Consider the following 60,948-nt stretch of genomic DNA (forward strand, 5'->3'; position numbering starts at 1 on the left):
CATGGATCCGGTATCCATCTTTGCGCCTGTTCTGGGTAGTGATTAATGCTACCCGGTTCTCACAATGTCCTTTTTCTCTATCCCTCTTCTCCTCAGGCCGGTGATTTAGGCCTGGTAACAGTCACAGGGCTGTTAGAGATTCAACTGTATGACCTCTCACTATCAGCTCCTTGGCCCAACTGCCATTTCTTCTCTCAGACCAGAATGGATCAAGGGGAGTCTCTGGAGCTCCCCCTTCTGGCCGGAGGTGGTAGTGCAGTCTTGCTATTTTAGTATTTGTACTTACTGTCAGTAACTATTTTTGTGGCAAATACCCCTAGGGGTGCCACATTCCCCCTTAGTTAAGAACAGTACTCCGGGACTGTGGGACAATAACATTTTGAAATAACAATTAATATGTACAGAGTCTTAAAAATGAAAAGTTACAAAAACCACTCAAGGAAACAAAAATAGAGTTCTGTAAAAAGTCACTTCAAATAGCGTCCATTAATACAGTTCTATCCTTGAAGGTATTAGGAACGGCACTGTACTTAGTGTCCAGGAATTTAGTTCCATTTTTCCAACGGAGTTATCAATATAAAGTCTAAAGAAAGTTCAAAAAGAGCAAAAAGCAAAGTTCAAAAAGCAGTCTTTCCGGAGCTTTGATTTAGTGCCTCCGGGCTGATAAAAAGTTCAAGAATATGCAATAAGTTCATACAGACAAGTCTCTGTAGGCACTGGGCTTAAACGTTGCAGACTGATAGCAATGACTATACTACATTTTCTGTTTAACTATATACGGCATAACATATATACAATTCACATTATGAGCTTTATAGTTGGTAATCTGCATACCTGGCCGGTAATTGACCCTGGGTACTACGCTGTGATCTACGTAATAGCGGTGTCTCTTCATGTGGTGTACTACTGTCTACTGCGGATGTAGTATCTGCCCGCTCTGCTAAAGATAATTCCACGACTATGGAGTTGGCAAGTCCACCGTGAATGGGATTACTCTGACCAGGAATCTGTTCTTCCTGGCCTGGAACCTCCTGTAGTACGGGGTCAGCCTCTTCCTGTCTTGGGACTTCTGGTATTGGGTTCGGTGTTGGGTAAAAGGCCACCATGGGAACCACTACTGCACCATGGTATGTTAGTAGGGTTTTGGGAAAGTCTCCTATACAGGTGTGATACACTTCCTCTTCTTTTTCCTTTACTGGTTGAACCTGTATGGGTTGAATAACTTCTGGTTCTGGCTGGACAACGTCTGGCTCTTTCAATGCTTCCGGACATAATTTAAGATTGTCTCTTGACACTAGTACAGATGTTAAGCCTCCGTTTTTGCTAATGAGACACATTTTAGGATTATCCACTCTTGTTGGTAAAACTGTGTAGGGTACGGCTTCCCACTGATTGTCCAGTTTATTGGTTCGACGATTTCTCTTGAGCACTTGGTCACCCGGTCTTAATGGGGTCGCTAGAGCATTCTGGTTGAAAGTTCGCTCTTGTCTTTCTCTAGTTTGCTGAAGGCTTCTTTCCACACTCTCTTGCACTTGGCGATACTGCTTTTGCCGTATGATATCCCAATTGGAGTCTTGAACTTCTGCGTCTGGTTTCAGAATTCCCATTTCTAGATCGATTGGTAATTGGCCGGGTCTTGCACGCATAAGGTAAGCTGGGGTGCAGTTGGTGGAGCTCACCGGGACATGATTATACAGATCCACCAAGTCAGGCAATTTCTCTGGCCATTGATTCCTTTCTGTCTCAGGTAAAGTCTTTAGTAGGTCTATTACAATATGGTTCATCTTCTCGCATAAGCCGTTTGTTTGTGGATGATAGGCCGTCGTCCGGATCTTTTTGCAACCATACATATTACAGAATTCTCTGAAGATCTCTGATTCAAAGGCTGTACCTTGGTCGGTGAGAACCTGTTCCGGATATCCATGGGGTCTACAAAAGTACGTTTGGAACGCTTTTGCTGCTGTTTTTGCTGTCAGATCTTTTACGGGTACTACTACCAAGAAACGTGAATAATGGTCCACGATGGTCAAGGCATAGACATAGCCGGACCGGCTTGGTGTCAACTTCACGTGGTCCATGGCTACAAGTTCAAGTGGTTGTTTGGTGATTATGGGCTGCAGTGGTGCTCTTTGGTTCTTTTGATCGTTTCTTCTGAGGTTGCACGGGCCACAATTTCTGCACCACTGTTCGATTGATTTTCTCATCCCGACCCAATAAAATCTTTCTCTTAGAAGTACTTCTAACTTTTTCCAACCGAAGTGACCAGCACCATTATGGTAAGCTTCGAGGACCATCTTCACATCTTGTTTAGGCACAATAATCTGCCAAACCAATTCATGTGTTTTCGGATTGGTGTATCTTCTACAGAGCTTCCCTTGATACAGGAACATTTTGCCTCTCTCTTTCCAGAGTTGATGCGTCTCTTCTGGGGCATCCTCATAGGGATATGCACTTTGCTCAGTCAACAGTTCCTTCACCAACTTCACAGCCGGATTGCTGTCTTGGGTGTCAGCCCATCTATGGTGTGCTAACGGATTAAAATTCACCTCTTGTTGTTTCTGATAGGTACTTGACTGATGATGTTTTGCCTTGGGACGATGGAAGGCTGGTAGTTCAATTTCTTCAAGCTCCCCCGTTTCCTCTTCTACATCTCTCAAGTGTGGCATCCGGTATAGGGCATCGGCATTTCCATTCTTGCGACCTGCTCGATACTTGATTATGAAGTTGTAATTAGATAACCGGGCTATCCATCGCTGTTCTAACGCACCTAATTTGGCTGTATCCAGGTGGGTCAACGGATTGTTGTCAGTATAGACAATAAATTCTGCAGCGGCCAGATAGTGTTTGAAACGCTCCGTCACAGCCCAAACTACTGCCAGTAGTTCCAATTTGAAGGAGCTGTAATTTTCTGAATTTCTTTCAGTAGGCCGGAGCTTTCTACTTGCAAAGGCGATGACTTTCTCCCGACCTTCTTGCTTTTGTGACAGCACCGCTCCTAGTCCCACATTACTGGCATCGGTGTAGAGGATGAAAGGTTTATGGTAATCTGGGTATGCCAGAACCTCTTCTCCGGTTAGTGCCTTCTTTAGTTGTTCAAAGGAGTCTTCCCTTTCGTCGTTCCACTGAAAAGGAGGGTTTCGGTTTGAAGGTTTCTTCGTCTGCCCTACCAAAGTGTCTTGCAAGGGTGCTGCCAACTTGGTAAATCCTTTTATAAATCTGCGATAGTAACCCACCAATCCCAGGAATTGTCTCACTTCTTTTGCGCTGGTAGGTCTTGGCCAATCCCTTATGGCGCTTATTTTCTCGGGATCTGGTGCTACTCCCTCCGAACTCACGATGTGTCCCAGGTACTGTACCTTTGGCTTGAGAAGGTGACATTTGGATGGCTTGACTTTCATGCCATACCTGGATAAGGCTTCGAACACTTCTGCCAGGTCTATTAAGTGTTGTTCGTAAGTCTTTGAGTAGACGATCACATCATCTAGGTACAGGAGGACGGTCTCGAAGTTCTTGTGTCCGAGGCAGCATTCCATCAGCCGCTGGAAGGTACCGGATGCGTTGCAGAGTCCGAACGGCATGCGATTAAATTCACATAGACCCATTGGTGTGGTGAATGCCGTCTTTTCCTTATCTCTCTCAGCCACAGGGACTTGCCAATACCCGCTTGTTAAGTCTAAGGTGGAAAAATAATTAGCAGATTTCAAAGCAGTTAAGGACTCTTCTATCCTAGGCAAGGGGTAGGCGTCGTTATGGGTGATGTTATTAATCTTCCGGTAGTCTACGCACATTCTCATGGTTCCGTCCTTTTTTTTGACAATCACTAGAGGGGCCGCCCAGGGGCTACAGCTGTCTCTTATTACCCCGGCCTGTTTCATTTCCCTCAGCATATCTTTTGCACATTGATAGTGAGCGGGCGGTATGGGTCTATATCTTTCTTTTATTGGGGGATGGTCACCTGTGGGGATTGTGTGTTCTACCCCTTCTATCCGTCCGAAGTCCAATGGGTGTTTACTGAAGACTTGTTCATATTCCGTCACTAGCCTATACACCCCTTGTTTTTGATGGGTAGGTGTTGAATTTATGCCCACGTGTAGCTGTTGGCACCAATCCTCCATTTCTCCATCTGAGCCATTGCCTTCCACCTGACAGGTTGGTTCTAAGGGCTCAATGGTTGTGATGGCATTGTTGTCAACAGTATATAGCTTTGCCATTGTAGCATACCTTGGCAAAGTGACCTCTTCCTCTCCACAGTTCAAAAGTCGTACCGGCACTCGTCCCCGGTGTACCTCGACTATCCCTCGTGCTGTGAGTATAGTGGGCCTGCTGTCGGTGTACACTGGTTCTATTAAGGCTTGATAATCTCGTCCCTTAGTACCAATGGCTGCTCTACACCATACCAGCATTTCTGTTTTTGGTGGGATTACAATAGACGTTGGATCACTTACCCTCACACTGCCGATTTCTCCACCTGCAACTTCTACCTGTTGCCTTAACATCAATACTTTTATTTCCCTCCGGAGAACTCTCTGCTGGCAGGATTGGGCAGTTTCAGCAATTTGCTGTAAGACAGAAATGACTTCGGAAAAGCAGTTCTCTAACACATTCATTCCTATCAATACAGTTGGTTCACAGTTCCGCCGGTCAACATCAACAACAATTAAACCCTGTTTTTTCAGTTCTACTTTACCAATCTTTATGGTCATCTCCCTGAATCCTAGTTTCGGTACCAACTTACCATTACTGGCCCATATATCTAGTTCAACATCAGAGGGCCCTTTATCAATATCTGCATCAGCCCAGTACCTCTTATAAAGGATATACGGTATAGATGAAATCTGGGAACCTGTGTCCAGCAAAGCGTTGAGGGGAATTCCGTCCAGCACGATAGGGATAATGGGTCGTCCTCCGATGTACCTGTTGTGCCAGGGTGTTGGGCCTTGAAAGTTCATTCCTGCGAAGCGGCCCGCATTCCCAGGGGATTCCCGTTTAAATCACAATCTCGTGCAAAGTGGCCCGGCTGCTGGCAACGGCGGCAAATGGGCTGTCCATCCGGTTGGTAGCGGTCGCGGGGTCGTCCTCTCCATGTCGGGTATCTCCGGGGTCTCATCCATGGAACATCCTCTCTACAGTTTGCCAACTCCATCTTGTGTCCTCTCATCTCCTGCATGGTTTTAGCCATTGAAGCAACAACATCAGCTAAAGAGTCAAGCTTTTGTTGAAGAGCCTCATTAGTACTGGGCCCCAGGGGCTTAGCAATGGCCCCAGACATAGCTGATGTCACTGGCACTCCCTGTTGTTGAGGTGCCTCTGCCATGGGTTGCGCAGGATCCTGATCCCGAGGTGCCTCTGCCAGCTGGAGACGTATAGCGCTCTCCTTTAATTGGGCAAATGTCAATTCAGGGTTCTTAAAAACAAGCATGCTCACATGCCCCCGGTGAGAAGGGGTGTAGAGTCCCTCAATAAATTGATCTCTTAGCAGTTTATCCGCTCCGGTGTTAAAAATGGGTTCAGCCAGTGTAAGTGATTTAAGGGCTTCCTGCAGGTTTAAGGCAAAGTCTCTCACGCCCTCATTAGCTTTTTGTTTGCAACTAGAGAATCGTATTTTAGCTTTGCTGCTGGCCGTGGTTTCAAATGTAGCTTTTAATCCAGCAAATATGCGTTCAACAGTGCCTTTTAGATCAGCTGCCCATGCTGTGACTTCTCGCTTAGCATGGCCACTTAACTGCATCATCAGGAGACTAACACGCTGAACTTCACCCACAGGGAACATGTCAAAATGGGCCAGCATCTTTTCTCTGAAATCGTCAAGGGTATTAGGCTCACCTTCATACATTGGAAGCCATGGGCCACCCGGGGTATATGGCATCAGCACCGGCATGATGGGCGCCACTCCTTGAACCGCTGCGCTGCCGGACTCTCTATTGACACTCTGTCTTTCAGCTGCATTAGCGTTGCCGAGTGCTGCGGCGTCTCCGTGCTGCGACATACTGTGCCCCCTTAGTTAATCCGGACCCTTCCGGTCCTCCGCTTCCGTCGGGATAGTGTAGATTCGTTCCGCTGTGCAGCAGGATCGATTTTCCCCTTGCTCTGATGTCAGAGCGCTCAGCTTGGTGCCGCCCACAATGACACGCCCCCTGCTGCTCCCACCCACCGCGCTCTGTAATGGCGGATTCTGAAGTTTTTCAGTTAGACTGGGGCTCAGGTGATGGCGTAGCTCAATTAACAGTCTCGTGCCTAACGGTTATGAAGTGATTACCTCAGGGGATGGCGGCCATCTTTACTCCATTATAACCAATGGGGAAAAGTCACTTTCAATAGTTTTCAATGGGGAATGGATTTTTCTTTAATAAAGTCAATTTTCAAGATTTTTCATCCCAGTTTTCACAGTTTTGGGCTCCAATCATGGCACACAATACCCGGTATACGGGCTGGCTAGATCCTGTTCGTGACGCCAATTGTGACGCCCAGGAGACCGGGATACCCAGCACCGGACCAATGGAGTCTGTCTCTTGAGAGGGATGTCACGGGTGGCTTGACCCGGTGCTGTGGCCTCAGGCAATGCACAGTGTAAGGGGTATCATGAGGGGACAGGCACTTACTTGATCAGCAGCAGGTTCTCCCAGCGGTGACGATCTCGATCCTGGATAGATGGCTATTGTCCAAATGAAAGACTGAGGCACTGAAACGTTTAACCAGTTTACTTTAACATAAAAGGATTTACAACCAGTCCTGTCACCGGAGTCTGTATGGGAACTCTGAGTTACTTTGACCCTGCCGGGGTCTTCGCCTCTTATTGTGCGCAATTTCTGTGTGGCCCTGCTGCTGTATGTGAACTGGCTGCCGGCCCAATCTGTCCCCTCCGGGTCCTGGTTCGACGGGCAACCCGAGTCCTTTTATCGGTTTACCCCCTCTGGGAGTACCGCTGAACTCTGTGTCTGTTGCTGCATCCGACCCTAGTGAAGCTGATATCACCTCACGTTTTTCCGGTTGCTGTATTATATATAATGAATACAGCCACGGATCCGGTATCCGTCTTTGCGCCTGTTCTGGGTAGTGATTAATGCTACCCGGTTCTCACAATGTCCTTTTTCTCTATCCCTCTTCTCCTCAGGCCGGTGATTTAGGCCTGGTAACAGTCACAGGGCTGTTAGAGATTCAACTGTATGACCTCTCACTATCAGCTCCTTGGCCCAACTGCCATTTCTTCTCTCAGACCAGAATGGATCAAGGGGAGTCTCTGGAGCTCCCCCTTCTGGCCGGAGGTGGTAGTGCAGTCTTGCTATTTTAGTATTTGTACTTACTGTCAGTAACTATTTTTGTGGCAAATACCCCTAGGGGTGCCACAAGCACAATGCCAGATTTCACTTCTTACATGAGTGATAGCTGTTGTAAATTCTAAAATACCATACAGCAGAGGGGCTTTATATAAGTCAACCCCTTATATGCCAGTTATGCGAGAGCGATGCACGAGCCTTGCATTGCATCACCCGAAAGGTCCGTATTTCTATGCAGCTGCACACTCCTGTCCAAAGACCGGGCGGCTGTGCAGGGTGAAGTGATGCGAGGCTTTCACAAGTGGAACTCCGAGTCTGACCTAATACAGGTCCTTCTCAAAAAATTAGCATATAGTGTTAAAGTTCATTATTTACCATAATGTAATGATTACAATTAAACTTTCATATATTATAGATTCATTATCCACCAACTGAAATTTGTCAGGTCTTTTATTCTTTTAATACTGATGATTTTGGCATACAACTCCTGATAACCCCAAAAACCTGTCTCAATAAATTAGCATATTTCACCCATCCAATCAAATAAAAGTGTTTTTTAATAACAAACAAAAAAACCATCAAATAATAATGTTCAGTTATGCACTCAATACTTTGTCGGGAATCCTTTGGCAGAAATGACTGCTTCAATGCGGCGTGGCATGGAGGCAATCAGCCTGTGACACTGCTGAGATGTTATGGAGGCCCAGGATGCTTCAATAGCGGCCTTAAGCTCATCCAGAGTGTTGGGTCTTGCGTCTCTCAACTTTCTCTTCACAATATCCCACAGATTCTCTATGGGGTTCAGGTCAGGAGAGTTGGCAGGCCAATTGAGCACAGTAATACCATGGTCAGTAAACCATTTACCAGTGGTTTTGGCACTGTGAGCAGGTGCCAGGTCGTGCTGAAAAATGAAATCTTCATCTCCATAAAGCATTTCAGCCGATGGAAGCATGAAGTGCTCCAAAATCTCCTGATAGCTAGCTGCATTGACCCTGCCCTTGATGAAACACAGTGGACCAACACCAGCAGCTGACATGGCACCCCACACCATCACTGACTGTGGGTACTTGACACTGGACTTCAGGCATTTTGGCATTTCCTTCTCCCCAGTCTTCCTCCAGACTCTGGCACCTTGATTTCCGAATGACATGCAAAATTTGCTTTCATCAGAAAAAAGTACTTGGGACCACTTAGCAACAGTCCAGTGCTGCTTCTCTGTAGCCCAGGTCAGGCGCCTCTGCCGCTGTTTATGGTTCAAAAGTGGCTTTACCTGGGGAATGCGGCACCTGTAGCCCATTTCCTGCACACGCCTGTGCACGGTGGCTCTGGATGTTTCCACACCAGACTCAGTCCACTGCTTCCTCAGGTTCCCCAAGGTCTGGAATCGGTCCTTCTCCACAATCTTCCTCAGGGTCCGGTCTCCTCTTCTCGTTGTACAGCGTTTTCTGCCACATTGTTTCCTTCCAACAGACTTACCATTGAGGTGCCTTGATACAGCACTCTGGGAACAGCCTATTTGTTGAGAAATTTCTTTCTGGGTCTTACCCTCTTGCTTGAGGGTGTCAATGATGGCCTTCTTGACATCTGTCAGGTCGCTAGTCTTACCCATGATGGGAGTTTTGAGTAATGAACCAGGCAGGGAGTTTATAAAAGCCTCAGGTATCTTTTGCATGTGTTTAGAGTTAATTAGTTGATTCAGAAGATTAGGGTAATAGGTCGTTTAGAGAACCTTTTCTTGATATGCTAATTTATTGAGACAGGTTTTTTGGGTTATCAGGAGTTGTATGCCAAAATCATCAGTATTAAAACAATAAAAGACATGACAAATTTCAGTTGGTGGATAATGAATCTATAATATATGAAAGTTTAATTGCAATCATTACATTATGGTAAATAATGAACTTTAACACTATATGCTAATTTTTTGAGAAGGACCTGTATATAGTAATGATTGGTCACTTAGTCACTTACTAGTCCACGTGTGTGTTCTGGAAAATAAGTCCTGATAGTGGCGTTTCTGCACTGTGTCACTCTTCGAGTTGGTGACATGTAGATCCTGTGCTTTAGCAGATGGCTAACTCTGGTGATCTAAGGTCCACAGGTCTCAGGGTATCAGTAATAGGCAGTATTTTCTTTGTTTAGTATAATACACCCCATAGTCCTCCATATATTATAATGTTCACCACAGTCCTCCATATAGTATAATACACTCCTCAGTCCTCCATATAGTATAATACACTCCTCATAGTCCTCCATATATTAAAATACACTGCTCAGTACTCCATATAGTATAATACACTCCTCATTGTGCTCCATATAGCATAATGCACTGCCATAGTCATCCATGCAGTACAATTCACTTCCCATAGTAAAAGGCACCCCATAGTTCTTTATATTGTATAATGTATTCCCCATAGTCCTCGATACAGTATAATGCAGCCCACATATAGTATAATGCTGCCACCTCACAGAGTATAATACAGCCACCCGACAGAATATATTGTAGCCCCCTGAGGATAATGTAACCCCCCAGAGAATATAATGCAGCCCCCTCATATAGTATAATGCAGCCCCTATAGAATAATGTAGCCCCCTCATAGAGTATGATGCAATCACGCCTCATAGAATATAATAAATTTAATAGAATACATTTAATACATAGAATATAATACAGCCTAACTCCCCATAGAATATAATGTAGCCCCTTAAAAGAGTATGATGCAATCCTCCCTCATAGAATATAATACATCACCCATAGAATATAATGTAGCCCCCAGAGAATATAATACAGCCCCCCCATAGACTATAATACAGCCCTCCTATAGAATATATTACAGCCCCCCATAGAATATAATACAGCACCCCATAGAATATAATACAGAACCCCATAGAATGTAATACAGCCCCCATATAATGTAATATAGCCCCCATAGAATGTAATGTAACACAGCCCCCCATAGAATATAATACAACCCCCCATAGAATATAATACAGCACATCACCCCATAGAATATAATTTAGCCCCCCCCCTCCCCCCGAGAATGTCCCCATAATCCAGTCATCACTCATTGATAGATTTAAAAAAAAAAAAAACACACACACTCCTCACCTCTCTTTGTGCCCCACGCTGTTCCCGGTGCTCCAGGCTCGGCTCCAGTCTCAGCAGCTGCAGTCTGCCCAGTACATAGCAGGTACGTGATGATTTGACGTCATCGCGCACCTGCAGTGCCAGAGGCAGAGGGGAATGATGGGAGAGGGAGCATAATCTGACGCTATCGCCTACATCATTGCATTCAACTGTACCGGCGTCATAGACACCAGTATAGTTGAATGCGGTGGCGCTGGCGGGGGGTTTGTCGGCACTGGCGAGGGGGTGAGTCGCCTGTATCCCAGACAGCGTGAGTGGGCCCCCCCCCATCTCGCCAGGGCCCCGGCACTTGCCCGGTTATGCCGGGTGCTGACACCGGCCCTGCTCATGATGTCTACGGATACGTCTTTTAATATGTATTGAAAGAAAATGTACCCTTACACAGACTATACCACTGTTGATGGGAGCAATTACAAGCAGAAACTCACCATAATTTAATGTCCATGTTCCATTTGGCTATTTTGGGATTTTAGCTCTCAGCTTTGCAGAATTGATTCAGTTTGGATACAATCAGTTTTTGTGTCTGAACTATTCATTTCAAGATATTGACTAATCAAATCCTAAATGTTTCTCCATTGCCATTCAGGGACACCTTCCTATTACACGTGGTGGTCTATGAGTTGATTTCCTTCTCACGAAGGCTTGCAGCACACAATAGTCACTAGCTGTTCCGTCTAAAAAGAAGCGGAATACAAATGCTGCTCATAGACTGATGTTTTATCATTGGGATAAATTTACTATTAGAAATCTGGATTTACCGTAAAAGACAATGAAGACAATAGGGGAAATGTGAAGGTGCAATATTTTTCTAAAACAAGAGCAATCCAGCTCAACGAACTTGTGAACAAACTTCTTTCTTTATTCACCAAAAGTGCTCAGCAGAGGGTAAAACAGCACCAGAATTGACAGTTACATGATATGCATCTCAGGTGGCTACGCACCCTTAATTAATCATGATGTCCCACATTTTGGCGAATAAAGAAAGAAGTTTGTTCACAACTTCGTTGAGCTGGATTTCTCTTGTTTTTGATTGCTCCATGCCTTGACAAAGCATTTCCTGTGCTCCGAACACCTAAGGATGTCTATTATGGTGAGATGGAATTTTTTCTATCGCAATATTATTCTACTTTATCATCTCTAATTAATACTTATTCCCACCTAACTGCTTCTCCACCAGCGTAGTGCCAGAATCTGCTGGTGGCCGCATGCAGGCAATTATGTTTCACAGTCTTGCGGTCATTGGCCCACCCTTAGTGGCAGACAGACATTGCACTGTCTGTTCTTACCCAGACCATTGCCATGTTTCTAATTGTGGATCCAAGACCCATGTCTATGGTTATCTCTTTATAAAAAGGTGAATGTTTCTCGGGTTTAGACTAGATGTAATTCATGAAAATACCGGAGAAACAGCGGAAGCTTTTGTTTTTGTATAAAAATATCACAAAGCTTTATTAACAAATATAAACATTTTAAAAACACACAAACAATGTCATGAAAGTGCTATTTAAGCAAAGACACCAGATTATGAGTGGCCCTCAAAATACATAGGTAATTGCCTCAGTGCATTGATATTAATACAACTGGTGAAAAAACAAATGCTCCCAGAAATATCACAGGTAGCCACAACCCCCAATCATGAGCAGTAAAAATCATTAGTACACAGACCATTTCTTATAATAACCTATGGGAGTGTGGATACCGCACACCACCAGCTATTGTAAAACCTCTAGCCGTAAAAGTATCCGGCCTGGTGGGTCAGCATATGGATGCTAGGGAATCATGTCTCACCTATGAATGTGGGGCCCACTGCACATACCCCGACGCGCGTTTCGCCGCTGTCAGCACTCGCTTTCTCAAGGGGAGTGTGGTTTGGGCTGTCTACAGGACCTTAAGTATCCATGGAAACTCATCATGTGACCATCACCTGACTTCTTGCAATCACCGCTGTGTTTGTATGACGCATGCCCCAGCCTCCGTCCGGGTTAACCCACCCCTGCCCGGACTTTCCCCACCGCACGCACAAGTGGGCACAAGTGAGTCCCAGTCGTGCATCCTCCCCAGATCAACAAAGTTCCCCCCCCTTGTCACTATGTCCAGTGGTGGAAGTATTTACGAAATTGGTCTCAGAAGATCTTAAAAAATTATCTACTCGCCGCCGATATGATAACCTGACCCATAAACAGAGGGAGGCTATTCGGCAATTACAAACACTTGACGATGTGGTGTTTAAAGCAGCTGACAAGGGGGGGAACATTGTGGTCTGGCCCATTGTGAAATACGAGCGGGAGGCTTTCCGCCAGTTACGTGACACGAATGTGTACACCAAATTGAGTCACAATCCAGTGGTGTCTCTCTCGACTCGACTCCAGAAAAATCTTGATCAGAGCATTTGAATTGGGGATTATTAATAAGAAAATTTTAGATGGGCTCACTGTTATGTTTCCCAAGACACCGACCTTTTACCTACTCCCCAAAATACACAAAGACGCCGTCAACCCACCAGGACAGCCGATTGTGTCAGGGATAGATGGTTTATGTGACCCTATTTGCAAGTTCATTGATTTTTATTTGAAATCCCTAGTAGAAACCTTACCCTTGTTTGTAAAGGACACTACTGATGTTCTGGCTAGGGTTGACGGCGTCCTGTAGACAGCCCAAACCACACTCCCCTTGAGAAAGCGAGTGCTGACAGCGGCGAAACGTGCGTCGGGGTACGTGCAGTGGGCCCCACATTCATAGGTGAGATATGCTTCCCTAGCATCCATATGCTTACCCACCAGGCCAGGTACTTTTACGGCTAGAGGTTTTACAATAGCTGGTGGTGTGCGGTATCCACACCCATAGGTTATTACAAGAAATGGTCTGTGTACTAATGATTTTTACTGCTCATGATTGGGGGTTGTGGCTACCTGTGATATTTCTGGGAGCATTTGTTTTTTCACCAGTTGTATTAATATCAATGCACTGAGGCAATTACCTATGTATTTTGAGGGCCACTCATAATCTGGTGTCTTTGTTTAAATAGCACTTTCATGACATTGTTTGTGTGTTTTTAAAATGTTTATATTTGTTAGTAAAGCTTTGTGATATTTTTATACAAAAACAAAAGCTTCCGCTGTTTCTCCGGTATTTTCATTGCTTGTATGTGGAAGTACATTGAGGTAGTTGGTGACTATTTGAGTCACAATTATGAATCTGGAAAATGTTGTATTAGATGTAATTCATGTTGTGGAAGTTGATGCCAAAGTCCATGCAGTTCTTATATAAAGTGGCTCTATCTTGTCAGACGAGTTATTAAACTTCACTTCTGAAATTCAGGGTTTTCACATGTTGCAGTCACAGTACTGATTTTTCTAAAATAACAGGAAATTATGTTCTTTTTTCACAATTGCAGTGAAATTTTTTTTACTGCGGTCGCATCTCATGAACACAGTCAAACTCATGTATTTATCTATCTTGTAGTGGATTTTGGTGGTAAAGTATAGTAAACGTGCCAGAATACTATTCAGAAGGTATTATTCATTTATTAGATGTCTGGAATAAGTAATAAACATTCCTAAGGCTGAAGCTTGTCAGTGGGCAAAGTACAATAGATTCAATAAAATGGCAAAACAAAATGAGCATCATAAACAAATTCTAGTAGATTTCCCGTAAAAGTCTCGAAAGGACAGTATTGGGAATTCCCAGCGATATCAGGTTGGGAAGCTATGTTAATGAGATAAGACCTGTAACAGAAGCTCATGGAGAAAAAGTAATATAAAAGTAAACTCCGCCAAACTCACAAATGTGTGTTGAACCGGCCAACCATTATGTGTGTGTACGGGCTTATCGACTTTTCCCTCACAGATGTTGTCGGAAAAAACAAAGGATTTGGCATGTTGAATCTAAATGCCCTTTTATTCTCGAGGGATATTTGCCACCAAGGATGTCTTTCACTAGCTTCCCCCATCGAGAACACTAGCGCATGCCGAGTTGTGTATAGATGGGGTTTTGGGGCATCCTTGGCATGGACGAAGGCTCAGTGAATCTTTCTATCCTCAAAATTACAATACTCTACCTTTCTCTTATAGTTTAATGCAGCCAAGCACCTGCATACATTATGTGATCATGTGTGTAGTGAGTGGCTGCTATATGCAGGAGAAGAGGATCAGAGCACATGCACACAGTGTCAGTATGTGAACGTTCTCATCTAATGCCAGAATCAGCCTCCACTGCTTTGTAATCCTTTGTGCAGCGAGCGGCTGCTATACACAGGAGAGGTATGAGAACTTGGCCTCTGCAAACACTATGTTTTCAGGGGCTTGGCTGGTCCAGTGTCAGCATGTAACATGGAGCGCCCGATAGGACCCTGGGGTACTCAGGCCAGGTCGGGTGGTCATTAAAGGGGTGTTCACGGTGGCAACAACCCGGTCCATGGCCCTGGGCATCCAAGTTAAAGCAAAGGTCTTTAAAGGGGTCGTTGAATGAAAAATGTTCCTGACGCCACCTGTGGTACTCAGTCAGAGATGACCGATGCTGCTTAAAGGGGTCCACTGGGAATCATGATACTGCAGCAGGGACGGTATGGCTTCCCACAGGTGAAGCTGGATCCTCAGGGTTCCCGATGTACTGGGTAAAGATGGTAGATGGTGTGGTGCCAGAAAGAATCAGAGGACACAAAGTTGCAGTCTCTCTACCTTTTACTGATGGTAATCTGCCACAATCCAGGGTACAGATCACAGGTGATGGTGAGGTCCGGGCTGCCTGGAAACGATTAGGGATCCCCTTAGCCAGGTGGGATTAGGAGCCTTCCTCACTGCACTGTGTTGTAGTCCCTTGCTGCCTAAGGCTTCTTTCAAGGTCCTCTATCTCTCTATCCTAGGACAGTACCAACATGACAGGCAAGTCGAACCTTTTTACAGGTGACTCTGGTTGCAGCGACTCTGGGCTCTGTATACTGCTGTGTCTTCGGGTGTAGTTGAGGACAAGTGACTTTTAATCTCCTGCCCTCCGATTTCTGCTGTGGGGCATACAGTCCCACACAGCCTCGGACTCCTGGTGTCCGGTTCCTGCGCTTCAGCATGGAGGGAGCCCAGTCGCAGATCCCGTCCAGCACCTCACTTCTCCTCTGCTCCTTCCTCCTTCACACTGTCTACAGACTGAACTCACTCCTCCTCAAACCAGAACATATATAAGGAAGTTCCCCTGAAACCGGGTCTAGAGCTCTCCCTTATGGCCTGGAGTCAGAACATGTTGCATGTATTGTGCTACCTGTTAAAGGGATCCTCCTCGTTTCCAGGTATGGCATCACCCTTCCCGAGAGGAAGGCAATACCACTGTGGTACCCAGACTCCTGGGGTGCCACAAACATATTGTGCATATAACTTTGTTGGGATTAAATAGGTTCCCTGAGATAAATGTAATGTTGCCAGAGGACCTGAATTTGCCAAAAATAACAATCAATGATACACACCACCTGCCACCAACTGGACTCAGTCAACACCAAAAGTGATACCATCAACAGTCCCTAACCACAGGACTACTGAGGCCTGTAATTGGATTAAGTAGTCATGAGCATTAAAAAGCGGGTCATCAGAAAACAACCGGACCACTGCAAGGTGTTATATTTTTGGGGTGAAAAATAGGACAGGGAGTGGGCCATTTCAATTTTCATGAAAGGCAACAGAAAAGCAAGAATCAGCCTTGATGATTGCTAACTAAAGCTATGTTCACATGTCCTGTAATCATTCGTTAGAACAGATTCAGCTTGACAAAAAAAGTTGCACAGATACAACTGTTTTGTCCAACTAAAAAACACCAATTTCAACTAGATCCATTTTTCAGATTTTTTTAGCCAGACAAAAAGGTTGCATTTGCTGGATCCGTTCTATTGGAAGATTACTGGACATGTAGTATAGCCTTCGTCGGAACGAAGCATACATACCAATATAAGTTGAGATACCGACCTCTAATACTACAGCTACTGCACATCCACTACATCTTGGCTACAGACAGGGAGGCAATGTACATGCACAGTTTTTCCAGCTTATGCTATCAACAAATAAGGGCAATAATTAAATTCTATGGCGGTGAGCTTCTCATTAGACCAGTCAGACAAGCCGAGTATCAGTTTCTTTTGTTGGCAGCCAACACCTCGTGCTGTAATATGATGCACATGCCAAACAAACGTCACACAAAGTGTGGAACAGGAGCTTGTTGTACTTGTCAAAGCAGCAACCCATAATGTACAAGGGTCCGTTCTCGGCTCTTCTCTATGATCCATGGGTCAGGGCTGGACATATTGCCCACAGTGTCCCAGCTCTCCACCTACATTGCAATCATTCATACATAAGCTAAAACAATAATCCTGAGAAAACGATTGATCAAACTCTGCCATGATCTGTGACCTAGTCTGGGCATTCAATGGGCAAAAATGATTACAATACTCAACAACAACTATAGATAAATTATGGTATATACACTTTCCCCTCTCTGTTCTCGAGAAGAGGTGAATTAGGAGATTTATACACAAACAGAAATGTATAGGAGTTGGAAAATGGACAGTTGTGTTCTAATGTCTTAAGGTCTTTCCAGTGATCAGAGCCCTAAGCGTTATCTTAAACCAAATATTATTTAGCCCTGTATTGTAGTATTAATTTGAAACTCAGTTGTGGTATTATGTGGGAACCATACTCATTTTATTTGGGTATTATACAATGGTAATATGTGGGCAGTGCATTGGCAGCAAAATCTGGTATAATGTGGACTGAAATAATGAGAAAAACATATAAAAACAACTGTAATACGGCAAGGGGAGGCCTTCTTTGCTTTTTCCGAGGGTCCTAATTTCAAGACACCAGCCTTGGCAGCATGAATTAAGTGTATATTGTACATATGCACAGGAATATAGCAATACAGGAATAAGCTAATAAACTGAGCAGTGCGGAGAGGAATGTTTCCATCTGAATAGAAGGCTCTGTACCAGAATCAGTAGTCATTGATAAAAGGGACAACACGACAACATGGCGGATACCGACGAACCCCATTAAAAGTCAGTAGGGCCCTGCCAGAGTCCATCCACTGATCTGACACTGTTGTGGCTTACATTTATAATAGAAACCACAATGCCACAATAGAAACCAAAAAAAAGTTCAAAATAGTAAAAACCCATGGAAATAAAGAAGGTAAAATTATTTGTACTGGTAGGAGAATGTAAAACTTTTATTGTTATCCTCACTACATAGTGAAATTTTACCAGGTCATGAGTTTGTTTTTCAGTCTTCATGTTTACGACTGATGTTAATCATCATCATCATCATCATATGACACATGAAAATAGTTCCACATTTCAATGAAACAGCTCATTGACAGCAGAAAGGAATGATGACATTATCACTAAGGAATAAGGGGTATGACCTATTTACACAGAGAGTTAGACATGTTTAAAGAGTAACCGTCGTTTTCATTTTTATTTCATAAATGAATGGTACGCATGAATATAAGCAACTGTGTAATATATCTTATCAGAGAAATTTGCTTCTTTCTCTGTCAGAATTGATCAGTCATTATCAAAATTCTCAATTCTAAGGTAAAATCAGTGAAGTCTCTTTAACATCATTTCACACTTTATTCCTTCGTGAGTGCCAAGTTTCTTCAATTTTATATGGAAAAATGGTTTCGCTGTAATTGCACCAACCCGAAGAATAAAGTCACCTTATATCACTTATATCGCATGAGGATTGGCGTAAAAAATAAGATATCAAGAGGGATGAGTTGTGATGGGCTTTTATAAACAACCTAATAAGACTTGAACATGTGCAGAGCCCTTACTTGCGTTCTCCCCGTAACATGACCTCACCATGTCATTCCCATCATGTGACTTCTTGTCTTGTGACCTTACCACATGATCAGTTTGGCTGATCTGCAGGGTTCCTTTGCCTCGTCTCCTGGATGCGGCCACACTTCAGAAATCAATCTACTTTGATTTTCTCTGCATCTATATACTTGCATTAGCTTGATGCAATCACACTGGCCTTGACGAAGTGGCTTACAGAGGTATGCGTGGGCCTGCCTCTGCTCTCGCTTCTGCTCTCTGCATCCTCTCCTTGTTACCGTGCTTATAGCAACCTCATACCTTGAGGTCACTCTCTGGCTCCTATGGGTATGTTACTCCAAGGTGTATTGCAGCCAGGGCCAGACTGGCCATTTGGCAATTCTGGCAAATGCCAGAAGGGCCTGTCTGGTTGTGGGCTGCCTTGCTGCTGCATTGTTAACAAAATCTGTGTTATCTGGACACCCATACTGTTAAGAGTTGTGACGGAGCACAAAGTCGCTGACTCTTTTACTTACCCCAACAGGCCACAGGTATCATGAGACATATTGGTCATGCAGTAAATCTTGTTTTCCATTTATCCAGGGTAATATTAGTAATATATCACATCTGGTGCTTAGTGACGGGGACAGCATGGGCCTGTGTGATTTCAAATGCCAGGGCTGAATTTCAGCCTCAGTCCGGACCTGATTGCAGCCTGTTTTGTAGAGCATGGGCCCTTCTTATATTGTTTGTGCTTTTCATATGTTCAGGTCTTATTAGCTTGTCAAAATGAATGATGCTTCTGTTTCACTGTAGCGGTTTAGCAGAAATCTTGCAACCGTCCCACCATACCCCCATCCATCTTTGGCTTGGGACCAGTTGTCATCTCTCAGTGTGCACCAGAAGGACTTCACAGTCACAATGAGAAGTCCTCAATAGGGGCAATATTTTACACCAATTTTCTTTAATACATACATGGACTTTTATGCGGATAAATTGTCTACGATGAACGCTGATCGGCGATTCGAGTAGTTTCTAGGTATTTGTTTACGTGTTACAATGATTTAGTAATCCCTCCTGATCATTGTAAGATTGTCTGTTCATCGTCTCCTGTCATAAATGTTACTTTTTTGCAAAAATAAAAAATGTAATCGAATACTAACAAGCATTTTGTCATTGCATCACGGGTCAGGTTAATGCAAAGCAATTACAGTCGCAGGAATGAACATCGGTACAAATGTTCATTCGGGCAGAGTTATTACCACATGTAAAACGCCCCTAGGCTTGATCATACACCTGAGATATTTGACTGCCAAATACTTGTTCAGTCACACATATGTCACCTCACTCTCCCATAAACATGTAAGCACTGAATCAATTCGCCGTGAACTGAACACAGTCCAAAACCTCCAACTGCCATGAAAAAGTATGTAAGATACCACGAATTGACAGAGAAAGAAGAGGGTCCCTGTGAAAGAACAATATATGAGCTTTTTGCAGTCTGTACCCTCATCGGCATGAGAATTTCTACCTGTTTTGGAGGTAGAGGTAGGCCCCCTTATCTCCTGGGCCCCAGTGGCATCAATGTTGTTTCTGTCCCTATATGACACTCTGAAACCTTCTATATCTGTATACAATGCCTTTCAAGCTCCTTAATGAACACAGCCTTAGTAATGTCAAGTTAACAATAACATACTTTTTTTCAGCAATATTTGTAACTTGCTTCTGCATACATGGAAAAAAAAAGCGTGAATTTGCAGTAGTACTATGACCACAGTGAAATCTGAATGTTTGACACCTAGTAAAATACCAACACTTATACTCTCCTCCAGTGCTTACGACATTTCAATGGTGTCGGCACTAGCTGTCCCAGGGATTGTGTTGCATTGTTATGTCACGCGATCTCTGTGCCCAATAAGTGTTGGATTCACTCTCTGCTCCTTTGGACGTATCAGACATCAAGAAGAAGTGAGCGGCCAACCACTGCTATGACTTACAAATGATGTCTCATCCGTCCAAAAGTGGGGAGAGTGAGGTCAGTGCTGATTGGGCGCAGGGCTCTTGTGACAGAACAATGTGATGCAAACCCCAGGAGAGGGAGTGTCACCACCACTGGAATGATGCCTGTATCGGAGAGGAATATAAGTGTTGTTATTTTACTGGGGGCAAACATGCTGATGGAGACAGGGTTGTCAAACTACCCCTTAGCCTCTCACTCACTATTCTCCCTATACAACATATAGTTGTACTAACTTGTTTCTCCTAAGGCTCTTTTAGTGCACTGTGATGGACCCGGATACAGCTCAACTTCCTAATTGTTTGAGTCATGCTTGATATTCGACTTGCTTCTCTGCTCCCCGTATGTTCTGCTCCCCGTATGTTTATGGTTTTGTTCTGACCGCTTTTTACCTCTGATGGGGTATTTTTGTATAAGGAGCTCTGCTTTGACCGCTTCTCTTCCCCCCCCCCCGTACATCCCCCATCCCTTCTCCCCTCCCTTCTTATTTTTTATTTTTCTTTGATTGTATTGTTGGTTTAATTTCTGAACGACTTCTTCTTGAGACTCAGGTTACGGAGTGCATAGCCTATTACTTGGATCGCACATCAGTACTACCAAGCTGGTTGGCTATTGCAGATTCAGTCTTCCCAGCCTGGTACAGGGCTACAATTTTGTTTCTGGTGTCCTTTAACAGCTCTTTGGTCTTCACCATAGTGGAGTTTGGAGTCAGACTGTTTCAGGGTGTGCACAGGTGTCTTTTTATACTGATAACAAGTTTAAACAGGTGCCATTACTACAGGTAATGAGTGGAGGAAAGAGGAGACAATTAAAGAAGAAGTTACAGGTCTGTGAGAGCCAGAAATCTTGATTGTTTGTTTCTGACCAAATATTTATTTTCCACCATAATATGCAAATAAAATGTTAAAAAAACAGACAATGTGATTTTCTGGATTTTTTTTCTCAGTTTGTCTCCCATAGTTGAGGTCTACCTATGATGTAAATTACAGACGCCTCTCATCTTTTTAAGTGGTTGAACTTGCACTATTGCTGACTGAGTAAATACTTTTTTGCCCCACTGTATATAACACTGCCCACGCAGTATTTAACAGTGTGTGCACCATATTCCTGTTAAAAAAAATAATTAAAATAAAAAATAGTTATATACTCACCCCTGGGATCCAGCGAAGCTGTGTGACGCGGCCACCATCTTCCGTTCCCAGAGATGCATAGCAAAGTTACCCAGATGACTTAGAGATCTTGCGAGACCACTAAGTCTTCTGGGTAAGTTCGCAATGCATCTCTGGGGACGGAAGATGGCGGCCGGCGCGAGCGCATCGTCCGACAACGGAAGGTGAGAATAGCAGGTTTTTTGTTTTTTTATTATTTTTAACATTAGATCTTTTTACTTTTGACGCTGCATAGGCAGCATCAATAGTAAAAACTTGGTCACACAGGGTTAATAGCAGCGGTTACGGAGTGCGTTACCCGCGGCATAACGCGGTCTGTTACCGCTGGCATTAACCCTGTGTGAGCGGTGACCGGAGGGGAGTATGGAGCGGGCGCTGACTGCGGGGAGTATGGAGCGGGCGCCGGGGACACTGACTGCGGGGAGTATGGAGCGGGCGCCGGGGACACTGACGGCAGGGAGTATGGAGCGGGGAGTATGGAGCGGGCACCGGGCACACTGCCTACGGGGAGTATGGAGCAGGGAGTATGGAGCGGGCTCCGGGGACACTGACTGCGGGGAGTATGGAGCGGGCACCGTGGACACTGACAGCGGGGAGTATGGAGCAGGCACCGGGCACAGTGACTACGGGGAGTATAAAGAGGGCGGCGGGCACTGTGACTGCAGGGGAGTAGAGGAGGGACTAATCAGACTGTGCCCGTCGCTGATTGGTTGCAGCAGCCATGACAGGCAGCTGGCGAGACCAATCAGCGACTTGGATTCCATGACAGACAGAGGCCGCGACCAATGAATATCCATGACAGAAAGAAGGACAGACAGACAGAAAGACGGAAGTGACCCTTAGACAATTATATAGTAGATAACCACCACACTGTCCATGCTTAATAGCTATTACCGCCACAGCCTACTTTTATGAGCTATAACAGTCATTGTGTGTCCTTATTAGCTATAACTACCACCACGCAGTCTGCCCTACATATAACAACCACTCTATCTGCTATAACTACCACACTGTTTGTCCTTGTCTATATCTGCCACAATATCTGCCCTTATTAGCTCTAACTGCCACACTGTTCCTATCTTAAGTGTCTTCCTCCTCCCAAGGCCTCTTCTTCACCTTGCCTGCTTGCATTCTATTCCCTACATACTGTGCCCTCACACTGTTCACCGATCCAGCACTCTTTCTATACTGTATCCTCATACTGTGTTCTCCCAAACTGGTGAGTCTCGACACTGTCCCCCAAATTTTCACTTTTTTTTCCCCCATGCTGTCCCCTCACATTGTCCCCTACGCTGCCCACTTCACAGTGCCTAATTTCTATTCTGTGACCAATCACACATTTCCCCCTTCTCAATACTATCCTCCACACAATGCCTAGTCTCTATACTGGAACCCCTCACATTCCTCTCCCTCTATATACTGCTCAGTCCCTATAGTGTCACCCCTCACAATCCCCCCATACTATCCTCTACCTCCTATAATACGCCTCTGTATCTTCAACTCCATTGGAGCCCTTATCTGACTGCCATCTCCTCTTCTACGGCAGAAGAGTGGTGTCAGCTGCGTAATCAGGTGATTTCATCGCTCTCTTGTACATCTCCTTGACTTCAGAAATTCTGGTGGTAAGAGCTTCAATTGTAGTTGTGTCTGAAAGACGCAAGTACAGTTGAACGCAGGCATTTTACAAGTTTTCTGAGTCAGCTGTAAGTCTAATAATGACCTCACAGAATGGCTGAATCCCACTCCTGGTGGAACAGCAAAATGCTGGCCTCTGTGAGACACCTTGGCTAGCTTCTTGAGGTAGCCCATTGATGCCCCCTTACCTAACCCACCTAACCCCTTGTTTTTCTCCTGCAATGCTGTCAGTAATGTTGATATAGTTGTTACTGTGACTATTGTCAGTATAATTGGTATTGTCAGCACTGTCAATATTGTCAGCGTCATTATGTGTTTTTATTTCTTTCAATACTACAGCAAATACATTGTGGTTCGATTGTGAAATTAGATCACAACCACTTTTTACCTAACTGTCAATTAAAAAAATAGGTTGCAGCTGCACCAGGACTGTGAGATGACCATTCCACCTGAAGTGAATATTTGCCTCCTGTCTAGGAAAACCTAGATGTGCCTCTGCATAAGTCAAAAAAGATGAAACTGAAATAATTAAAAAAAAGGGGGAAAGTTACCTCAAAAGTTGTTTTTGAAAGGAAGCACATACCTGTATTTGTGAAATTCATTAATGATCATATATTCAACCATGTGGACAGTTTCTCTTCTAACTGAATGGTTTCTAGGAACAGTAACGGCACACATCTGCCTATGGTCACAAAACCATATACTGTGTGGTAATTTGCAAAGGGTATAAGGTCAGACAGGCTTCTCAGAAATTATGTTTTGTCCCAACAGGTTTTATCAGTTATCACTGTCATATTACACAGTTGACTTTACAGTTCTAAGGAAAGTCTGTGGCAATAAGGAAGCACGAATGAATGAAGCCTGGAAGTTTGTGTGAGCTTTCTATGTATTGTTGGGAAAGCACAGGAGGCCGAGCTTCTTACCTCAGCCTTACCTGCTCATTGGTAGTTTATAAATAGGGACTGAGATCACCTTCATGTACTCAGAGTTTTACTGTACAGGTAAGGAAGCAGCTGTCCTGACGCACACAGCTAACAGCAAGTTATGATGGAAACAGACAGGTGAGTTCCATAGATGACAATAATTTTACCGTCAGAATTTTTTGTTATTCATCTTTCCTATGACCCGACTTGAGAGCTACACACAATGAAGCGTCTCCAGAAGACAACCAGGGTTGTCAACTTGACTTTCTAACATTTTATGGATACCTTATCAGGACAAGTTTTCTACAGACTCATTAGAAAAATGTATATAATGTACAAAGATTATAAGTTATATATGGCTACAGCGTAGAATATCAGTCTAACGTTATTTAGTGTGAACTGTAAACTGCTAATAAAGTCACAATAAACTGTACTACATTCTCCAGTATTTAAAAGAAAATTAAAAAATCACTGACGCATAAATGTTTTTAAATTTCTTTTAGGGATAGTGGAAAAAAGTGCTCTATTTTATGGATTGACGAGGAATTTCTCGACGGTTGGCAACTCTGAAGTATACTTCTTCAGATGTTCAATTTCAGCACATGCTGGAAATCTTTTTTGGTTAAGACTAGAGATGAGCGAATTTGCTCAGGATACCTCTTATTCAGCAAGCTATAGCGCTTACCGAATAAGTTGCAGAGGGAACCCGGCTTCCTGGATCGCGCTGGCTGATCACCTGATCGGCGCCGCAGCTGCATGTGTCGCGACTGTGTCACAGTCACGACACATGCATGGAGAGTCTGTTTTTTGGGCTCTCCATGCATGTGTCGTGACTGTCACACAGCCGCAACACATGCAACTGCGACGCTGATCAGCCGGCGCAATCCAGGAAGCCGGGTTTCCTCTGCAGCTTATACGGCAAATGCAATAGCTTGCCGAATAAGAGGGAACTCGTGCAAATTCGCTCATCCCTAGTTAAGACCATCTTGCACCTGAGAGGCCTCGAGATCACGCTTAGGGGACGTTCCCATGATCAGGAAATAGCAGCACTTTGGACACAGCGTATTTTCGCTGCGTCCAAAACACTGTGTTCAATCACGCAGTTAAATCCACATGTGTTCACGGAACAATGCGGATTTACCGCATCCAATACATTCTATTGTGAAAATTTCCTGTGTCTCCGCAACAGAAATTGACATGCTGCTGCTCGTAAACTCGCAAACTCGTAAGTTTACGCAGCATTAAATAGAAGCACAGCGGGCATGGGATTTCTAAAAATCCTATCCATTGTGATTGTAACCTAGAACACAGCGCAGGTGAGCTGCATCCAAACAGCTGCTATTCCTGATCGGGGGGCACGTACCCTTAGTCTACTGGTCTGACTAATCTGTAATTTGTTGTTATGCAAAAGGAGTGCAAACTCGGACAGCAGAAGGGGGAGGCACCTAAATCTTTAAATCTATTTTGAAATCTATATAATAAAGAAATGATTAATTTGTAATCTGGAAAATGTAAATTGTACTTATTCTTTACGACTTTATCGCCAGGAGTGTGAAGTTTTATAGGGATATAGGTGCACTCCTTTTTTCATTCTCTGTGTAGTCTTTATAGCATATATTGGAAAAAAAATAATTTATTCTTTATAAATATGGGAGTAAGAATTCAGGAAAATCCCTCTGTGCATAAATATCATCAATTGTTTGCATATATTAGAATGAACCTAAATGGCCATCCTGTCCGTCCAAACATGTCTGAATGATAAATCACTCTGCCGTAGCTTTAGTTACTGTGTTGCCTTCAGTTACTAAACACGACATATGTAATGACCATCCTGTTAAGTTCATAGGCTAAAAAGGCGTCTATTTATCCTACGTTTGTTGAGGTTCCACTAGTATCCCATATTTTAAACTGTCCACTTTTCTTGCAATTAGTCAATGACAGAGGTATGTGAATTGTATGGGCATGGAGTTGCAAATTGCTGGACATAACCACCCAAAAGCCCCTTTAAAAATAACCTTCCATAACAGTAGTCCTTTCAGATAAATTGTCCAGTATGCATAGAAATGAACCAATCTTTCTCTAAAAGTCTTCTCAAAAACGTAATCTATTGGAGACCAGCCAAGGAATGAAGTTGCCTTGTCATGGAATGTGGGCTCACACAATTTGATCAAAACTAAGAATCTTACACTTACGGTATTTAAAAAAATATCAGTAATACAATTTAAACTGATTTATGTATTGAAGAAAACTTTGTGCCTCAAGCACGTTGCTGATTTTTTTTTTTTTTGTTATATGGCATTGCAAAATTTCTAGAATTAACACATTTATTTTAGTTTCTCCTCTCTCATGGATTGCATTGGTAACATGTACACCCACTCCTCAGCCTTATAATTTTTTTCATTTAGTGCAAGCCATAGAGCCAGTGAAGGAAGCCTTTGAGTGACTGTACAGAAACAATATTAGCCGCATGCAATGTTAACCCCTATCAGGAAGCAATTTCCACCCTTCCCCTTTAGTACATGTGACGTATGGTGATATATCTTGTTTTGGTTTCATACAGACAAAATAAGGAAGAGAAAATGAGCAACAGCCCAATAATCGAGAGAAAACAAAGAGGGAAATTTGTATCTTTGAGTGGACAAGAGGCAAAAATTGTACTGGAAACATACATTAAGAGAAGTTTAAGCCACCATGAAGCAAAAAGAACAGGGTATAAGAAGGAGGCAAAGGTGCAGAGGTCAGTTAGTGATGTCACCAAGTTCACACACAGAGTGAATAAATACAAGACTGCGATGGCACCTCAAGCTGAAGTACAGGAAACTGAGAAGAAAGATGATACCTATGTGACAGTACAAGAACCTGCAACCATCACCAAGGCCAAAAATGTCAAAAAACAATCATGGTTCAGGAGCTTTCTAAATCAGCTATTTAAAAAGGAGGAGAACATTTCTGAACAAACTGTATCTGTGGTTACCAAAGTAGCCAAAGACTCAGTGGCGTCTTCTACTGAAGGACATTCAGACCAAACTATGAAGAAAAACAGTTTTAGAAAATCTGGCATTCGAAAAGCACTTTCTTTTAAAAAGAATGGCGATGAAAAGTTAAAAAGACCCAATCATCTCCCATTAAAGCGCAAACCTCGACCTATTCCGCTACAACCACGTAAGTAGTTGTGACTTATTTATTTTTCAGTGTGTCTCAAGGAATCACCTTGGACTATGCTACACATTTATTTAAAGGGGTAATAGGAATTTGCCATATATGTTTGATAGATTAGAGACCCACACTTGCTCAGCTATTTTTGTAACCCCCATTTTAGTGACTGGAGCGACCCCTGCATGTTTCACTACTTCTCCATTCAAAATGGTACTGGATAGACCTCATTCTCCAGACAGATGAGGGTCTAGCATCTATGAGACATTGTTGGCATATCCTGAGGACTGAGATCAAAAGCCACGTTATTTTCTTTTTTATATATATTTATACTTTCAGTGCTTTTTAAATTTCAGAACATACATAACATTATCACTGTGTATCTGAACATAAAAAGGGAACCTGTTAACAAAGACCATGGGCAGTATGAATCAGAGCCTGGCTGCACAATTCCAGCATGTATATTTTCTCTGAAACTCTGCATATGGTTAGAGAGTCCTAACTATAACTATATCTTAACTGGTCTCGTCTCTAACCAATGCCCTCACTCGGCTTCTCTTAGTTAGCTAGCTCTCTGCTAAAGGTGATTGACAGGTCACGCGCTATGGGAGTGACCTGTCAATCAGCTGAAGTGGACAAATCTAATTTCTGGCTATGGTCCCCGATCAGCTTCTTTCAACACTACTACAAGTGATTGATGGGTCTCTTGTTACAGGAGAGACCTGTCAGTCACCTAGAGTGGATTAATCTCATTTACTGTACATCTATTATCCCTAGGCAGCATGAATCTACTCACAGGTTCCATTTAACATTTACATAACACAATTTGTTTAGGTGAAAAGAATGAAGATTGCTACTATGAACAAGTATCTGCAGAGATTGATCTACTTGTGAAAGGTACCGAAAACCTGAACGTTGGAGAGAGAAAAGAGAGCTTGAGTGGAGATTTAAGTGCAACTGGATCCCATGACATGGGTAAGAAATGGAAGAAAATTTAGTCACACATTGGTAATATCTAATCCAATAATATTTCTGGGAATGCACAGATAGGTTATTATAGGAAAATATATTTCTTACCATTGAAATCATTGATATGATGGAAAATATAATATCTCGTATTGGTCCACTGTCTGCAGAAGACACCAAGATATAATAAAAATATGTTTTCCACAATAGTTCAGTGGACTTGGAATAGGAGTATGATGCCCTTAAAGGGTACTGTCAGGAGATTTACTGTAGGGTCAACAAGCTAATTACGTTGTTGGGAAGGATGGTAAAAGTCAACCTCAAGTATATTGTCCTGGCCACAAACAACAATGAAGCCACAAGTGCAAGTGCACCGAAGGCAGGGATTATGCAACTTATTCTGCACCTAATCCATCTCTATGTGCTCGAATGACGTCAGTTCACCACTGGTAACAGTGACCTAGTGGTGATGAGTAGACTTAATAAAGTATTTGGGATAACTCTAGACGTTGAATAATATGGAGCATCAGTGCAGAAAATTGGCAGCATGTGGTAGTGCACTTGCATCCTCATTTGCATAAAAATTGTTCGTTTTTTTAGCATTTGAATATCTGTTTCAGGTAAGTTTGAACTTGACTTTTACTACTCTACCCAGCCATGTAATTAGTTGGGTGACCCAAAATCTCCTGATATGTTGTGGTCTCTGCTAGTAGCAATAAAACAAAACCTAACAGGATGAATATTAAAAATCTATTGAGTATTTCTCTTGTTTTCTGTAGATACGACGATTAAGAAGATTGTTGCTATTCTTCAAAAGGAAGGTGATGCCTATAACAGAACGGTATGGAATAAATATTGTGAAATAAATTGACAATGTCTGACCTTGTGTTTTGAACCATCCACAGATTTTGCAATATGTAATAGCTATTCTAAATCATTTCACAGAATATGTTATTTGTATACCGTTCCTCATATAGAAGTATGTTTTAACTTTACAATTAATGTTAATTATAGCAGAATATTTTCAAAAGGCGTCAAGATATCACTGATCTTCATATGTAAATTGTATATTGCATGATAAACATCGCCTTCCATGTCGACAGCAATGGTGGCTAGTAGTGCGATCAACTGTATTTTGTAGCAGTCATAATAATATAACCCGTCCTCAATTTCCCAAGTGGCTAAATCCAATAATGATAAAAAAGAATAAAAACTCCTCAACATTGAAATTGCAACACCAAGAAGTAAAGCAGAGCACAGTGGTGACGTCACCGCTGTGCTTTACGGCCGGCTCTCACAGTCAGTGCACGCATTTACACACCTTGGCATACTATCAGGGGAGTTATTAATGGTTGTTTGAGAAATGTTCTGCCAAGCTGACTGCACTTGGGCAAATCATCAAGATCCGCTGCTGGCAATTGTCAACCAATGACATTCCAGATGTGCTCGATGGGAGACAAGTCAAGAGACACTGCAAATCATGTAGCATGTTTAGGCCACGCAGATTGCACAACCAGCGTCGGACTGGAGCACCTTGGGCCCACCAGAGAAAATCATTCTTGGGGCCCACTATGCAGCTACTTAGAAATACAAGACCACCAATTGTGTGGTAAAACACGCTAATATCAGGGTATATTATAAGGTAGTACATGTCTTAATTATGTAGCAGTTGTTGGGGTAGAATCATAGAGGGGTTGCCCCCTCATAGAATATAATGTCACCCCCTCATAGAATATAATGTCACCCCCTGAGAGAATAATGCAGCCCCATCCCAGAATATAATGCAGCCCCCCATAGCGTACACTGTAGACCCCTCATATAGTAATATGGAGCCCCCCAGAATATAATGTAGTCCCCTGAGAGAATAATGCAGCCCCACCACAGAATATAATGCAGCCCCCATAAAGTATACTGTAACCCCCTCATATAGTATTATGTAGGCCCCCAGAATATAATGTAGTCCCTTGAGAATAATGCAGTCCCCCCACAGAATATGATGTATCCCCCCACACAAAGTATAATGCAGCCCCTCTCTACCCCCTCATTGTCCTCATCACCACCTCCATCATTGCCTTCTTCTCCCCCACCACCCCATCACTGCCCATTCCAACATCTCCATCATTGCCTCCTCCCGCACCATCATTGCCCATTTCATCACCTCCATCATTGCCTCTCCCACCACCATCAATGCCCATTACCTCCATCATTGCCTGCACCACCACCATCATTGCCTCCCCCCATCATTGCTTATCGCCACCATCATTGCCTATTGCCTCCATCATTTCCTCCCTGTCATGATCAGGTGACCTTGGAGCAGCATGAAAACTTTCACTGGAGTAGGTGGTAACTATACTGACCGCAAACCCTGATCTTATCACTGCAACTAGAAGTAGCCGTGGGGTGTGCCTAACAAACCTAGACACCTCGACACAGCCGGAGGACTAAATACCCCTATAGATGGAAATAGGAATTTCTACCTTGCCTCAGAGCAGAACCCCAAAGGATAGGCAGCGCCCCACAAATATTGGCTGTGAGTAGTAGAGGAAAAGACACACGTAGGCAGAAAACAGGATTTAGCAAATGAGGCACACACTAGCTAAATAGGAAAGGATAGGACAGGATACTAAGCGGTCAGTATTAAAAATCCTTCCAAAAATATCCACAGCAGAAAATACAAAAACTCCACCATCTAACTAAAGATGTGGAGCGTATATCTGCATCTCCAGAGAATCCAACAAGACCGAGAAAACACTGACACAGTCTAACTGGACAAGAGAAAAACAAATGAATAGCACAGAAAATAAGCATACTGCATGTGTGCCACAGAAACAAAAACCAGACACTTATCTTTGCTGAATTGACAGCTGAGCAGGAGAAGCCAGAAAGTGATCCAACACTTCAGAAGAAACATTGACAACTGGAAAGGACTAATGAATCCTGCACACCTAAATATCCCAGTCACAACCACAATCAGTAGATACACCTGTGTTGTGAGTTCTGTTTTTGGGCTCCCTCTGGTGGTTACTGATGGTACTGGGTGACTTGTGTTCTCTGCGGTCTCTGGTGTCCACCTGTTCCATTAGGTTATGGGAGTTTCCTATTTAACCTGGCCTTTTTGTCATTTCCTCGCCGGCTATCAATGTAATCTGCGTGTCTTTTTACCTCTGCTCCCTGCGTCTGTTATCTTCAGGACAAGCTAAGTTTTGATTTTCCTGTTCCACGTTTTGCTTTATTTTTGTCTTAGTTCAGCTTGCTGATATGTGATTCCTTGCTGCTGGTTGCTCTAGTGGGCTGAAATTGCACCTCATGTTCCATGAGTTGGCACATGAGTTCAAGTAATTTCAGGATGGTTTTTTGAAGGGTTTTTCGCTGACCGCGCAGTTCACTTTTGTATCCTCTGCTATCTAGCTTTAGCGGGCCTCATTTTTGCTGATTCTATTTTCATAACTACGTATGTGCTTTCCTCTCATTTCACCGTTATTACATGTGGGGGGCTGCTATTTCTGTGGGGTGTTTCTCTGGAGGCAAGTGAGGTCTGTGTTTCTTCTAATAGGGGAAGTTAATCCTTCGGCTGGCGCGAGACGTCTAGGAATCATCGTAGGCACGTTCCCTGGCTACTGCTAGTTGTGTGTTTAGGTTCAGGATCGCGGTCAGCTCAGGTTCCATCACCCTAGAGCTTGTTTTGTTTTTGTGCTTGTCCTTTTGTGATCCCCTGCCATTGGGATCATGACAGTATAGCCGGCCAAAAAAAAATTGGTCATCGTTTTGGCTGAAGTAGGAGGAAAAGTAGTCTGAGGAAGTTTTTTTTTTTTTTTTTTTGTTTTCCCCTCCTCAGTGTTTGCTGCCTAGCCTTAATTGCAGCTTGGCTGTTTTTTTTTCCCTCCTCTTAATCCTTGAATGGCTCTGACCTCAGCTGTTTATAATGGACGTCCAGAGTTTGGCTTCCAGCCTGAATAATCTTGCTGCTAAGGTTCAAAATATACAAGATTTTGTTGTACATACGCCTATGTCTGAACCTAGAATTCCTATCCCAGAGTTTTTTTCTGGAGATAGATCTAGTTTTCTGAATTTTAGGAACAATTGCAAGTTGTTTCTTTCTTTGAAATCTCGCTCCTCTGGAGACCCTGCTCAGCAGGTCAAGATTGTTATATCTTTCCTGCGGGGTGACCTTCAGAATTGGGCATTTGCATTGGCACCAGGGGATCCTGCGTTGCTCAATGTTGATGCGTTTTTTCTGGCATTGGGTTTGCTCTATGAGGAACCTAACCTAGAGATTCAGGCTGAAAAAGCTTTATTGGCTCTCTCTCAGGGGCAAGATGAAGCAGAAATATATTGTCAGAAATTTCGGAAATGGTCGGTGCTTACTCAGTGGAATGAGTGCGCTCTGGCTGAAAAATTTAGAGATGGCCTTTCTGAGGCCATTAAAGATGTTATGGGGGGGTTCCCGGCGCCTACAGGTCTGAATGAGTCCATGACTATGGCTATTCAGATTGATCGGCGTTTACGGGAGCGCAAACCTGTGCACCATTTGGCGGTGTCTTCTGAACAGGCACCTGAGATAATGCAATGTGATAGAATTCAGTCCAGAAGTGAACGGCAAAATTATAGGCGGAAAAATGGATTGTGTTTTTATTGTGGTGATTCAGCTCATGTTATATCAGCATGCTCTAAACGCACAAAAAAGGTTGATAAGTCTGTTGCCATTGGTACTTTACAGTCTAAGTTCATTCTGTCTGTGACTCTGATTTGTTCATTATCATCCATTTCCGTCGATGCCTATGTGGATTCAGGCGCTGCCCTGAGTTTTATGGATTGGTCATTTGCCAATCACTGTGGGTTTAGTCTGGAACCTCTGGAAGTTCCTATTCCTTTGAAAGGAATTGACTCTACACCTTTGGCTATGAATAAACCTCAGTACTGGACACAAGTGACCATGCGTATGACTCCCGTTCATCAGGAGGTGATTCGCTTCCTGGTACTGTATAATTTACATGATGTCTTAGTGCTTGGTCTGCCATGGTTACAAACTCATAACCCAGTCATAGACTGGAAAACAATGTCTGTGTTAAGCTGGGGATGTCAGGGGGTTCATGATGATGCATCTCCGATTTCTATCGCTTCATCTACTCCTTCTGAGGTTCCGGTATTTTTGTCTGATTATCGGGAGGTTTTTGAGGAGCCTAAGCTCAGTTCGCTTCCTCCTCACAGGGATTGCGATTGTGCTATAGATTTGATTCCTGGCAGTATATTCCCTAAAGGTCGTTTGTTCAATCTGCCAGTGCCAGAGCATACTGCTATGCGGAATTATGTTAAGGAGTCCTTATAAAAGGGACATATCCGTCCATCTTCGTCCCCTTTGGGAGCAGGTTTTTTTTTCGTGGCCAAAAAAGATGGTTCCTTGAGGCCTTGCATAGATTATCGTCTTTTGAATAAGATTACAGTCAAATATCAGTATCCTTTGCCATTGTTGACTGATTTGTTCGCTCGCATTAAGGGGGCTAAATGGTTCACTAAGATTGATCTTCGGGGTGCGTATAATCTTGTGCGGATAAGGCAGGGTGATGAGTGGAAAACCGCATTTAATACGCCTGAGGGCCATTTCGAGTATTTGGTGATGCCTTTTGGACTTTCTAATGCTCTTTCTGTCTTCCAGCCTTTTATGCACGATATTTTCCGTGAATATCTGGATAAATTTATTATCGTGTATTTGGATGATGTTTTGTTTTTTTCTGATGACTGGGAGTCTCATGTTCAGCAGGTCAGGAAGGTGTTTCAGGTCCTGCGGGCCAATTCTTTGTTTGTAAAGGGTTCTAAATGTCTCTTTGGAGTCCAGAAGATTTCCTTTTTGGGGTATATTTTTTCCCCTTCTACTATTGAGATGGATCCCGTCAAGGTTCAGGCTATTTGTGACTGGACGCAGCCTACATCTCTTAAGAGTCTACAGAAGTTCTTGGGCTTTGCTAATTTTTATCGTCGCTTCATAACTAATTTTTCTAGTGTTGTTAAGCCTTTGACGGATTTGACTAAGAAGGGTGCTGATGTTACTGATTGGTCTCCTGCGGCTGTGGAGGCCTTTCGGGAACTTAAGCGCCGGTTTTCTTCTGCTCCTGTGTTGCGTCAGCCAGATACGTCGCTTCCTTTTCAGGTTGAGGTTGATGCTTCCGAGATCGGAGCGGGGGCGGTTTTGTCACAGAGAAGCTCCGTTGGCTCAGTGATGAAGCCATGTGCGTTCTTTTCTAGAAAATTTTCGCCCGCTGAACGGAATTATGATGTTGGTAATCGGGAGCTTTTGGCCATGAAGTGGGCATTTGAGGAGTGGCGTCATTGGCTTGAGGGTGCTAGACATCGTGTGCTGGTCTTGACTGATCACAAAAATTTGATGTACCTTGAGTCTGCCAAGCGTCTGAATCCTAGACAGGCTCGTTGGTCACTGTTTTTCTCCCGTTTCAATTTTGTGGTTTCATACCTGCCAGGTTCAAAGAATGTGAAGGCGGATGCTCTTTCTAGGAGTTTTGTGCCTGACTCCCCTGGAAATTCTGAGCCCACTGGTATCCTTAGGGATGGGGTGATTTTGTCGGCTGTCTCCCCAGACTTGCGACGTGCTTTGCAGGAGTTTCAGGCGGATAAACCTGATCGTTGTCCGCCGGAAAGACTGTTTGTTCCGGATAATTGGACCAGTAGAGTCATCTCCGAGGTCCATTCTTCTGTGTTGGCAGGTCATCCTGGAATATTTGGTACTAGAGACTTGGTGGCCAGGTCTTTTTGGTGGCCTTCCTTGTCGAGGGATGTGCGTTCTTTTGTGCAGTCTTGTGAAGTTTGCGCTCGGGCTAAGCCTTGCTGTTCTCGGGCCAGTGGATTGTTGTCACCTTTGCCTATCCCAAAGAGGCCTTGGACGCACATTTCCATGGACTTTATTTCGGATTTCCCTGTCTCTCAAAAAATGTCCGTCATATGGGTTGTGTGTGACCACTTTTCTAAGATGGTTCATCTGGTACCCTTGCCTAAGTTACCTTCCTCCTCTGAGTTGGTCCCTCTGTTTTTTCAAAACGTGGTCCGTTTGCATGGCATTCCGGAGAACATCGTTTCTGACAGGGGATCCCAGTTTGTGTCTAGATTTTGGCAGACGTTCTGTGCTAAGATGGGCATTGATTTGTCCTTTTCGTCTGCATTCCATCCCCAGACGAATGGCCAGACGGAACGAACTAATCAGACTTTAGAAACTTATTTAAGGTGTTTTGTTTCTGCTGATCAAGATGACTGGGTTTCCTTTTTGCCGCTTGGTGAGTTTGCCCTTAATAATCGGGCTAGTTCTGCTACCTTGGTTTCTCCTTTCTTTTGTAATTCGGGGTTTCATCCTCGTTTTTCCTCTGGTCAGGTGGAGCCTTCTGATTGTCCTGGAGTGGACATGGTGGTGGATAGGTTGCATCGGATTTGGAGTCATGTGGTGGACAATTTGAAGTTGTCCCAGGAGAGGGCTCAGCAGTTTGCTAATCGCCGTCGCCGCGTGGGTCCTCGACTTCTTGTTGGGGACTTGGTGTGGTTGTCTTCTCGTTTTGTTCCTATGAAGGTCTCTTCTCCTAAGTTCAAGCCTCGGTTCATCGGTCCCTATAGGATCTTGGAAATTCTTAACCCTGTGTCGTTTCGTTTGGATCTCCCGGCATCGTTTGCTATTCATAATGTGTTCCATCGGTCGTTGTTGCGGAAGTATGAGGTACCTGTTGTTCCTTCGCTTGAGCCTCCTGCTCCGGTGCTGGTGGAGGGTGAATTGGAGTATGTTGTGGAGAAGATCTTGGATTCTCGTGTTTCCAGACGGAAACTCCAGTATTTGGTCAAGTGGAAGGGTTATGGTCAGGAGGATAATTCTTGGGTGATTGCCTCTGATGTTCATGCTGCCGATTTGGTCCGTGCTTTTCATAGGGCTCATCCTGGTCGCCCTGGTGGTTCTCGTGAGGGTTCGGTGACCCCTCCTCAAGGGGGGGGTACTGTTGTTAGTTCTGTTTTTGGGCTCCCTCTGGTGGTTACTGATGGTACTGGGTGACTTGTGTTCTCTGCGGTCTCTGGTGTCCACCTGTTCCATTAGGTTATGGGAGTTTCCTATTTAACCTGGCCTTTTTGTCATTTCCTCGCCGGCTATCAATGTAATCTGCGTGTCTTTTTACCTCTGCTCCCTGCGTCTGTTATCTTCAGGACAAGCTAAGTTTTGATTTTCCTGTTCCACGTTTTGCTTTATTTTTGTCTTAGTCCAGCTTGCTGATATGTGATTCCTTGCTGCTGGTTGCTCTAGTGGGCTGAAATTGCTCCTCATGTTCCATGAGTTGGCACATGAGTTCAAGTAATTTCAGGATGGTTTTTTGAAGGGTTTTTCGCTGACCGCGCAGTTCACTTTTGTATCCTCTGCTATCTAGCTTTAGCGGGCCTCATTTTTGCTGATTCTATTTTCATAACTACGTATGTGCTTTCCTCTCATTTCACCGTTATTACATGTAAGGGGCTGCTATTTCTGTGGGGTGTTTCTCTGGAGGCAAGTGAGGTCTGTGTTTCTTCTAATAGGGGAAGTTAATCCTTCGGCTGGCGCGAGACGTCTAGGAATCATCGTAGGCACGTTCCCCGGCTACTGCTAGTTGTGTGTTTAGGTTCAGGATCGCGGTCAGCTCAGGTTCCATCACCCTAGAGCTTGTTTTGTTTTTGTGCTTGTCCTTTTGTGATCCCCTGCCATTGGGATCATGACACACCTGGCCAGGACTGTGACTCAGAGACAACTGCATTCCCACCTACAACCACTGGAGGGAACCCAAGAGCAGAATTCACAACACCTCCCCTACCATCATTGCCTCCCCCACCATCATTGCCTCCCCCACCACCATCATTGCCCATCACCTCTATCGTTGCCTGCCCCCACCGCCATCATTGCCCATCACCTCCATCATTGCCTCCCAACCATCATTGCCTCTCCCCACCATCATTGCCTCCCCCACCACCATCATTGCCCATCACCTCCATCATTGCCCATCACCTCCATCATTGTCTCCCCTCACCACCATCATTGCCTCCCAACCATCATTGCCTCTCCCCACCATCATTGCCTCCCCCACCACCATCATTGCCCATCACCTCCATCATTGCCCATCACCTCCATCATTGCCTCCCCCACCACCATCATTGCCCATCACCTCTATCGTTGCCTGCCCCCACCGCCATCATTGCCCATCACCTCCATCATTGCCTCCCCACCATCATTGCCTCCCCATCATTGCCTCCCCCCACCATCATTGCCTCCCCGACCACCATCATTGCCCATCACCTCCATCATTGCCTAATCACCTCCATCATTGCCCATCACCTCCATGATTGTCTCCCCCCACCACCATCATTGCCCATCACCTCCATCATTGCCTCCCCCACCACCATCATTGCCCATCACCTCCATCATTGCCTGCCCCACCGCCATCATTGCCTCCCCCACCATCATTGCTTATCGCCACCATCGTTGCTTATTGCCTCCATCTTTGCCTCCCCCTACCATCATTGCCTCCCCACCACCATCATTGCCCATCACCTCCATCATTGCCTGCCCCCACCGCCATCATTGCCCATTACCTCCATTATTGCCTCCCAACCATCATTGCCTCTCCCCACCATCATTGCCTCCCCCACCACCATCATTGCCCATCACCTCCATCATTGCCCATCACCTCCATCATTGTCTCCCCTCACCACCATCATTGACCATCATCTCCATCATTGCCTCCCCCATCACCTCCATCATTGCCTCCCCCACCATCATTGCCCAATTGCCTCCATCATTGCCTCCTCTCACCATCATTGCCCATCACCTCCAACATTGCCCATCACTTCCATCGTTGCCTCCCCTCACCATCATTGCCCATCACCTCCATCACTGTCTCTCCCACCGCCATCATTGCCCATCACCTCCATCACTGTCTCCCCCCACCGCCATCATTGCCCATCGCCTGCACTATTGCGTCCCCCACCAATATCATTGTGCTTCCCCACCAACACACACATGCAGGCAGGCACACACATGCAGGCACACTCGCACAGTGACACACGCAGGCACACTCACACACAGGCACCCTCACACAGCACAGCTCACCTCCCTGAAGCCTCTTCTTTGCCGGCAGCTTTCTGTGTGAGACAGCATGCTGGATGATGACGTCATCCAGCTGGGCTGTCTCAGGCAGGAAGCAGGACGCCGGGATGTGCTGCTGCTGTCAGGAGGTGAACTGCGCTGTGTGTCTGACTCTGTGTGCCTTTGTATGTGGTGCGGATGGTGCTTTTGCGGTGCTGTGTGTATGTGGTGCGGTGGTGGGGCTTTACATGCGTTAGCCTCACCCTGCGGCTAACGCTGCCCGCTATTAAACAGAAATGGTATAGGGGCGTGGAGAAGAGTGAATATTCATTTTGCTTTAGCAGCGGGGACAGGATCCTGTCTCCAGCTGCTGCTAGGCTGGCACAGAGGGGCCCCCTTGACTCAGGGGCCCCATAGCCACTGGCTTTGGGCCCCTGCAGCAGTGGGGGCCCTTGAAGCAGTGGGGGCTCTAGGCAGCTGCTGGCAAGTATGCCAGCAGGTGTCAGTGCCTGGGCCCACTGGAGAATCCTCCGGTTCTCCGGTGGGCCAGTCTGAGCCTGTGCACAACCAATCTGGAGAGCATGAGAGCAACTGCATGCTGGAGCCTTCATGAGGGAACATCAGTCCTACTCCTAGGATTATTGTGTGAAGTGGAATAATGTATGGCAGCCGGACCCATCTAGTCTTCATTCCAGGGAAAACCGATGATATGGCCATTCCCCCAAAGTTTCGCAGTTGCCGTTTTTCAGCAACAATGCCAGATAGCATGGCTTTTGTTACTGTGAGCAGCCTGTGTGGCCTAAACATGTTATCATGGCCTGCAGCATCTCTGAACTTGTATCCCATGGAGTACATCTCAGATCTCATTGGTTGGCAAGTACAAAGGGAGCTGACAGCAGAGGATCTTGATGATTTGCATTCCCAAGTATTCATTGTAATCATTAATAACCTCTTTCGGAGCTGCCAGGCTGTGTAAGTGCATGTATTACCTCACATGGTGCTCATACACTGAATAAATCAAGATGTTTTGAAAAGTGGTTTCAGTATTTGGATATCATTAACAAGTCTATCAATCCTGTGATATTGAAACTTCCATTACTCTTCCTTCTTAGTTTTGCAATTGCAATGTTATGAGTGTGTATTGTAACAATTAATTGAAAAAATATTGTAATTAGCTTAATTAATTTTCATAAGAACTGCTTTTTTTGGTCAAAATCTTTTTTTTTTTGTAATACTTGGGACAATATGTTCAAAGGTTCATACCTTTGTGACAAGAGACATCCATAGGTAGCAGCAGTTAGTCATAGTTACTGGTTAGGCTACTTTCACACTAGCGTCGGAATCTCCCCGTCGCAATGCGTCGGGCAGAGATTCCAACGCTAGTGTTTGACGCATTGCACAACGGGTGCAGCGGATGCATTTCTCCGGCGCATCCGCTGCCCCATTGTGAGGTGCGGGGAGGTGGGGGCGGAGTTCCGGCTGCGCATGCGCAGTCGGAAAAAGCGGTCCATCAGGAGCAAAAGACGTTACATGTAATGTTTTTTGCTCCCGGCGGTCCGCCACAACACGGCGCAACCGTCGCACGACGGTTGCGACGTGTGGCAAAGCGTCGCAATGCGTCGCTAATGTTAATCTATGGGGCGTTAATCTAAGGATGCGTTTTTTTGCCATAAACGACACATTGCGACGTCTGGCAAAAAACGCCAGTGTGAAAGTAGCCTTACACAAAGACATAGACAAAAACATAAGAAGACATGAGTATAATAAAAGGTCCGTGGTAGGTTGCAGCTAGTTACCAATTCTGCTTTTGGGGAACAGGTGTTAAAAGCTCTGCATCTGGTTGTAACAATTAGGAATGAATCATTTGCATCTAAAATAAATATTTAAGTATGTCTATTTTATCATCTCTGCAGATTAAAGAAGATCTAACCCTAAGCAACTTTTTCAGAGATATCTCATACAATTCATTCAAGCAGCTTGCTGATGTCTATGTCGACCAAGGAGTCAAAAAGACGGAGTCAGTGGCCACGCCTGAGGATGTGAAATTTGCATTTTCTGTTCACTTTACAAAGCAGGTTGTAGGACTCTCTAATCACCCTGCAAAAAGAATCATGGGCTTTGGGACCCAGTATCTTCATGACAGTTGTTCATGGCTTTCATATAATACAGAAAATACGGTGAGTGATCCATATATAAAAATCTACTAGTTGAGCTGGGGGCAAAAAAAGTTAATGAAGCCAGTGGTACTTAGAGGAAGTAAGATAGGGGTAAACACAGTTCATTAAAGGGACACTGTCACCTGAATTTGGAGGGAACAATCTTCAGCCATGGAGGCGGGGTTTTTGTGTTTTTGATTCACCCTTTCCTTACCCGCTGGCTGCATGCTGGCTGCAATATTGGATTGAAGTTCATTCTCTGTCCTCCGTAGTACACGCCTGCACAAGGTGCAATCTTGCCTTGCGCAGGCGTGTACTATGGACGACAGAGAATGAACTTCAATCCAATATTGCAGCCAGCATGCAGCCAGCGGGTAAGGAAAGGGTGAATCAAAAACACAAAAACCCCGCCTCCATGGCTGAAGATTGTTCCCTCCAAATTCAGGTGACAGTGTCCCTTTAAGGATTTGGAAGGCTGCCTCCAAATGGTTGGCAATGATATATACCGTATTCCAAATTGTCATGCGAATGTTATTTTTCTCTGATTTTCCTAAATGGTTGATGCAAAAAGGTCAGTATAATGTTCAAATCATCAACCGTTAGAATATAATTCAAATTTTATTGGACAAACCTCTCAATGATAACAGTATTTTTTTTTTCAAAACAAAAAAAAGTTTCTAAACATTTTAAACGTTGTAAACAACTGAAAACTACATCAATAGAAATGTATTGCCAACAGTTCAGTGAACACATGCGGATTTACCTGTGTTCAATAGACAACAGCATTTTGGATGCAGCAAACATTCACTGCGTCCAAAGCGCTGATGTTCAGGATCATGGGCACACGGCCTAAGAGGTCACATTTGCTGAATTCAAAAGCTTTTTTTAGTAAAAAACATTTTAAGAGGTCAAGTTACATGTTAACATAAAACCCCTTTTTTATATAACTTTCACAATTCTTGCATGCATTGAACTTGTGAATTTTTGGATAGTTTATTCTTGAATGTCTTTGCAGGATGTCAGAATAGCCTCCCAGAGCTGCTGTTTTGATGTAAACTGCCTCCCATCCTCATAGATCGTTTGCTTGAGGATACACCAAAGTTTCTCAATAGAGCTGATGTTAGGGGAAGATGGTGGCCATGAGTTTATTTCCTTTTGTGCCCATAGCAGCCAATGACTCACAGGTATACTTTGCAGCATGAGACGGTGCATTGTCTGCATGAAGCGGATTTTGCTATGGATTGCATGGGTCTTTTTGTACCATGGAAAAACGTGGTCAGTCATATATTCTACATACTTGGCCAAAGTTATTTTCACACCTTCAGGGATTCTAAAGGTGCCTACGAGCTCTCTCCCTTTGACTCTGCTACCACCTTGCTGATGTTGCAGCCTTGTTGTGATATAGTGGCCATCCAACAAACATCCATTACTTCATCCATCTGGACCATCCAGGGATGCATGCCACCCATCAGTTAACAAAACTTTTAAAATTAGTCTTCATGTATGTCGAGACCCACTGCATCTAGTTCTGCTTGTGAGCACTGTTTAGGGGAGCCCAACTGTAAGCCTCTGGAGGACCTATACCTTAAGGTTCACTGGACTCCAGAGGCACCAGCAGCTTCAAATACCTGTTTGCTGCTTTGTAATGGTATTTATTTTAGCAGCTGTTCTTTTAACCTGATTAATTTTTTTGGCAGCAACCTTCCTCCTAAGCCTTTATCTGCACAAACCCGTACGTGTTTCGTATCAGCCACATATCTCTTCACAGTACGATGATCATGCTTAAGTTTTTGTGAAGTGTCTAATGTTTTCATACCTTGTCCAAGGCATTACACTATTTGATGCTTTCGGCAGCAGAGAGATCCTTTTTCTATCACAGATTGGTTGAAAATTGTGGCCTGCTTAATAATGTGGAAACTACTTCTTAAAGTGAACCTGTCAGCAGGATTTTGCTAAGTAACCTACATACACCGTCATGTTGGCAGTGTTAAACTGATTAAAATGATAACTGAGGTGAAGAAATCTGTCTTGTGGTTCTTGTGTAATCAGTGTTAAAAGTTTTCTGTTAATGATATGCTCATGCTCTTGGGCGGGACTGTAAGCAGAGACTTATCTTTCCACTCTAAGCCAGAGAAAGCAAGGAAAGTACTTCCCGCAGGCCACCCCAAAGTACAAATACTCTGTCTCCATGATGAGAAACATGTTTGTGCTTCGGGGCAACCTGTGGGCAGGTCTTTCCTTGGTTTCTCTGGCTTTGAACCGGAAGATAAAACTCTGCCTACAGTCCCGCCCCGAAGCTCGGGCATCTCAAACTGAAAATTTCTAGGACTGATTTCACAAGAACCACAAGACGGATTTCTTCACACCATGTATCATTTTAATCAGTTTAACACTGCCAACCTGACAGTGTCTGTAGGTTCCTTGGCAAAATCCTGCTGATAGGTTCATTTTAAGTAGTTTTCCTTTAGTTGGGCTCACCTAGCAAACAAATCACAGATGTTTGAGATTGATTTCAGCGATTCAAGAGCTTAAAATCACCAGGAAGTGCATAAATGTTTCATTTATTAAAAAAGTCCTTTTATTGTCTTATTGACAAGCAAATTACAATGATTTTTGCCCAGTGGAAGATGCTTGTAAAAGAGGGATAGTGTTATGACCTGGTGGTCAGGACAATAATGGACCTGGTGGTTAAGAGCACACGGAATGACCTGATAGTTACTGATAATAAAGGACGAGCTCTGGGACGTGGGAACTCTGCTGACCGCAATCCCTAATCCTATCAAACACACTAGAAATAGCCGTGGATTGCGCCTAACGCTCCCTATGCAACTCGGCACAGCCTAAGAAACTAGCTAGCCCTGAAGATAGAAAAATAAAGCCTACCTTGCCTCAGAGAAATTCCTCAAAGGAAAAGGCAGCCCCCCACATATAATGACTGTGAGTAAGATGAAAATACAAACACAGAGATGAAATAGATTTAGCAAAGTGAGGCCCGACTTACTGAACAGACCGAGGATAGGAAAGGTTACTTTGCGATCAGCACAAAAACCTACAAAAAGACCACGCAGAGGGCGCAAAAAGACCCTCCGCACCGACTCACGGTGCGGAGGCGCTCCCTCTGCGTCCCAGAGCTTCCAGCAAGCAAGACAACAATAAAAATTGCAAGCTGGACAGAAAAATAGCAAACCAAAGAAATACAAGCTGGAACTTAGCTTCTGTTGGGAAGACAGGTCACAAGAACGATCCAGGAGTGAACTAAACCAATACTGGAACATTGACAGGTGGCATGGAGCAAAGATCTAAGTGGAGTTAAATAGAGCAACAGCTAACGAATTAACCTCGTCACCTGTGGAAGGAAACTCAGAAACACCCACCAGAGGAAGTCCATGGACAGAACCAGCCGAAGTACCATTCATGACCACAGGAGGGAGCCCGACAACAGAATTCACAACAGTACCCCCCCTTGAGGAGGGGTCACCGAACCCTCACCAGAGCCCCCAGGCCAACCAGGATGAGCCAAATGAAAGGCACGAACCAGACAGGCAGCATGAACATCAGAGGCAAAAACCCAGGAATTATCTTCCTGACCATAACCCTTCCACTTGACCAGGTACTGGAGTTTCCGTCTCGAAACACGAGAATCCAAAATCTTCTCCACCACATACTCCAACTCCCCCTCAACCAACACCGGGGCAGGAGGATCAACGGATGGAACCACAGGCGCCACGTATCTCCGCAATAACGACCTATAGAACACATTATGGATGGCAAAAGAAGCAGGAAGGGCCAAACGAAATGACACAGGATTGATAACCTCAGAAATCTTATACGGACCAATGAAACGAGGCTTAAACTTAGGAGAGGAAACCTTCATAGGAACATAACGAGATGACAACCAAACCAAATCTCCAACACGAAGTCGGGGACCCACACAGCGCCGGCGGTTAGCGAAACGTTGAGCCTTCTCCTGGGACAATGTCAAAATGTCCACCACATGAGTCCAAATCTGCTGCAACCTATCCACCACAGTATCTACACCAGGACAGTCCGAAGACTCAACCTGCCCTGAAGAGAAACGAGGATGGAAACTGGAATTGCAGAAAAACGGCGAAACCAAAGTAGCCGAGCTGGCCCGATTATTAAGGGCGAACTCAGCCAACGGCAAAAAGGACACCCAATCATCCTGATCAGCAGAAACAAAGCATCTCAGATATGTTTCCAAAGATTGATTAGTTCGTTCGGTTTGGCCATTTGTCTGAGGATGGAAAGCCGAGGAAAAAGACAAATCAATGCCCATCCTAGCACAAAAGGATCGCCAAAACCCCGAAACAAACTGGGAACCTCTGTCAGAAACGATGTTCTTTGGGATACCATATAAACGAACCACATGCTGGAAAAATAATGGCACCAAATCAGAGGAGGAAGGCAATTTAGACAAAGGTACCAAATGGACCATCTTAGAAAAGCGATCACAAACCACCCAAATGACCGACATCTTTTGAGAGACGGGGAGATCCGAAATAAAATCCATAGAAATATGCGTCCAGGGCCTCTTCGGGACTGGCAAGGGCAAAAGCAACCCACTGGCACGAGAACAGCAGGGCTTAGCCCGAGCACAAGTCCCACAGGACTGCACAAAAGAACGCACATCCCGTGACAAAGACGGCCACCAGAAGGATCTAGCCACCAAATCTCTGGTACCAAAGATTCCAGGATGCCCAGCCAACACTGAACAATGAATCTCAGAGATAACTCTACTAGTCCATCTATCAGGGACAAACAGTTTCTCCGCTGGGCAACGGTCAGGTCTATCAGCCTGAAATTTTTGCAGCACCCGCCGCAAATCAGGGGAGATGGCAGACAAAATTACCCCCTCTTTGAGAATACCCGCCGGCTCAGGAACACCCGGAGAGTCAGGCACAAAACTCCTTGACAGGGCATCAGCCTTCACATTCTTAGAGCCCGGAAGGTACGAAACCACAAAATCAAAACGGGAGAAAAATAACGACCATCGAGCCTGTCTCGGATTCAACCGTTTGGCAGACTCAAGATAAGTCAAATTCTTGTGATCTGTCAAGACCACCACGCGATGCTTGGCTCCTTCCAGCCAATGACGCCACTCCTCGAATGCCCACTTCATGGCCAACAACTCACGATTACCAACATCATAGTTACGCTCAGCAGGCGAAAACTTTCTAGAAAAGAAAGCACATGGCTTCATCACCGAGCCATCAGGACTTCTTTGCGACAAAACAGCCCCTGCTCTAATCTCAGAAGCATCAACCTCAACCTGAAACGGGAGCGAAACATCTGGCTGGGACAACACAGGGGCAGAAGAAAAACGACGCTTCAATTCCTGAAAAGCCTCTACAGCTGCAGAAGACCAATTGACCACATCAGCACCCTTCTTGGTCAAATCAGTCAACGGTTTAGCAACAGTAAAAAAATTAGCGATGAAGCGCCGATAAAAATTAGCAAAGCCCAGGAACTTCTGCAGGCTCTTCACAGATGTCGGCTGAGTCCAATCGTAAATGGCCTGGACTTTAACAGGGTCCATCTCGATAGTAGAAGGGGAAAAAATGAACCCTAAAAATGAAACCTTCTGAACTCCAAAGAGACACTTTGACCCCTTCACAAACAAGGAATTCGCACGAAGGACCTGGAACACCATTGTGACCTGCTTCACATGAGACTCTCAATCATCCGAAAAGACCAAAATATCATCCAAATACACAATCAGGAATTTATCCAGGTACTCTCGGAAGATGTCATGCATAAAGGACTGAAATACTGATGGAGCATTGGAAAGCCCGAATGGCATAACCAGGTACTCAAAATGGCCCTCGGGCGTATTAAATGCTGTTTTCCATTCATCGCCTTGTTTAATACGTACAAGATTATACGCCCCTCGAAGATCTATCTTGGTGAACCAACTAGCCCCTTTAATACGAGCAAACAAATCAGATAGCAACGGCAAAGGATACTGAAATTTGACAGTAATTTTATTAAGAAGGCGGTAATCAATACAAGGTCTCAAAGAACCATCCTTCTTGGCCACAAAAAAGAACCCTGCTCCTAACGGTGATGACGACGGGCGAATATGGCCTTTCTCCAAGGATTCCTTTATATAACTCCGCATAGCGGTGTGTTCTGGCACAGATAAATTGAACAATCGGCCCTTAGGAAACTTACTACCAGGAATCAAATTAATAGCACAATCGCAATCCCTATGAGGAGGTAGGGCACTGGCTTTGGGCTCATCAAATACATCCCGATAATCCGACAAAAACTCTGGAACTTCAGAAGGAGTGGAAGACGAAATAGACAAAAATGGAACATCACCATGTACCCCCTGGCAACCCCAGCTGGACACAGACATAGATTTCCAGTCCAATACTGGATTATGAACCTGTAGCCATGGCAACCCCAAAACGACCACATCATGCAGATTATTCAACACCAGAAAGCGGATATCCTCCTGATGTAAAGGAGCCATGCACATGGTCAATTGGGTCCAGTACTGAGGCTTATTCTTGGCCAAAGGCGTAGCATCAATTCCTCTCAATGGAATAGGATACTGCAAGGGCTCCAAGAAAAAACCACAGCGCCTAGCATACTCCAAGTCCATCAAATTCAGGGCAGCGCCTGAATCCACAAATGCCATAACAGAATAGGATGACAAAGAGAAAATCAGAGTAACAGACAATAGAAATTTAGACTGTACCGTACCAATGGTGGCAGACCTAGCGAACCGCTTAGTGCGCTTAGGACAAACGGAGATAGCATGAGTGGAATCACCACAGTAAAAACATAGCCCATTCCGACGTCTGTGTTCTTGCCGTTCAGCTCTGGTCAAAGTCCTATCACATTGCATAGGCTCAGGCCCATGCTCAGATAGTACCGCCAAATGGTGCACAGCTTTACGCTCATGCAAGCGTCGATCGATCTGAATGGCCAAGGACATAGACTCATTTAAACCAGCAGGCATGGGAAACCCCACCATGACATCCTTAAGGGCTTCAGAGAGACCCTTTCTGAAGATTGCTGCCAGGGCACATTCATTCCACTGAGTGAGCACAGACCACTTTCTAAACTTCTGACAATATATCTCCGCTTCATCCTGACCCTGACACAGAGCCAGCAAGATTTTCTCTGCCTGATCCACTGAATTAGGTTCGTCATAAAGCAATCCAAGCGCCAGGAAAAATGCATCAACATCACGCAATGCCGGATCTCCTGGCGCAAGGGAAAATGCCCAGTCTTGAGGGTCACCACATAACAAAGAAATAATGATCTTTACTTGTTGAACAGGGTCACCTGAGGAGCGAGGTTTCAAGGCAAGAAATAATTTACAATTATTTTTGAAATTCAAGAACTTAGATCTATCATCAAAAAACAAATCAGGAATTGGAATCCTAGGCTCAGACATCGGATTCTGAACCACAAAATCTTGAATGTTTTGTACCCTTGTAGTGAGATTATCCATCCAAGAGGACAGACCTTGAATGTCCATGTTTACACCAGTGTCCTGAACCACCCAGAGGTAAAGGGGAAAAAAGAGACAAAACACACTGCAAAGAAAAAAAAATGGTCTCAGAACTTCTCTTATCCCTCTATTGAGATGCATTAGTACTTTGGGCCACCTGTACTGTTATGACCTGGTGGTCAGGACAATAATGGACCTGGTGGTTAGGACAATAATGGACCTGGTGGTTAAGAGCACACGGAATGACCTGATAGTTACTGATAATAAAGGACAAGCTCTGGGACGTGGGAACTCTGCTGACCGCAATCCCTAATCCTATCAAACACACTAGAAATAGCCGTGGATTGCGCCTAACGCTCCCTATGCAACTCAGCACAGCCTAAGAAACTAGCTAGCCCTGAAGATAGAAAAATAAGCCTACCTTGCCTCAGAGAAATTCCCCAAAGGAAAAGGCAGCCCCCCACATATAATGACTGTGAGTAAGATGAAAATACAAACACAGAGATGAAATAGATTTAGCAAAGTGAGGCCCGACTTACTGAACAGACCGAGGATAGGAAAGGTTACTTTGCGATCAGCACAAAAACCTACAAAAAGACCACGCAGAGGGCGCAAAAAGACCCTCCGCACCGACTCACGGTGCGGAGGCGCTCCCTCTGCGTCCCAGAGCTTCCAGCAAGCAAGACAACAATAAAAATTGCAAGCTGGACAGAAAAATAGCAAACCAAAGAAATACAAGCTGGAACTTAGCTTCTGTTGGGAAGACAGGTCACAAGAACGATCCAGGAGTGAACTAAACCAATACTGGAACATTGACAGGTGGCATGGAGCAAAGATCTAAGTGGAGTTAAATAGATCAGCAGCTAACGAATTAACCTCGTCACCTGTGGAAGGAAACTCAGAAACACCCACCAGAGGAAGTCCATAGACAGAACCAGCCGAAGTACCATTCATGACCACAGGAGGGAGCCCGACAACAGAATTCACAACAGGATAGGGCATGTAGTATTTAAATATGCCTGATCCTTTTTTCCCCAACTAGACTGTCTTGAGTGCATGGTTGTGGTGAAGTTTAGAGAAAGAGCTATCGTGCTTTAGTAATAAACAGATGATCATACCAGGGTGTAGAAAGTGGGCAATTTTGATCAAGATCCTGGAGAAACAGTGGTTGAAATGTGCTTGTGCCATACTATGCTAGACTGATCAAATAGTTAGTAAACTAAAATGTTTGAAAACCTTTTGTCGTTTGGTCATGGTAGAGTTCAAGACAGTCTGATTTTTCCACTTTTATGAACAAGGAGAAAAAAGGATTATTCTCTCAACAATGAGGACTGAGCTTTAATTTAGCCTTCTGATTGACATTAAACATTTTGGTCACATGCCCAGGATCAAAAATAAGGTTGAGAAACATAGTGGTCTCAACTACACAAATAAGATTAACACGAAAGGGAATAAATGTCTGTAACTCTTTATTTATTAGTTTTCAAGATTCTATACTGGCAAAACTGCTAGTGGTTGAAGCTAGGAGGAGCTTTCTTCTCTTTCCATAATAACTCACGGTTTGTAGCTCAGACATCATGGACACTGTTATATGCATTGGGAATGAGTGCTAAGACTATATGTAGTGTAGCCATGTCATCTGTGCTGAAAATAGCATATTAGCACTGAGTCATACACGATAACATGACCATTTCCTAGATGTTGTAACATGAAGTATTGCATATGCAAACTAAAACTCAAGTGAATAGTTGCCGGCCTCGGATTAGGCCGGTACTAGGAAGACAACAGCAGAAGTAGGGCAAGGTTATTATTGCAATTAAGAAAACATTGTCAAACAATCATGTTGCTTGTGGTCAGCTGAGCTTCCGTGCCCATCCCATCTAATAGACATGTGTAAATCATGTGTGATGAATGTTTGATTACTATGATCTTACAGTAATAACTCGACATCACTTTTGAATGGCTAAAAAGGGTGTCTTATAGATTAATGTTGGAACTACATTTCTCAGCATGAGATCTCTTAAATGTAGCTCTTGCAAAAACAAAGTTGATCCATGCCTATAATTAGTCAGTCTACCAAGAAATTGTTGTTTGAATCAAAATGTAAATGAAGCTCAAGTGCTTTTAGGATGTGGAAGCACTTCCCAAGCATCTGCTCTTCCCAGCTCTATTACTCGCCCAGTGCCGCCTTTTGCTGCTTTACTGACAGTTCCTTTGCTTGCAGTCATACGGCAAAGAAGTTGTCAGTTACGGAAAAGCATTCACTTTGCATGGAATAGAGCTGGGGAGAGCAGAGACTTCGGAAATGCTTCTACAAGGTAAAAAAAACGTTATTCTCATTTGCATATTGATTGAAACATTGATATTTTCGGTGATGGAGGAACAGATTGGCCAGTTAAACATGTCTATGGACTTGCCCTTCCAAAAGTTATATGCCCATATAAAAAATGTGTGTGTGTGTTCCATTTGACAGATTCCCTTTAAAGGGAACCTGTCACCTGAATTTGGCGGGACAGGTTTGCGGTCATATGGGCGGGGTTTTCGGGTGTTTGATTCACCCTTTCCTTACCCGCTGGCTGCATGCTGGCCGCAATATTGGGTTGAAATTCATGCTGTGTCCTCCGAAGTACATGCCTGCGCAAGGGAAGATTGTCTTGCGCAGGCGTGTACTTCAGAGGACACAGCATGAACTTCAACCCAATATTGCGGCCAGCATGCAGCCAGCGGGTAAGGAAAGGGTGAATCAAACACCCGAAAACCCCGCCCATATGACCACAAACCTGTCCCGCCAAATTCAGGTGACAGGTTCCCTTTAAATAGTGGAGGTGAGGCTCTTCATGCTTCATTGCCATCCTATTTGACAATTGCTTAGAAACTTGTTATAGGAAGAAAATTCCTAATACATAGTAAAAATGGAGCTCCTCTTTAGATAATATATTAAGACATGGAATACTATTTTTTTCACTTTAATATGCACATTTAAAAAAAATAAATAAATCTTGGATATTTACCGTTTACTTGCTTTTCATTTTTCTGCAGAATATCACTGATGATCAAGAAGCATGTCTCAGCCCTGACTGAGAACAGCGGTCCAAACATATCAACCATGGTGCTGGCATATGGCAAATTCATTTAATCAATGTGATCTATTCATAATATTATATTACATGTATATTTTACTGCTGGACCAGTATATGCATTTTAGACTATCAATATTAAAAATTATGAGTTTACAGCACTGAACTTTTATTTCATAAAATCAGGCACTTTATAGAATTTTATTTTCTGTTGCCTCTGATCTTTCTATCGTGTTTACGCCGTGTAAATATTCATGTACAAAATATATTTTGGTTAAAGAATGTATTTTATGACTACAAAAATTATGTATATAAATGTTATTGACTGTAGAAAAAAAAGTATCTTTTATTTCTAAAATAAAATAAGTAGAAAAATGGAAGCGTACACTTACACAAAATAAAAATACAAACGGCTAACGCCGATCTAATGTGTAGCACCTTAACAAAGTCATCTCAACCACATAGTATTTGTTTTTTTAACCAGTAATCGGTCACCTACCTAGAAAATGGAAATGATCTTCATGACCAAAATCTATAGAGGGATGTTCCCTCAGGTTCTCCACATCTCCAGAAGGTCAAGTCATACTCTATGTTAAACATGTTACTATGTTACTCTGATATTAGAGCAAGTAGCCAGGAAGGCAACCTATACCATTAGTATTTAATTTAATAGCCCTGTTCATGTAAGCGTAAGCTTGGGTAAAATTCATGCATTAGCCCGAGATCAGCTTCCCATTGTAGGAGATACACAGGAGGATTATAGTTGCAACTCCATATGAACCAACAGAAGAAACAAAGGTGGAGAAGGTGTAGGAGCAAGAGCTTAGAGGTCAGTTTACGCAATACCCAAGGTAGAGATTCCATTTAGTAGGGAGAAGCTGGTCTGTGAAGCCACACTTAACCGGCACAGTTCACAGTTTTGTTTCCCCCTCTCCCAGTACCTTCTTATCTTTAGGTGCTGCTTGAACCCTCTCCCCCACTCAGTTTTACCTCCGTCCTTGTGGAGAGCAGGTGTGACCTCTGTGGCCTCTCAGGCTCATTGTGCCTGAAGGTTCTCACTTCTGAAGGTTACTTACTTTGTTGTCTGTTTTCATCACGATTGTTTATTTTGCGCGTTTTATGAATGAGCAAGGCAAAGTTTGTGGATATTTCATATAAATAAGTAGAGTTTTCTTAGAAATAAGAGGCTTTTCTTAAAAATGGCCTCTCAGGCACATTGAACCCAAACACGTAATAATAACGTATTGATATAATATGATCTGCCAACCTTGCTTTTCTCTCTGCCAATGTGTTTCTTTTGCTGAGCTTTTAATGTTTGAAAACAGAGTAAACTTGCCTCCAGCAGCATCTTAGGGCCTTACAATTAAATTTTCTACCCAATTTTAATGTTTAGCAATAGTTATGTCCAGAAAACTAGAGTCTATTTGGTGATGGTTGCGGAATTTGGGTAATGTTTGTTTTATTACTTTGATGGTTATTAAATGAGATTTTTTGCATCTGATTTCATAAACTCTCTTTTAATACATTTTTATAAAGGTCACGGGTTACTTTTAGAGCCCTAAAATTGAGATAACTAGATATTATAGGCGATTTTCTAACTTGGGCATTGCGCCTAAACTCTTCTGCGCATGAGATGCGCCTGACGCATGGCTAAATATGAGTAATTCCCCAGACAGGACAGAAGATAGCGATTGGCACCTGCCACAGCCCGAGTGACGTGGTGGAGTCAGGGACTTCATTTCTTTCAAGTTGAAGGAGCCTGCAGAGGAGTTTGTGACTTTTGCCATTGTAACACCTGTATCTCCCAGCTCCACCAAAATCAGTGGACCTAGAATGGGACAGGGGCACGATGGGGGGCGTGACAGCATAGCTTGTCTAATTCATGAGGACTTGTAGCATTTCATACTCCAGAAATCTTTCTCCGGTCCCTTTAGTCCAAATTAGGATATTCCCTTCATAGTAAATTTAATACATGATGAACATAATGAACCACTGATCTCCACAGATAGGGCCTAAGCATGCATATCCTTACACAAGCATTCTGTCTTTGGGTGTTCTTTGTCACGTGTCTCCTTCTCAGTTTCTGTACATCAGACAAAGGTGGTAAACTGGATTAGCAAAACGTTACTGCTTTCTTTCTCTTTCTAAAATCAGTGTCATATCTGACCATAGGTTGCATCTGGTGTTTCAAATCAAGACTAATCAGTTCAATGGTGCTGATCTGCAATGCATAACACAACCATACATGAGAGTGGTACGGTTTAAAAAAAAAAAGCAGCCATGTTTTTTGATAACTTGACAATTTCTAGCACAAAGTATATCAGTTGTGGACCTCATGCACATGTTTAAATTATAAATACATTTTATATGGAGCCATTATAGTGCATTGAGCCTGTCACAACCACCCTTGCTGGAGCTGGCTTGTGAGTGTGACCAGGAGCAGCAACTACAACACTGCACAAGTCTAAATAATATTATTACAGCTCCCATGCATGAATAATCACCCAACTCTTATACAAGCAAGGTTTGGTTCAGGAGATAACACTCTTACACCACCTTCACTTGTCCGTACAATACCGGAAAACAATGGTACCGGTGTCATCAGTGATATGGATCAGTGTGCCATCACTGAGCCATCAGTGTGTTATCTGTTTGTCATCCATATGCCATCTGTTTTTTTCGGTTTTTACATTAATTGTGCCATCAACTCAAAGGCTTCTCCTACACTTTGCAATGTTAAATATGTACAGCATAGATGACACATAGATGCCATCGGAGTGATGTACGTGTTTTACACGGACCCATAGTAGACTTGTATTGGCCCTCCTCATCTGTGCTGCTGGTAAAAAATGGACATGTCTCCGTGTGGTTTGAACTGACACACAGTCCATGAAACACACAGACGTGTGCAGCACCATAAATTATAATGGGTATATGTGGTATCTGGGAAAAAAAACCGATTCCACACTTAAGGTACCGTCACACTAAGCGACGCTGCAGCGATACCGACAACGATTCGGATCGCTGCAGCGTCGCTGTTTGGTCGCTGGAGAGCTGTCACACAGACAGCTCTCCAGTGACCAATGATGCCGGTAACCAGGGTAAACATCGGGTTACTAAGCGCAGGGCCGCGCTTAGTAACCCGATGTTTACCCTGGTTACCATCGTTAAAGTAAAAAAAAACAACCACTACATACTTACCTACCGCTGTCTGTCCCCGGCGCTGTGCTTCTCTGCTCTGGCTGTGAGCGCCGGTCAGCTGGTTACCAGCGAAGACATCGCTGAATCGGCGTCACACACGCCGATTCAGCGATGTCAGCGGGAGATCCAGCGACGAAACAAAGTTCTGGACTTTCTTCCCCGACCAGCGACATCACAGCAGGGGCCTGATCGCTGCTGCCTGTCACACTGGACGATATCGCTAGCCAGGACGCTGCAACGTCACGGATCGCTAGCGATATCGTCTAGTGTGACGGTACCTTTACTGCAAACACAGACATGTGAAGAAGGCCTAACAGGAAGCCTTCAGTGACTCCCTCACTTCTCTCATAATCACATAATTAAGTTTAGTACATGGATTAATTTAAGAACACAAGACAGAACTTACAAAAGGTAGTTTAATATGAGGAAAACAGACACAATGCCTAATTAATACAAAAAGGCAATAACAAATGGTATACAGTAAAAAGTTTCAACAATTTTAAAGAAAAAAATTAACAAAAACTACCCAAAAACTTAACACTTACAAATCGTATATAAGATCCAGTGCTGGTGAAGTAGAAATCATGACAAAACTTCAATATGATTGACCACCAAGGAAATATTGACGGGTGTGAGAGCCAGTCTAATATGTATAGGGACCCTGGACAACTGACTCATGGGAGAGTTGTCGATCAGACATGTCTAATTTCAGACTGCCATTATTTTTTTATCTCTAAGAGATATGCTACCACCAGACGCGTCTAGCAACAGCTCTCTCATGAAGATCACAAACGATTGGTTGAAACATAGTTTGGCTGACAGTCATCTCATTCCCCATCATCCTTTGATGTCACCTCCAGGCCTATGTCATGATAATTCCATTTTATGACTTTTGTTGTTGTGATGGGTAACTTCAAAAGGAATGCAATTTTGAGGACCAATGCATAAATACCCTATTGGTGTATATAGAAACCAGCTGGCTGCGGGCCAAAGGTAAAAGTAAAAGTACAGTGCACGCTCACATTAAGCACCCATTAGCGCCTGGTTTCACAATATTCTTTTTTATATATTATTATAATTAATAAAAGGACCGATTGACCACATTAATAAGGGATGAGTATCCACCGAGTATGGCCAATACTGCACCGACAGGTTAATCAGGCATGCGAAGGGTTAATGTGAGGGGGCGGAGGTAATTAGTTTACACCAATATATGTGGCTTCACATGGAGGGGTCCGTAACCCTGACGAAGAGGTGCGTCCCACCTCGAAACGCGTTGGTTTATTCTGACCCTTCGTTGCTCCCGTAGCATTAGTGACGTCACTGCCAGGTCGAGCGGCCGATTGGTATCGGCCATCTTCCTGTTTCTTGCGTGCATCCAGGGACGCTACCGGCCGGGGCCACTTTAAACCCCCAAGTGCTTCACAGAAGTTTATAACGCAGAGCCATGAAAATAAAAAATCATTTTTCTTTCCTCAAAAATAATTTTTTAGGCTGCAATTTTTTATTTTCACAAGAGTAACAGGATAAATTGGACCCCAAAAGTTGTTCTCCAGTTTGTCCTGAGTACACTGATACCTCACATGTGGGGGTAAACCACTGTTTGGGCACACGGCAGGGCTCGGAAGGGAAGGAGCGCCATTTGACTTTTTGAATGGAAAAATTAGCTCCAATCGTTAGCTGACACCATGTCGCGTTTGGAGAGCCCCTCTGTGCCTAAACATTTGAGCTCCCCCACATGTGACCCCATTTTGGAAATTAGACCTCCCATGGAACTAACCTAGATGTGCGGTGACCACTTTAAACCCCCAAGTGCTTCACAGAAGTTTATAACGCAGAGCCATGAAAATAAAAAATCATTTTTCTTTCCTCAAAAATTATTTTTTAGCCCGCAATTTTTTATTTTCACAAGAGTAACAGGAGAAATTGGACCCCAAAAGTTGTTGTCCAGTTTGTCCTGAGTACGCTGATACCCCATATGTGGGGGTAAACCACTGTTTAGGCACACGTCGGGGCTCGGAAGGGAAGTAGTGATGCTTTGAAATGCAGACTTTGATGGAATGGTCTGCGGGCGTGATGTTGCATTTGCAGAGCCCCTGATGTGCCTAAACAGTAGAAACCCCCAACAAGTGACCCCATTTTGGAAACTAGACCCCCCAAGGAACTTATCTAGATATGTGGTGAGCACTTTGAACCCCCAAGTGCTTCACAGAAGTTTACAACGCAGAGCCGTGAAAATAAAAAAAAAAAATTTTCTTTCCACAAAATGATGTTTTAGCAAGCAATTTTTTATTTTCACAAGGGTAACAGGAGAAATTGGACCCCAAGAGTTGTTGCCCAGTTTGCACTGAGTATGCTGGTACACAATATGTGGGGGTAAACCACTGTTTGGGCGCACGTCGGGGCTCGGAAGGGAAGTAGTGATGCTTTGAAATGCAGACTTTGATGGAATGGTCTGCGGGCGTCATGATGCATTTGCAGAGCCCCTGATGTGCCTAAACAGTAGAAACCCCCCACAAGTGACCCCATTTTGGAAACTAGACCCCCCAAGGAACTTATCTAGATATGTGGTGAGCACTTTGAACCCCCAAGTGCTTCACAGAAGTTTACAACGCAGAGCCGTGAAAATAAAAAAAATCATTTTTCTTTTTTCAAAAATGATGTTTTAGCAAGCAGTTTTTTATTTTCACAAGGGTAACAGGGGAAATTAGACCCAAATACCGTGTTTCCCCGAAAGTAAGACCCTGTCTTACATTAATTTTACCCCAAAAAGTCCCACCCTGTCTTACTTTCGGGGGAGGTCTTACATTAGCCGGAAAAAAAAATGACAATTTTCAAATTCAGTACAGTACTTAACGTTACACCGTTCAACTGGAAAGCAGACAACAAATCAAAGTACGGTAACAGTAACACACTACGGTACGGTACTGTACGGTAATTGCCGTATACCCTCTGCCTGCATACCATAACAGTGCCGTATCCCACTGCACACAGCCCCATACCCCATAACAGTGCCGTATCCCACTGCACACAGCCCCATACCCCATAACAGTGCCGTATCCCACTGCACACAGCCCCATACCCTATACAGTACATGTTTCCCTACTTGGTTTTTAAATGCTGGACGTTTTCCTCTGCGGTGCGGCTGTGGGTGCGGAAGGCCTGTGCTGCAGGGAACGCTGTGCCAATCAGCAGGGAAACAGCGGTGACGTGGGGCTGGGGCGGCCAATTACAGCCCGAGCTGCTGGGCCAATCAGCACTCGAGCTGATTGGCCAATCAGCGCTCGAGCCGGGGGCCGGCGGTGACGTGGGGAGCAGGGGCGGCCAATGAGCTGTTGAGCTGGGCGGATTGCGGGGTTAACACGGCGAGTTAACCCCATGAGCGCTGGACCCACCCAGCTGCACCTGAGGACACCTCTGGAGCCTGGGGACCCAATGGGGGACAGCGGCGGCCCAAAGGTAAGGGCCTTACATTTCACAGCGGCCCCCCCAACCCTGCCTTACATTCGGGGGAGGCCTTACATTGGAGGACCCCCCCGAAACCCCCACCCTGTCTTACTTTCGGGGGGGTCCTACTTTCGGGGAAACAGGGTAGTTGTTGCCCAGTTTGTCCCGAGTATGCTGGTACCCCTTATGTGGGGGTAAACCACTGTTTTGGCGCATGTCGTGGCTCGGAAGGGAGGGAGCACCATTTGACTTTTTGAACGTAAGATTGGCTGGAATCAATGGTGGCGCCATGTTGCGTTTGGAGACCCCTGATGTGCCTAAACAGTGGAAACCACTCAATTCTATCTCCAACACTAACCCCAAAACACCCCTAACCCTAATCCCAACTGTAGCCATAACCCTAATCACAACCTTAACCCTAACACACCCCTAACCACAGCCCTAACCCCAACACACCCCTAACCCTAATCCCAACCCTAAACATAATCCTAACCCTAATCCAAACCCTAACCCCAACACACCCCTAACCACAACCCTAACCCCAACACACCCCTAACCCTAACCATAACTCTAACCACAAGCCTAATCTTAATCCTATTTCCAACCCTAGCCCCAATTCCAACCCTAAGTCTAATTCCAACCCTATCCCTAAGGCTATGTGCCCACGTTGCGGATTCGTGTGAGATCTTTCCGCACCATTTTTGAAAAATCCGCGGGTAAAAGGCACTGCATTTTACCTGCGGATTTACCGTGGATTTCCAGTGTTTTTTGTGCAGATTTCACCTGCGGATTCCTATTGACATTCTGCGGAAAATACAACACAGCGTTCCCGCGCGGTATTTTCCGCACCATGGGCACAGCGGATTTGGTTTTCCATAGGTTTACATGGAACTGTAAAGCTGATGGAAAACTGCTACGAATCCGCAGCGGCCAATCCGCTGCGGATCCGCAGCCAAATCCGCTGCGGATCTGCAGCCAAATCCGCACCGTGTGCGCATACCCTAATTCTAAGGGTATGTGCACACGATGCGGAAAACGCTGCGGATCCACAGCATTTCCACCGCTGCGGGTCTGCAGCAGTTTCCCATGAGTTTACAAAAAATGCTGCCCACCTGATGCGGAAAAAACTGCGCGGAAACGCAGCGGTTTACATTCCGCACATTTCACTTCTTTCTGCGGATTCCGCAGCAGTTTTACAACTGCTCCAATAGAAAACCGCAGTGAAATCCACAGAAAAACCGCGGTAAATCCGCGATAAATCCGCAGCGGTTTTGCACTGCGGATTTATAAAAACCGCTGCGGAAAAATCCGCAGAGGACCAGAATACGTGTGCACATTTCCTAACCCTAACCCTAGTTCTAACTGTAGTGGGAAAAAAAAAAAATTCTTTATTTTATTATTGTTCCTACCTATGGCGGTGATAAAGGCGGGGTTCATTTACTTTGTTTTTTTTATTTTGATCACTGTGATTGGTTTTATCACAGTGATCAAAATGTGCATGGAATGAATCTGCCGGCCAGCAGATTCGGCGGGCGCACTGCGCATGCACCCGCCATTTTGGAAGATGGCAGCGCCCATGGAGAAGACGGACGGACACCGGGAGGCTCGGTAAGTATGATGGGGTGGGGGGAGCATGGGGGGTTGATCGGAGAACGTGGAGGTGGATCGGAGCACGGGGGGGTGGATCGGATCACGAGGGTGGTGGATTGGAAGATGGCGAAGATGGAGAAGACAGACAGACACCGGGAGCCTCGTTATGTATAAGGGGGGAGATCGGGGCACGGGGGGGCGTCGGAGCACGGGGGGGTGGCATAGGAGCACGGGGAGAGCGGACAGGAGGACGGGTGAGCGGAGCACAGGACGGAGGGGAGCGGATCACAGATCGGTGGACTGGGGGGGGCGATCGGTGGGGTGGGGGGGGCACATCAGTGTTTCCAGCCATGGCCGATGATATTTCAGCATCGGCCATGGCTGGATTGTAATATTTCACCAGTTTTTTGGGTGAAATATTACAAATCGCTCTGATTGGCAGTTTCACTTTCAACAGCCAATATACCGTATATATATATATATATATATATATATACAGTATACACAGAAAATGTGCGCACTATGTGTATGGAGCGACCTCCAATCTGATCTGATAGCAGAAGTAACTCCTTAAATGCAACAGTCACTCATGACAGCAGCATTTTAGAGGTGGAAATTAAGGGTAAAGTGGCATTTTCAATGTCCATCGCTCCTCTGCCCACCCACACCGTCTTCAGTAATGCAAAGAGCAACGATGGTATAAAATAAGTACTAATTCCAAATGAATCCAGAACCTCTGCTCTGGGGTCTATCAGTCTAGTAGTGATTATGACCTGTTCAAAGTTATTTTATGACTGTTTAACTATAATGTTTCATTAATAATGTGTGATTTAATATCTAAAATAGAAACTCTGAGATCTATATTTTCTGATGGTATATCCGTGACATTGCTCCTTTTTGAATTCTAGTCTAAAGGAAATATTGCTCAATTTCTATTAATGTCAATTATCTCTGGCCACTACATTGTTATCGCTTTGTTAGTTCTCGGTGCTTTCCTGTCACGTCTCTTCATACTACTGTGAGTAATCTCCCCGTGGAATCTGCATTATTTGTGATTTCATCATAGTCATACCTCATCTGTCTTCACACAGACTATATAGTAGTGATAATGACTCATTGAACCTGCATGTATAGAGAAGGAACTGGAGTTCTGCCGATACACCTCTACATAAACCTCACATCATACAGTAAAGGTCTAGTCCAGTGAAACAAGGAAATGCATTTACGGATGGTCAGTCATAGTTATCAAACCAGTATCTCTTATTTTACCTTTTTGTATCACTGCTTTGACCTATTTTATGTAGATACCCACTGCTCTAGCTTTATACTTTAGTTTAATTAACATATTGCATTTTAGTACTAGTCTGTAGACCTCATCATTGTCTATGCTTATAGGGGCTGTCCGGTTTTAATTTTTTATAATCCATAATAACAAACTGAACACTAAGGCTACATTCCTATGATGAATTTTTGGTGAGTTTTGTATAAATCATTTTATTGATGAATTGTATATAAGTATTCATTCAGTACATAATAAACCATCAACAGACAGAAGTACATTAATATATTGTTTTCAATGTAAACACTTGAACAATAAAGTATAATGGGTTATAAGATAAATCCCTGCAGCAACATTCCTCAGTGTCGTCTATATGAGAGAGGGATATCTCTCTTCTAACAAATCGAAGAGCGATTTAAAGTCGATACTTGTATTTTATGATTCGATCTCGGCAATATATTACCGTTAGTTAAGAAGACGGTCAATCAATATTGCGACAGAGGTTTGTAAAATGAAAAAAAAAATAAAAAAAATAAGAAAGACGA

General features: G+C 44.1%; 1 protein-coding gene across 1 annotated transcript; it reads left to right on the forward strand.

Moving 5' to 3' along the window:
• Window positions 1–24,015: 24,015 nt before the first annotated feature.
• Window positions 24,016–52,385, forward strand: LOC138669571 (uncharacterized). Its single transcript, XM_069756137.1, has 6 exons — window positions 24,016–24,096; window positions 26,519–27,120; window positions 27,946–28,086; window positions 28,857–28,918; window positions 40,081–40,344; window positions 50,849–52,385. Exons 1-6 carry the CDS (start codon window positions 24,080–24,082, stop codon window positions 50,888–50,890), a joined length of 1,128 nt encoding a protein of 375 aa, XP_069612238.1. The 5' UTR covers window positions 24,016–24,079; the 3' UTR covers window positions 50,891–52,385.
• The last annotated feature ends 8,563 nt before the right edge of the window (window positions 52,386–60,948 follow it).

Source organism: Ranitomeya imitator, chromosome 3 (assembly GCF_032444005.1).
Source record: "Ranitomeya imitator isolate aRanImi1 chromosome 3, aRanImi1.pri, whole genome shotgun sequence".
NCBI classification, from domain to species: Eukaryota; Metazoa; Chordata; class Amphibia; order Anura; family Dendrobatidae; genus Ranitomeya; species Ranitomeya imitator.

Coding starts and splice junctions, on each gene's coding strand:
- LOC138669571 (XM_069756137.1), top strand. Junction 28,087..28,856: donor AACTGGATCCCATGACATGG/GTAAGAAATGGA, acceptor TGTTTTCTGTAG/ATACGACGATTAAGAAGATT. Junction 28,919..40,080: donor GTGATGCCTATAACAGAACG/GTATGGAATAAA, acceptor TCATCTCTGCAG/ATTAAAGAAGATCTAACCCT.